General features: G+C 43.2%; 1 protein-coding gene across 5 annotated transcripts; it reads right to left on the bottom strand.

Moving 5' to 3' along the window:
* Nucleotides 1–23,032: 23,032 nt before the first annotated feature.
* LOC115139331 (vascular endothelial growth factor A-A-like) lies at nt 23,033–46,991 on the bottom strand. Of its 5 annotated transcripts, XM_029676574.2 has the most exons (9): nt 46,221–46,991; nt 44,428–44,473; nt 43,770–43,910; nt 43,295–43,491; nt 38,877–38,953; nt 31,370–31,402; nt 26,618–26,692; nt 24,657–24,800; nt 23,033–24,410 (listed from the first exon to the last, which is right to left on the bottom strand). In XM_029676574.2, the coding sequence occupies exons 1-9, from the start codon at nt 46,323–46,325 to the stop codon at nt 24,389–24,391; spliced, it is 840 nt and encodes a 279-aa protein (XP_029532434.1). In that variant the 5' UTR covers nt 46,326–46,991; the 3' UTR covers nt 23,033–24,388. The 5 variants fall into 5 exon arrangements, with proteins under 5 accessions (XP_029532434.1, XP_064882399.1, XP_029532435.1 ...); XM_065026327.1 differs by lacking the exon at nt 26,618–26,692; XM_029676575.2 differs by lacking the exon at nt 43,770–43,910 and having other exon boundaries at nt 46,221–46,989.
* Nucleotides 46,992–72,089: the final 25,098 nt, after the last annotated feature.

Genomic DNA, 72,089 nt, shown 5'->3' with positions numbered 1-72,089 from the left:
GAGTGAGCTCAGGTCTGCTACCTGGCTTAGTACCACACCTCGTCTGCCCCCCCCAAAAAAATTTGGGGGCTGCCTCTCGTACCTGTCGCACTGCCGTGCTGGCTTCGCCAACCTCATTCTCCTGTAGCCTTCCTTGCACTGCTCCATCGAATCCCAGGCGGGCTCCGGCACTCTCCCTGGGTCGACCGCCCACCTGTCTATCTCCTCCCAAGTTGTGTAGTCCAGATTCTGCTCCCATGTCCCGAAATCCTGACCTCGCTGTTGCTGTTCCTTCTCCTGCTGCTGCTTTTGCTGCAGCTGCTGTTTACCACGCCGCGTGGTCCTGTTGTGGTGGGTGAATCTGTAAGGGATTTCTTCCATTGACGGAGAGGCGGACCAAAGCGCAGCGTGGTTGTTTTGATTCATGTTTTAATAAATCACTTCACATGAACAAACTAACAAAAACAAGAAACGTGAAAACTCAAAACAGCCCTATCTGATGCAAAACACAGAGACAGGAACAATCACCCACAAACACACAGTGAAACCCAGGCTACCTAAGTATGATTCTCAATCAGAGACAACTAATGACACCTGCCTCTGATTGAGAACCATACTAGGCCGAAACATAGAAATACCCAAATCATAGAAAAACAAACATAGACTGCCCACCCCAACTCACGCCCTGACCGTACTAAATAATGACAAAACAAAGGAAATAAAGGTCAGAACGTGACAGTAACCAAAAAAGTGTTAAACAAATCAAAATATATTTTATATTTGAGATTCTTCAAAGTAGCCACCCTGTACTTTGATGACAGCTTTGCACACTCTTGGCATTCTCTCAACCAGCTTCATGAGGAAGTCAACTGGAATGCTTTCCCAAGTCTTGAAGGAGTTCCCACATATGCTGAGCACTTGTTGAGTGCTTTTCCTTCATCTCTGTGGTCCAACTCATCCTAAACCATATTAATTGGGTTGAGGTCAGGTGATTGTGGAGGCCAGGTCATCTGATGCAGCACTCCATCATCCTCCTTATTGGTCAAATAGCCCTTGCACAGCCTGGAGATGTTTTGGGTCATTGTACTCTTGAAAAACAAATGATAGTCCCACTAAGCGCAAAACAGATGGGATGGTGTGTTGCTGCAGAATGCTGTGGTAGCCATGCTGGTTAAGTGTACCTTGAATTCTAAATATATCACTGACCGTGTCACCAGCAAATCACCCCCACACCATCAAACCTCATCCTCCATGCGTCGTGGTGGGAACCACGCAGAGATCATCCGTTCACCTACTCTGCGACTCACAAAGACACGGTGGTTGGAACCAAAAATCTAAAATTTGGACTCATCAGACCAAAGGACAGATTTCCACCAGTCTAATGTCCATTGCTTAACTTCTTGCGACTATCAAACCCGGATCCAGGAGCGTAATCATAGCCTCAAACAAACTAGCATAACGCAGCGGACATAAATCTTCCTACAAAATCTTCCTATTCATGAAAATCACAAATGAAATATATTGAGACACAGCTTAGCCTTTTGTTAATAACACTGTCATCTCAGATTTTCAAAATATGCTTTACAGCCAACGCTAGACAAGCATTTGTGTAAGTTTATCATGGCATAATGCTATGCTAGGCTCTGCTGGCAGCAGGCAACATTTTCACGAAAATAAGAAAAGCAATCAAATTAAATCCTTTACCTTTGAAGAACTTCGGATGTTTTCACCCAGGAGACTCCCAGTTAGATGGCAAATGTTCCTTATTTCCCAAAAGATAATTTTTGTAGGCGAAATAGCGCCCGTTTGTTCATCACGTTTGGCTGAGAAATCGACCGGAAAATGCGGTCACTACAACGCCAAACTTTTATCCAAATTAGCTCCATAATATCGACAGAAACATGGCAAACGTCGTTTAGAATCAATCCTCAAGGTGTTTTTCACATAACAATTTGATAATATATCCGTCGGGACAATTGGTTTCTCATAAGAAGCGATTGGAAAAATGGCTACTTGTGTAATTTACGCAATAGGGAGCCTGCATGTGACCACTTGCTAAATGTGGTTCCTTACGGCTATTCTTCAACATAAATGCGTAAAGAGACGTCACAATGCTGTAGACACCTTGGGGAATACGTAGAAAATGTAAGCTCATTCGTAGCTCATTCACAGCCATATAAGGAGTCATTGGCATGAGGCGGTTTCAAAAAATGTGGCACTTCCTGATTGGATTTTATCTGGGTTTCGCCTGTAACATCAGTTCTGTTGCACTCACAGACAATATCTTAGCAGTTTTGGAAGCGTCAGAGTGTTTTCTATCCAAAGCTGTCAATTATATGCATAGTCGAGCATCTTTTCGTGACAAAATATCTTGTTTAAAACGGGAACGTTTTTATCCACAAATGAAAAGACTGCCCCCTAGTTACAAAAGGTTAAGTTTCTTGGCCCAAGCAAGTCTCTTCTTATTATTGGTGTCCTTTAGTAGTGGTTTCTTTTTAGCAATTCGACCCTGAAGGCCTGATTTCTTGAAGTGTCTTGTATAGAACCCAAGATGGCGTAGCAGTCAGACGTCTTTGTCGTGTCCCATGTAAATATCTTTTATAACTTTTTCTTCGCAAATCATTTTAAAATCTTTTTCTAAACCTCAACTTCAAAATACTCTCCTGCAACCCGCCTCACCCAATGTGGTGTGGATCTGCTTTTTTCTAAAGCATTGTTCTTTACTTATAAATCGGAACCCCAACAGAAGCTAGCCAGCTAACTAGCTACTAGCTAGTCAGCTAACCACTGCTAGCGGTCATCAGCTAACCTATAGCTCGGAAAACTCTTGCCAGTTTGCACAACGCGATTCAAACCAGAGCATACCGGACCTATTTTCTCTCCACATCCCTGGATTCCCACCGCAAGCTCTGAACCTTTTCACCTGGATCATCGCAGCTAGCTAGCTGCAATCCGAGTGGCTACTCCTGGCTAACGTATCTGTCCCGAAACAAGCACCAATTAGCCTGGAGCTATTCCACGCTAGGCCCATCTCCCGGCTAGCTGAAGAGGTCCATCAGCCACTCCTGGGCTACAATACCTATACCTGGACCCCTCTTACTGCCAGTACTGCCAGTACGAACCCCCGCCGATCCTTCACGACTACCGACGTAATCTGCCCGAGGGGGTTATTCAACTGGCCCCTCTGTCACGACGTCCCCTGAATGCCCATCTGCTAGCCTGCTAGCCGCGGCTAGCAGATAGCATATCGGACTCTGAGCTGAATTTCTTGGGCCACTATACCTATTTTGCCAATTGGACTGGACCCCTTTACCACACGGAACCCTACTAATCCATCACAACTGACGAGGAGGCTCCGCACGAGGACGCTATAACAGACTTCCTCCATCGCGACGCCCCTTTAAGGCCCTTCTGCTAGCTTGCTAGCCCCGGCCCGCTAGCTGTCTGAATCGCCGTGTCGCCAACCTCACCTCACTGGACCCCTATGATCACACGGCAACGCATGCCTCTCCTTAATGTCAATATGCCTTGTCCATTACGGTTCTGGTTAGTGATTATTGTTTTATTTCACTGTAGAGCCTCTAGCCCTGCGCAATATGCCTTAGATAACCCATCAGTTCCATCTCCCACACATGTGGTGACATCACCTGGTTTAAATGATATTTATAGAGACAATATCTCTCTCTTCATCACTAAATGCCTAGGTCTACCTCCACTGTATTCACATACTACCATACCTTTGTCTGTACATTATGCATTGAATCTACTCTATCGCGCCCTTTTACTCTCTGGTCTGAACGTACTAGACGACCAGTTCTTATAGCCTTTAGCCGTACTCTTATCCTACTCCTACTCTGTTCCTCTGGTGATGTAGATGTTAATCCAGGCCCTGCAGTGCCTAGCTCCACTCCTATTCCACAGGTGCTCTCATTTGTTGACTTCTTTAACAATAAAAATGTTCATGCATGTAAACATTAGAAGCCTCCTCTCTAAGTTTGTTTTATTCACTGCTTTACCACACTCTGCCAACCCGGATGTCCTAGCAGTGTCTGAATCCTGGCTTATGAAGACGACCAAAAACCCTGAAATTTCCATCCCTAACTATAACATTTTCCGACAAGACAGAACTGTTAAAGGGGGCGGTGTTGCAATCTACTGCAGAGATACCCTGCTGAGTTCTGTCTTAGTTTCCAGTTATGTACCCAAACAATTCGAGCTTCTACTTTTAAAAATCCTCTTTTCCATAAACAAGTCTCTCACAGGTGCCGCTTGCTATAGACCACCCTCTATCCCCAGCTGTGCCCTGGACACCATATGTGAATTGATTGCCCCCATCTATCTTCAGAGCTTGTGCTGCTAGGTGACCTAAACTGGGACATGCTTAACACCCCGGCTATCCTACAATCTAACCTTGATACCCTCAATCTCATACAAATCATCAATGAACCCACCAGGTACAACCCCAAATCCGTAAACACGGGCACCCTCATAGATATCATCCTAACCAACTTGCCCTCCAAATACACCTCTGCTGTTTTCAACCAAGATCTCAGTGATCACTGTCTCATTGCCTGCATCCGTAATGGGTCTGCGGTCAAACGACCACCCCTCATCACTGTCAAATGCTCCCTAAAACACTTCAACAGGCAGGACTTTCTAATCTACCTGGCACGGGTATCCTGGAGGGATATTGACCTCATCCCGTCAGTAGAGGATGCCTGGTTATTCTTTAAAAGGTGCCTTCCTTACCATCTTAAATAAGCATGCCCCATTCAAATGTAGAACCAGGAAATGATATAGCCCTTGGTTCACTCCAGACCTGACTGCCCTTGACCAGCACAAAAACATCCTGTGGCGTTCTGCATTAGTATCGAATAGCCCCCGTGATATGCAACTTTCAGGGAAGTTAGGAACAGGCAGTTAGGAAAGCTAAGGCTAGCTTTTTCAAACAGAAATTTGCATCCTGTAGCACAAACTCAAAAATGTTCTGGGACACTGTAAAAGCCATGGGGAATAAGAGCACCACCTCCCAGCTGCCCACTGCACTGAGGCTAGGAAACTGTCACCACTGATAAATCCACTATAATTGAGATTTTCAATAAGCATTTTTTTACGGCTGGCCATGCTTTCCACCTGGCTGCCCCTACCCCGGCGAACAGGCCTGCACCCCCCACAGCAACTCGCCCAAGCCTCTCCCATTTCTCCTTCACCCAAATCCAGATAGCTGATGTTCTGAAAGAGCTGCAAAATCTGGACCCCTACAAATCAGCTGGGCTAGACAATCTGGACCCTCTCTTTCTAAAATGATCTGCTGAAATTGTTGCAACCCCGATTACTAGCCTGTTCAACCTCTCTTTCGTATCATCTGAGATTCCCAAAGATTGGAAAGCTGCCACGGTGAACCCCCTCTTCAAAGGGGGAGACACTCTAGACCCAAACTGCTACAGACCTATATCTATCCTACACTGCCTTTCTAAGGTCTTCGAAAGCCAAGTTAACAAACAGATTACCAACCATTTCGAATCCCAACGTATCTTCTCCACTATGCAATTTGGTTTCAGAGCTGGTCATGGGTGCACCTCAGCCATGTTCAAGGTCCTAAACAATATCATAACCGCCATCAATAAGAGACATTACTGTGCAGCCTTATTCATCGACCTGGCCAAGGCTTCGACTCTGTCAATCACCACATTTTTATCTGCAGACTCAACAGCCTTGGTTTCTCAAAAGGTTGCCTCGCCTGGTTCACCAACTACTGATTCACTGTGTGTCAAATCGGAGGGCCTGTTGTCCGGACCTCTGGCAGTCTCTATGGGGGTGCCACAGGGTTCAATTCTCGGGCCGTCTCTCTTCTCTGTATACATCAATGATGTTGCTCTTGCTACAGGTGATTCTCTGATCCACCTCTACGCAGACGACACCATTCTGTATACCTGTTAACTAACCTCCAGACGAGCTTCAATGCCATACAACTCTCCTTCTGTGGCCTCCAACTGCTCTTAAATGCAAGTAAAAATAAACTCTTCAACCGATCGCTGCCCGCAACTGCCCACCCATACAGCATCACTACTCTGGACGGTTCTGACTTAGAATATGTGGACAACTACAAATACCTAGGTGTCTGGTTAGACTGTAAACTGTCCTTACAGACTCATATTAAACATCTCCAATCCAAAATTAAATCTAGAATCGGCTCATGCTGCCAAACATACCCTCATAAAACTGACCATCCTACCGATCCTTGACCTCAGCGATGTCACTTACAAAATAGCCTCCAACACTCTACTCAACAAATTGGATGGAGTCTATCACAGTGCCACACGTTTTGTCACCAAAGCTCCATATACTACCCATCACTGCGACCTGTAAGCTCTCTTTGGCTGGCCCTTGCTTCACACTCGTCACCAAACGCACTGGCTCCAGGTCATCTACAGGTCTTTGCTAGGTAAAGCACCGCCTTATCTCAGCTCACTGGTCACCATAGCAGCACCCACCCATAGCATGCGCTCTAGCAGGTATATCTCACTGGTCACCCCAAAGCCAATTCCTCCTTTGGCCGCCTTTCCTTCCAGTTCTCTGCTGCCAATGACTGGAATGAACTGGAAAAATCACTAAAGCTGGAGACTTATACCTCCCTTACTAGCTTTAAGCACCAGCTGTCAGAGCAGCTCACAGATCACTGCACCTGAACATAGCCAATCTGTAAATAGCCCTTCCAACCTCATCCCCATACTGTATTTATTTATTTATCTTGCACCCCAGTATCTCTACTTGCACATTCATCTTTTGCACATCTACCATTCCAGTGTATTATTGCTATATTGTAATTACTTCGCCACCATGGCCTATTTATTGCCTTACCTCCCTTATCTTACCTCATTTGCACACACTGTATATAGACTTTTTCTACTGTATTATTGACTGTATGTTTGTTTATTCCATGTGTAACTCTGTGTTGTTGTATGTGTCAAACTGCTTTGCTTTATCTTAGCCAGATCGCAGTGTAAATGAGAACTTGTTCACAACTAACCTACCTGGTTAAATACATTTTAAAAATCACACAGTCTCCTCTGAACAGTTGATGTTGAGATGTGGCTGTTACTCTGTGAAGCATTTATTTGTGCTGCAATCTGAGACTTGTAACTCTAATGCACTTATCCACTGCAGCAGAGGTTACTCTGGGTCTTCCTTTCCAGTGGCAGTCCTCTTGAGTGCCAGTTTCATCAAAGCGCTTGATGGTTTTAGCGACTGAACTTGAAGAAACTTTTTAAGTTTTTGACATTCTCCGTATTGACTGACCTTCATGTCTTAAAGTAATGATGGGCTGTCGTTTCTCTCTGCTTATTTTAGCTGTTCTTGTCATAATATGGATTTGGTCTTTTACCAAATAGGTCTATCTTCTGTATACCACCCCTGCCTTGTCACAACACAACTGATTAGCACAAACGCATTAAGAAGGAACGAAATTCCACAATTAACAAGGCATACCTGTTAATTGAAATGCATTACAGGTGACTACATCATGAAGCTGGTTGAGAGAATGCTAAGAGTGCCATCAAGGCAAAGGGTGGCTACTTTGAAGAATGTCAAATATAAAATCTATTTTGATTTGTTTAACACTCTTTTGGTTACAACATGATTCCATATGTGTTATTTCATAGTTTTGATGTCTTCACTATTATTATCCAATGTAGAAAATATAAAAAATAACGAAAAACCCTGGAATGAGTAGGTGTGTCCAAACTTTTGACTGGTACTGTATATATATTTGCTTAACAAAGTTACGCTTCTCAAAACGTACTTAACGGGTGGATTGACCCAAGTACTGAGTTCCATTAGTGCCTGACTCAAGGAATGTGTCTCTCCAGTCCTCTCCCTTCCCCGAGAGAGCTTCCGTCAGATAAGACTGTGTGCTCTGATTAATCATGTAATGAAACGCTTGCGACACCATTCTAAAGGAGTGTTATCCAGGGAAAGTGGGCCACGGTGGAGATGAATGTGTAGGCCAAGAAGCCTGGGATGAGATGTATTGCTGTTCCAAAAGATACTGCTAGGTCCGGGGTATCTTTTGAGAAAAGAGAGCCACGGAAGTTTTTTATCACAGTCCACCACCAAACACAATTCAGAGAAATTCAGGAGAAGAAAAAAATAATAATACAGACAGAAAGACAGGTTTCATACACTCCGAGTGGGACAGGTGATCTATGAATTACGCACCACAACACTACGTAGAGTACAATGAGCATTCCCAACAATGATACATTGATGAGCATTGACACTGGGGAAACGCTTACAAAAAATGTACCATGATATTTTTTTCATTGTGCTACTATGGTACATTTTTAAAAACTATTTTGTTTTTTTGTTCACTACCATCGCAGGAAAATTACATGGTACTGGCACAAACATCATGGCATTTTCCTTCCATGGCAGTGACCAAACAAAACATGATATTTTTGTACTAGCTAACATGGTACAAAAATTAACCATGGCAGTACAATGAAAAAAAGACCATGGTTTTGTTCAGTTAAGAAAAAAATCGTATTACCAATGACGGACTACCAAAAGGGAAAAGGCCTCCTGCAGGGACATGCGCTGGGATTAAAAATAATAAATAAAATAAAAAGATAGGACAAAACACACATCACAACAAGAGAAAACACACATCACAACAATAGATACACTATAACACTACATGAAGAGAGACCTAAGACAACAACATAGCATGGCAGGAACACATGACAACATAGCATTGTAGCAACACAACGTGACAACAACATGGTAGCAACACAACATGGCAGCAGCCCAACATGGTAAAACATGTTACAAACATTATTGGGCACATACAACAGCACAAAGGGCAAGAAGGTAGAGACAACAATATACACTGCTCAAAAAAATAAAGGGAACACTTAAACAACACAATGTAACTCCAAGTCAATCACACTTCTGTGAAATCAAACTGTCCACTTAGGAAGCAACACTGATTGACAATAAAATTATTAAAAATAAAAAACGGAAAAGTGGTGCACATATGTATTCACCCCCTTTGCTATTTCGTCCCTAAATAAGACCTGGTGCAACCAATTACCTTCAGAAGTGACATAAATAGTTAAATAAAGTCCACCTGTGTGCAGTCTAAGTTTCACATGATCTATCACATGCTCTCAGTATATATACATCTGTTCTGACAGGCCCCTTAGTCTGCAACACCACTAAGCAAGGGGCACCATGAAGCAAGCGGCACCAATGAGACCAATGAGCTCTCCAAACAGATAATGGACAAAGTTGTGGAGAAGTACAGATCAGGGTTGGGTTAAGAAAACATATCCAAAACTTTGAACATCCCACAGAGCACCATTAAATGCATTATTAAAAATGGAAAGAATATGGCAACACAACAAACCTTCAAAGAGAGGGCCACCCACCAAAACTCACAGACCAGGCAAGGAGGGCAATAATCAGAGAGGCAACAAAGAGACCAAAGATAACCCTGAATGAGCTGCAAAGCTCCACAGCGGAGATTGGAGTATCTGTCCATGGGACCAGTTTAAGCCATACACTCCACAGAGCTTGGCTTTACGGAAGAGTGGCCAGAAAAAAAGCCATTGCTTAAAGAAAAAAATAAGCAAACACATTTGGTGTTCGCCAAAAGGCATGTGGGAGAATCCCCAAACATATGGAAGAAGGTACTGTGGTCAGATGAGACAAAAATGTAGCTTTTTGGCCATCAAGGAAAACACTATGTCTGGCGTTAACCCAACACCTATCATCACCCCGAGGACACCATTCCCATAGTGAAGCATGGTGGCGGCAGCATCAGGCTGTGGGGATGTTTTTCATCGGCAGGGACTTGGAAACTCGTCAGAATTGAAGGAATGATGGATGGCGCTAAATACAAGGAAATTATTGAGGGAAACCTGTTTCAGTCTTCTAGATATTTGAGACTGGGACAGAGGTTCACCTTCCAGCAGGACAATGACTTTAAGCATACTGCTAAAGCAACACTCAAGTGGTTGAAGGAAAAACATTTAAATGTCTTGATATGGCCTAGTCAAAGCCCAGACCTCAATCCAATTGAGAATCTGTGGTAAGACCTTAAAGATTGCGGTACACCAGCGGAACCCATCCAACTTGAAGGAGCTGGAGCAGTTTTGCCTTGAGGAATGGGCAAAAATCCCAGTGGCTAGATGTGCCAAGCTTATAGAGACATACCCCAAGAAATTGTAACTGCAGCAAAAGGTGGCTCTATAAAGTATTGCCTTTGGGGGTGATGAATAGTTATGCACGCCCAAATTTTCTGTTTTTGTGTCTTATTTCTTGTTTGTTTAACAATATAAAATATTTTGCATCTTCAAAGTGGTAGGCATATTGTGAAAATCAAATAATACAACCCCCCAAAAAATCTATTTTAATTCCAGGTTGTAAGGCAACAAAATAGGAAAAATGCCAAGGGGGGTGAATACAAGCCACTGTATGTGGAGGATAAGGGCTGCAGTATCTCAGATAGGAGGGAGTGTGGCCTAAGAGGGTTTTATAAATAAGCATCAACCAGTGGGTCTTGTGACAGGTATACAGAGATTACCAATTTACAGAGGAGTATAGAGTGCAGGGATGTGTCCTATAAGGAACATTGGTGGCAAATCTGATGGCCAAATGGTAAAGAACATCTAGTCGTTTGAGAGCACCCTTACCTGCCAATCTATAAATTACGTCTCCGTAATCTAGCATGGGTAAAATGGTCATCTGAATCAGGGTTAGTTTGGCAGGTGGAGTGAAAGAGGAGCGATTACGATAGAGGAAACCAAATCTAGATTTAACCCACTAGCAGCATGTGTGAAACATAAAATCAAGATACACAATGTATGTTGACACCCCTTCATTGACTGTGACAAACATTGGCAGTAGAATGGCCTTACTGAAGAGCTCAGTGACTTTCAACGTGGCACCGTCATAGGATGCCACCTTTCCAACAGGTCAGTTCATTGAATTTCTACCCTGCTAGAGCTGCCCCAGTCAACTGTAAGTGCAGGTATTGTGAAGTGGAAATGCAACAACGGCTCAGCTTCAAAGAGGTACATTTAACATTACATTTAAGTCATTTAGCAGACGCTCTTATCCAGAGCGACTTACAAATTGGTGCATTCACCTTATGACATCCAGTGGAACAGTAGTGCATCTAAATCTTTTAAGGGGGGGGTGAGAGGGATTACTTTATCCTATCCTAGGTATTCCTTAAAGAGGTGGGGTTTCAGGTGTCTCCGGAAGGTGGTGATTGACTCCGCTGTCCTGGCGTCGTGAGGGAGTTTGTTCCACCATTGGGGGGCCAGAGCAGCGAACAGTTTTGACTGGGCTGAGCGGGAACTGTACTTCCTCAGTGGTAGGGAGGCGAGCAGGCCAGAGGTGGATGAACGCAGTGCCCTTGTTTGGGTGTAGGGCCTGATCAGAGCCTGGATGTACTGAGGTGCCGTTCCCTCACAGCTCCGTAGGCAAGCACCATGGTCTTGTAGCGGATGCGAGCTTCAACTGGAAGCCAGTGGAGAGAGCGGAGGAGCGGGGTGACGTGAGAGAACTTGGGAAGGTTGAACACCAGACGGGCTGCGGCGTTCTGGATGAGTTGTAGGGGTTTAATGGCACAGGCAGGGAGCCCAGCCAACAGCGAGTTGCAGTAATCCAGACGGGAGATGACAAGTGCCTGGATTAGGACCTGCGCCGCTTCCTGTGTGAGGCAGGGTCGTACTCTGCGGATGTTGTAGAGCATGAACCTACAGGAACGGGCCACCGCCTTGATGTTAGTTGAGAACGACAGGGTGTTGTCCAGGATCACGCCAAGGTTCTTAGCGCTCTGGGAGGAGGACACAATGGAGTTGTCAACCGTGATGGCGAGATCATGGAACGGGCAGTCCTTCCCGGGAGGAAGAGCAGCTCCGTCTTGCCGAGGTTCAGCTTGAGGTGGTGATCCGTCATCCACACTGATATGTCTGCCAGACATGCAGAGATGCGATTCGCCACCTGGTCATCAGAAGGGGGAAAGGAGAAGATTAATTGTGTGTCGTCTGCATAGCAATGATAGGAGAGACCATGTGAGGTTATGACAGAGCCAAGTGACTTGGTGTATAGCGAGAATAGGAGAGGGCCTAGAACAGAGCCCTGGGGGACACCAGTGGTGAGAGCACGTGGTGTGGAGACGGATTCTCGCCATGCCACCTGGTAGGAGCGACCTGTCAGGTAGGACGCAATCCAAGCGTGGGCTGCGCCGGAGATGCCCAACTCGGAGAGGGTGGAGAGGAGGATCTGATGGTTCACAGTATCGAAGGCAGCCGATAGGTCTAGAAGGATGAGAGCAGAGGAGAGAGAGTTAGCTTTAGCAGTGCGGAGCGCCTCCGTGATACAGAGAAGAGCAGTCTCAGTTGAATGACTAGTCTTGAAAGCTGACTGATTTGGATCAAGAAGGTCATTCTGGGAGAGATAGCGGGAGAGCTGGCCAAGGACGGCACGTTCAAGAGTTTTGGAGAGAAAAGAAAGAAGGGATACTGGTCTGTAGTTGTTGACATCGGAGGGATCGAGTGTAGGTTTTTTCAGAAGGGGTGCAACTCTCGCTCTCTTGAAGACGGAAGGGACGTAGCCAGCGGTCAGGGATGAGTTGATGAGCGAGGTGAGGTAAGGGAGAAGGTCTCCGGAAATGGTCTGGAGAAGAGAGGAGGGGATAGGGTCAAGCGGGCAGGTTGTTGGGCGGCCGGCCGTCACAAGACGCGAGATTTCATCTGGAGAGAGAGGGGAGAAAGAGGTCAGAGCACAGGGTAGGGCAGTGTGAGCAGAACCAGCGTCGTTTGACTTAGCAAACGAGGATCGGATGTCGTCGACCTTCTTTTCAAAATGGTTGACGAAGTCATCTGCAGAGAGGGAGGAGGGGGGGGAGGGGGAGGAGGATTCAGGAGGGAGGAGAAGGTGGCAAAGAGCTTCCTAGGGTTAGAGGCAGAGAGAGAAGAGGAAAATGTAGAGAGGAGGGAGTGAAAGGATGTCAGGTCCGCAGGGAGGCGAGTTTTCCTCCATTTCCGCTCGGCTGCCCGGAGCCCTGTTCTGTGAGCTCGCAATGAGTCGTCGAGCCACGGAGCGGGAGGGGAGGACCGAGCCGGCCTGGAGGATAGGGGACATAGAGAGTCAAAGGATGCAGAAAGGGAGGAGAGGAGGGTTGAGGAGGCAGAATCAGGAGATAGGTTGGAGAAGGTTTGAGCAGAGGGAAGAGATGATAGGATGGAAGAGGAGAGAGTAGCGGGGAGAGAGAGCGAAGGTTGGGACGGCGCGATACCATCCGAGTAGGGGCAGTGTGGGAAGTGTTGGATGAGAGCGAGAGGGAAAAGGATACAAGGTAGTGGTCGGAGACTTGGAGGGGAGTTGCAATGAGGTTAGTGGAAGAACAGCATCTAGTAAAGATGAGGTCGAGCGTATTTCCTGCCTTGTTAGTAGGGGGGGTAGGTGAGAGGGTGAGGTCAAAAGAGGAGAGGAGTGGAAAGAAGGAGGCAGAGAGGAATGAGTCAAAGGTAGACGTGGGGAGGTTAAAGTCGCCCAGAACTGTGAGAGGTGAGCCGTCCTCAGGAAAGGAGCTTATCAAGGCATCAAGCTCATTGATGAACTCTCCGAGGGAACCTGGAGGGAGATAAATGATAAGGATGTTAAGCTTGAAAGGGCTGGTAACTGTGACAGCATGGAATTCAAAGGAGGCGATAGACAGATGGGTAAGGGGAGAAAGAGAATGACCACATGGGAGAGATGAGGATCCCGGTGCCACCACCCCGCTGACCAGAAGCTCTCGGGGTGTGCGAGAACACGTGGGCAGACGAAGAGAGAGCAGTAGGAGTAGCAGTGTTGTCTGTGGTGATCCATGTTTCCGTCAGTGCCAAGAAGTCGAGGGACTGGAGGGAGGCATAGGCTGAGATGAACTCTGCCTTGTTGGCCGCAGATCGGCAGTTCTAGAGGCTACCGGAGACCTGGAACTCCACGTGGGTCGTGCGCTGGGACCACCAGATTAGGGTGGCGCGGCCACGCGGTGTGGAGCGTTTGTATGGTCTGTGCAGAGAGGAGAGAACAGGGATAGACAGACACATAGTTGACAGGCTACACAAGAGGCTACGCTAATGCAAAGGAGATTGGAATGACAAGTGGACTACACGTCTCGAGTGTTCAGAAAGTTAAGCTTACGTAGCAAGAATCTTATTGACTAAAATGATTAAAATGATACAGTACTGCTGAAGTAGGCTAGCTGGCAGAGGCTGCGTTGTTGACTATGTAGGCTAGCTGGCATTGGCTGCGTTGTTGACACTACACTAATCAAGTCGTTCCGTTGAGTGTAATAGTTTCTACTGTGCTGCTATTCGGGGCTAGCTGGCTAGCTAGCAGTGTTGATTACGTTACGTTGCGTTAGAAGAACGACAATAGCTGGCTAGCTAACCTAGGAAATCGCTCTAGACTACACAATTATCTTTGATACAAAGACGGCTATGTAGCTAGCTATGTAGCTAGCTACGATCAAACAAATCAAGCCGTTGTACTGTAATGAAATGAAATGAAAAATGTGATACTACCTGTGGAGCGAAGCGAAATGCGACCGGATTGTTGAGTGCAGAAGTTCTGTTCGGTAGACGTTGGCTAGCTGTTGGCTAGCTAGCAGAGTCTCCTACGTTAAGGACGACAAATAGCTGGCTAGCTAGCCTCGGTAAATTAAGATAATCACTCTAAAACTACACACTCTAAACTACACAATTATCTTGGATACGAAGACAGCAAAGACAACTATGTAGCTAGCTAACACTACACTAATCAAGTCGTTCAGTTGAGTGTAATAGTTGTGCTGCTAATCGGTAGACGGTGGACTAGCTAACGGTGGACGTTAGCTAGCTGGCTAGCTGCAGGGCAGTGTAGACTGCGTTAGGACGACGAAATACGATAATTACGCAATTATCTATGATACAAAGACGGCTATGTAGCTAGCTAAGAAGAAATTGCTAAGATTAGACAAATCAAACCGTTGTACTATAATGAAATGTAATGAAATGTAATACTACCTGCGGACCGAGTGCAGATGCGACCGCTCGCTCCAACCCGGAAGCCTACACTACTTTGGTAGGCCACACAAGCTCACTGAAAGGGACAGCTGAGTGCTAAAGCTCATAAAAATCATCTGTCCTTGGTTGCTACCGAGTTCCAAACTGCCTTTGGAAGCAATGTCAGCACAAGAACTGTTCGTTGGGAGCTTCATGAAATGGGTTTCCATGACCGAGCAGCCACACACAACCCTAAGATCACCATACACAATGCCAAGTGTCAGCTGGAGTGGTGTAAAGCTCGCCACCATTGGACTCTAGAGCAGTGTAAACGCCTTCTCTGGAGTGATAAAGCACTTTTCACCATCTGGCAGTCCGACGGACATGTCTGTCTTTGGCCGACGCTACCTGCCCCAATGGATAGTGGCAACTGAAGAGTTTGGTGGAGAACGAGTAATGGTCTGGGGCTGTTTTTCATGGTCTGGGCTAGGCCCCTTAGTTCCAGTGAAGGGAATTCTTAACACTACAGCATACAATGACATTCTAGACAATACTGTGCTTCCAACTTTGTGGGAACAGTTTGGGGAAGGCCCTTCCCTGTTTCAGCATGACAATGCCCCTGTTCACAAAGCAAGGTCCATACAGAAATGGTTTGTTGAGATCAGTGTGGATGAACTTGACCGGCCTACACAGAGCACTGACCTCAACCCCATGTAACACCTTTGGGGGATGAATTGGAACTCCGACTGTGAGCCAGGCCTAACCACCCAATATCAGTGCCCGACCTTACTAATGCTCTTGTGGCTGAATGGAAGCAAGTCCCCACAGCAATGTTCCAACATCTAGTGGAAAGCGTTCCCATAAGAGTGGAGGCTGTTATAGCAGCAAAGGGGGGACCAACTCCATATTAATGCCCATGATCTTGGAATGAGATGTTCGACAAGCTGGTGTCCACATACTTTTGGTCATGTAGTGTAGTAAACCCGATCTATTATGATGGTCTGTGTCTCAACGTGTTTCAGTTAAAGTGACAAAACAATATAGTAATTTATGGTACTCACACAATGTAACATTGATTTATCGCTCTGTAATGGCAAGTCGTAGGCTTAGTACCCTCTTAAACCCCTTTAGCTCATAGTGAACAACCACAACACACATGGTTATTGTCTTCAACCTTAGGACCTGGATAGGGTATGGTGAGAATAATGAAGGAGTCTGAAACCTTATCTGGTGCTTCTCTCTTCAATACAGTTTTCAGTTGGCGCTCTCTCATTCAACTGGCTTGGCTAGTCTTATACAATTCTAAATAACTACATACAAAAAAAACTTTTCTCATGAATACATTTACCAGTAATTATCAACGTCTCCCTAACAACAGCAAGTTCCAATGTTTCCTTTTGTTTACACTGGCCGTGTTCGTAAATTCAGTCTGGATTGCCTTCCTGCGCTCAGTGTGCGCTCTGGGCGTTCGTAAATTAAGAGCGTTGTGAGATTGTCTTTGTAAATTCAGAGCGATTTTCCCTCGGAGGGTTCAGAGCGCACACTGGACGCTCTGGCCCAGGAGTACGATTGATCTTTTCGTAAATGTATCAGTTATTATGCGCTCGAGCACACTCAGACGAGTGTTCTGAAATGGGATTAGACAGCCAGAGTGATTTTACGAACACACCGTCTCTATGAACGTTTGTTGGTCCTATTGCCCTGACTAATCTGTTACATGTAAGGGATTACAGAAAAACGTAACTATGATGTGATAAATTACCAGCAAACATATTGTAATCAGATTACAGATACTTCTGAAAAACGAAATGATTACTTTGGGGATTACTTACTTTTAAATTCAGAAAGGATGTTTTCGAAAAAAAATATTTGACACTTCTCTGTTTTATCAATGACATTCAAATCAGCAGTGAAAAAGGCGCACATTTAAAATGATTCCACCTGAGCGAGTCTGACCACAAGTCAGAGACCAATATGATGACACACCAAATGTGTTTGATGGATCGCGGGAAAATAGCAGGATTAGGCTTTTGTAGGCTACAGTCCAAACACTCACAATGGAGCAACTGCTGTCGGCATCCAAAGATTATCCAATTTGAATAAACGTGTGGAGGTAAGGATGACAACAGTGGTGTACTCTACCGTGATACGGATATCACTTATTATTGATATCTATATAGCCACTGATGTGAATCACACTGCTGCTCTCTCATTGAGCTATTTGTGCCCTATACAGATTGTGGTTGTTGTGGATGGCTTTTCACAAATCTAAATGTGTATTTCAACCCAATGATGGTTGAATTCAAGAAGTTTAAGCTGCCTATCAATCATTGTTTTTTAGTAAAACATTTTTACCAGTGGACAGCCAGTGAAAATGCACTCTTGCAACAGCTAAATATTGCGGATCCAAGCCTACGGAATAAAAATTGGGATTTTATTGCTCAATCTAATTCATGCTGATCATTAAAAAAATCCATAGGCCTAATGGACACATGCTCAAACTTTTAATAGTCTTAAAGGGGGCAATCTGTAATTGCTACATCCATTTTTGGATTTATAAATTATATATATCCATTGATTCTTGAAGAAAATAACTTATAAATGGCTCATGAGCTTACTTCAACTGTCATACTCCATGAGAACCCAACATATAAGCGTATAGCCTGTTTTTTTTTACCAAAACAGAGGCCCTCAGCTTTTTACCAAAACAGAGGCCCTCAGCTGTTGACCAAAACAGAGGCAGGCCAACCATTTTGTTATTGTTTCATCTGTGGATTTGCTCTTTAAACAGCTGCATATTATCAAGATATCAAATTGTCACCAACAAAACAATAAACAATAGGCCTATAGCAAATGCTGCATATGACATTCATTTTTCACATGTAAATAGCACTTTTCAGTAGTACTCAAAGCATGTCATTCCATGAGCACGGTATTTATTTTTTAACTCGAATCAATGAGCCCAATCAGTCCTCTATGACAACAAAATAATAAACAACAGAGTAGGGCTGGCTAATAAGTCCTTGGTTTTGGCGTCATGCTCATGTAAAACAATTTGGATAATCTATACTTCCATATTTCAAAGTAGTATTCTTGAAGATCAAGGTGTGTAACATTTATTGGAATGACTGTAATTCTGATAAATCTTTACATTAAAAAACAAAGTCTAATTTAATCGTATTATTATATGTAGTAGAAAGTGATGGGTTAGAAGCCTACATAACCAATCCATAAAGTAAAATTTAACATCCATATATGGCCAGCTATGTAAACTTTAACATTGATTTATCCTGCAATAGATGTCATTCAATTGGTAACATACATTTTTGTCTTATTCTAATGCCTCATAGGGGGAAAGTAATCTAAAAGTAACGGAATGTAATCCGATTATGTTACTGAGTTTGTGTAATCCAAAAGTTACGTTACGGATTCCAATTTTGGACAGCTAACTAGTAACTTTAATGGATTACATTTAAAAAGTAACCTACCCATATACACAACCAAAAGTATGCGGACACCTGCTTGTGGAACATCTCATTCCAAATTCACAGGTGTTAATATGGAGTTGGTCCCACCTTTGCTGCTTTAACAGCCTCCACCCTTCTGGGAATGCTTTTCCACTAGATGTTGGAACATTGCTGCAGGGACTTGCTTCCATTCAGCCACAAGAGCATTAGTGAGGTCGGCAACTATTGTTGGGCGATTAGGCCTGGCTCGCAGTTGGCGTTCCAATTCATCCCAAAGGTGTTCGATAGGGTTGAGGTCAGGGCTCTATGTAGGCCAGTCAAGTTCTTCCACACAGATCGACAAACCATTTCTGTATGGACCTGGCTTTGTGCACGGGGGCATTGTCATGCTGAAACAGGAAAGGGCCTTCCCCAAACTGTTGCCACAAAGTTGGAAGCACAGAATCGTCTAGATAGTCATTGTATGCTGCAGCCTTAAGATTTCCCTTCACCTGAACTAAGCAGCCTAGCCCGGAACATGAAAAAAAGCCCCAAACTATTATTCCTCCTCAAATAAACTTTACAGTTGGCACTATGCATTGGGGCAGATAGCGTTCTCCTGGCATCGGCTAAACCCAGATTTGTCCGTCAGACTGCCAAATGGTGAAGCGTATTTCATCACTCCAGATAATGCATTTGTACTGCTCCAGAGTCCAATGGCTGCAATCTTTACACCACTTCAGCCAACACTTTACATTGTGTATGGTGTTCCTAGGCTTGTGTGTGGCTGCTAGGGCATGGGAAGTCACTTCTTGAAGCTCCAGACAAACAGTTATTGTGCTGACGTTGCTTCCAGAGGCAGTTTGGAACTCAGTAGTGAGTGTTGCAACTGAGGACAGACAATTTTTACGCGTTACGCGCTTCAGCACTCGGTGGTCCCGTTCAGTGAGCTTGTGTGGCCTACCACTTCACAGCTGAGCAGTTGTTGCTCCTAAATGTTTCCGCTTCACAATAACAGCACTGACAGTTGACTGGGACAGCTCTAGCCGGACAGAAATTTGACAAACTGACTTGTTGGAAAGGTGGCATCCTATGACAGTGCCATGTTGTCACTGAACTCTTCTGTAAGGTAATTCTACTTACTGCCAGTGTTTGTCTATGGAGATTGCATGGCTGTGTGCTCAATTGTATACACCTGTCAACAATGGGTGTGGCTGAAATAGCCAAATCCACAAATTTGAAGGGGTGTTCATATACACTATTTTTACAAATGTACCTGACATTCTCCCACATTTCAGGTTGGCAACACAGGGAACCCAAACAAGTAAAAAACTGTATTGGTAATACATTAAGTACTATCCCTTTTCCACAACTTCTATTTTTCTTTGATGATACAGATTAACTAGGACCAATAGTAGTAGCCTACCTCTGACTTTATCAGAAACTTGCAAATACTGGTATATAAACTCATCAATATAATACCAACCAACCTCTTTTGACCTTGGGGGATTTATTTATTTAATGCATTTTACTGCCATTGTACTATGATAATGCATAATTAATAAAGATTGTACCATACTGTAAAATATTACCATGGATTGCATCATTTATACCATGGTATAAATCTGAATCATGGAAATGTACCAGGGTTTTAGCTTTGAAGTATGATGGTACTGCCATGCACCTAAATAATGCCATGGTATTGCATAATTTGGCATAGCTGTGGATTATGGAAATAGCATGGTTTAAACCTGCATTATACATTCTGCTATGGTTACGCACAATTATGAAGAATGGTACCAAAAATTATTTAGGTACAATGGCATTACCATGGTAGTGCCATCATACTTCAAAGCTAAAATCACAGTACATTGCCATGGTTCAGACTATACCATGGTATAAGTGAAAGTACCGTGGTATGAAAGAAAGTACCATAGTAGTACCATCGTACATTTTTGTAAGGGAAACGTAATATTTTCTGTATTTCTGAATAGTTACTAAAAGCAAGAAACCAGATATGTATAGACAAAGTAGTAAAATAACTATGCATTGACTAAATGACAACAAAACAAAATAAAAAAACATAATTCTGGACATCCCATCATATTTTCCCTCCATTAGGGGGCTTGGATCACACATTAAACTATCCTTTATATAAACAATCCAATCTGTCACAGATTCACCATTGCTAAGCAACAGAGTAAAGTCCAGCGGGTCTGCTAGCTAACTTGTTATGCTACGTTTACATAGCTAGATAGGGGAGACAAACAGATGGCTAGCTCACTCACATCCCCTGGATTCAAGAGAAAATCACAGATTTAATCGTTTACTGCATTCTTAAGGGTGTTAAACCATGCAAGGGCTATTTGGGATTAACTGGGTTTATGGTATATTTCATGAGTAGCATAAATTGTTGGGTTGAAGAAGTGTTTTCACACAATTTCATTAGCTAGCGCTCTGCGCTAATAGGTAATCAGGCGGGAAATGGTAACCTCTGGGACTAAGAGGGTGCCTGTTTAAAAACAAACATGGCCAAAGACCCAACAACCTCCCTGTAATCCGCATTTACAGAGGGATTAGGCTTTCTGGCCAACATGGGTTACTAAAATAATTAGCAGGGTTGGTTCAGAAGGTGTTATGCAAATGCTGGTGTAGTGGTTGTTGTTGGTAAGTGTATTGGATGTAATTGGTATGTGTATTGGATGTAGTTGGTTGGTGGAGTATATGTAGTTGATAAACTAGTAAGGTGGTGTATCAAAGCAGTTTTATATAAAAAAAACAATATAATTTGTAAATAATATGCTTTACACTGTCACAGAAAAACAAACATGCTATCATTGAAAAATAAACAATACGTACTAGGTAATTAGCCTAGTGGTTAAGAGTGTTGGGCCAGTAACCGAATGGTCACTGGTTAGAATTCCCTTAGCTGACTAGGCAAAAAATATGTCGATGTGCCCTTGAGCAAGTTGCTGGTTGCTCTGAATGTCTAATAAATGACTAAAATGTACTATTTTCATGAAATCATATACTCTTGAGATGGCAGTGCATTCGTAAAGTATTCAGACCCCTTGACTTTTTCCACATTTTGTTATGTTACACCCTTACTCTAAAATGGATTAAATACATTTCCCCCTCAATCTACACACAATACCCCATAATGACAAAGTGAAAACTGTTTTTGCACATTTTTTGCTCGTGTATTAAAAATAAAAACAGAAATAGCTTATTTTCATAACTATTCAGACCTTTTGCTATGAGACTCAAAATTGAGTTCAGGTGCATCTTGTTTCCATTGATCATCCTTAAGATGTTTCTACAACTTGATTGGAGTCCCCCCGTCGTAAATGTTATTGATTGGACATGATTTGGAAAGGCACACACCTGTCTATATAAAGGTCCCACAGTTGACAATGCATGTCAGTGCAAAATCAAGCCATGAGGTCCTTAAAGTCCTTAGAGCTGGCCGACCGGAGAAACTGAGGAATTGGGGGAGAATGACCTTGGTCAGGGAGGTGACCAAGAACCCGATGGTCACTCTGTAAAGGCTCCAGAGTTCCTCTGTGGAGATGAGAGAACCTTCCAGAAGGACAACCATCTCTGCATCACTCCGCCAATCAGGCCTTTATGGTAGAGTGGCCAGACTGAAGCCACTCAGTAAAAGGCACTAGACAGCCTGCTTGGAGTTTGCCAAAAGGCACTTAAACACTCTCAGACCATGAGAAACAAGATTCTCTGGTCTGATGAAACCTAGATTAAACACTTTGGCCTGAATGCCAAGCATCACGCCTGGAGGAAACCTGGCACCATCCCTATGGTGAAGCATGGGGGTGGCAGCATCATGCTGTGGGGATGTTTTTCAGAGGCAGGGACTGGGAGACTAGCTGGATCGAGGGAAAGATGAACAGAGCAAATTACTGAGAGATACTTGATGAAAACCAGAGCCAGAACGCTCAGGACCTCAGTCAGGGGAGATGGTTCACCTTCCAAGAGGACAACGACCCTAAGCACACAGCAAAGACAACACAGGAGCAGCTTCAGAACAAGTCAATTAATGTACTTGAGTGGCCCAGCCAGAGCCTGGACTTGAACCCGATCGAACATCTCTGGAGAGACCTGAAAATAGCTGTGCAGCGACGCTCCCCATCCAACCTGACAGAGCTTGAGAGGATCTGCAGAGAAGAATGGGAGAAACTGCCCAAATACAGGTGTGCCAAGCTCGTAGCATCGTACCCAATAAGACTCAAGGCTGTAATCACTGCCAAAGGTGATTTAACAAAGTACTGAGTAAAGGGTCTGAATACTTACGTAAAATGTGATTTCAGTTATTTTTTTATATATACATTTGCAAACATTTCTAGAAACCTGTTTTTTGCTTTGTCTTTATGGGATTGTGTCTGTAGATTGATAAGGGGGGAAAAAAACGACTTAATTCATTTTAGAATAAGGCCGTAACGTAACAAACAATTTCTAAAGGTCAAGGGGTCTGAATACTTTCCGAATGTACTGTAGGTTGCTAGCTGTAATATAAACACAAAATGGAAGCATTGACTTGGTAGGCCGAGCTTTCTTTTAGCAAGGGTTTATTGTTATTTGCGTGGTGGAGCTCAAGACAAGCATAAGCCTACTCTGCCTCTAAAAACACACACACACACACACACACACACACACACGCACGCACACACACGCACGCACGCGCACACACGAGCAGGGTGAAAATCACACGCAGCACCCCCACCTTAAAAAGGCCGTCCATACAAATGATCCATTTGAGGAATGTTTACATAAAGATTTTCTTTTCTTATAAAAGCCAAGAGCAGTGTCTCCTTGTAGCTAGGCAGAGAGGAGACGATAATGACATCACATAGCGGGGAGGGGGGAAACCCAAAAGAACATAACACTGTATATATAAATAGATCAAATTAAATACGGGTAGAGGACTGAATACTGAAAATACTCTAACATTATAAATTATCTATAGCGGACTATGACATAAGGGATATTAAGTATGTATAGTATATATACAGACAGCTTGCCATCGATACTATTGCATTCTGTATTGAGTTCAACCGCAGACAGCGTACCATCCCCCTCCCCTCCGAAAACAAATAAATAATTTAAGAAGCAGATTCAGGATTTCTCACTCTGAAGTGATCAGCACAGTTTGAGGCACAGTTTCTCAATGGAATCAAGCTACAGTATCAGTTGTTTCTAGAGGTTTCCATGTATATCAAAATCAATCATCAGTATCCCTTTAGAAGTATTAATGGCACTCCAAACCCAGTTCCACTGCTAGAAAGGGCAGCAAAAGACACAGTTCTAGCATTCCACAAGTTCTACACATCAGTTTTAGAACGTGCTTTCAGGTAAAATAAATTGTCAAAGGGACAGATCCCCATTTTCCCATTGGCTGTCCTGCCATTGCAATTGGGTTCCTGCAACGGGAGTCTATGGGTCAGTACTTTCCATCCCTCCAAGAATATTCTCCCTTCTTCTCTTCCTCCTCTTTTCTGCTGATTTATGTACCACATAGCTAGGTTGTTGTTTCTGATTCGACACATAACCACTCATATATATCCAGTGAAGAATTTGCATAAATGAAATTACAACAAAACTGCAGTCCGGTCACACGCCAGTGAAATACAAAACCACACAGCTGTTTGCTTTTTTATAATGATGGGTTTTAGTTAGTTTTCTTTTAGCAGCAATAAAAAATCTGTACTTTTAGTATATACAGATCTACATTGGGCTGATTTTTCTGTCTGTTCATTTTCTTTCTCTTTCTCTCTCCGCTGTTTCTCAGTCAGTCCAGAGGAATGCTTTCCACAGAGAAAATGAGCTTAGAGTTTAAAGTTCAAAGTGCTGAGCTGTGAAACATCTTGTGAATATTCCATCATGTCATTTCATCTGAAGTTTGGCCGCTCATCTTCTTGGCTTGTCACATCTGGGAGACAAAGAGAAGTAAGACAGGCATTAAAAACAGAGATGTAGGGCTGTATGGTTGTATGAAACACACACTTGATCTCGTGCTCTGGGAACTGAGTGCCAATGTCTTGGTCAGGTTCCTGGCTAATGGTAGGCTCTTATGTGGTCAGGAAATGTCACCAAACACCATCTTGGTTACCATACCGAGCTATGAGGTCAAGAGTGATAAAACAAAACTCCTCCTGACACCCACACACAAACATACCTGCAGGTCCTCTCGTTGAGCTCCAGGTAACGCGCCCGGCAGTGGGCATTGGAGTTTCTGCAGGAACACTGGCAGGTCAGAGGGTCCTGGATGAACCCCTGCTTCCTCCTCTCTGAACAGCCATCACAACATGGCTCGCACTGACTTTAGACAGACAGACAGACAGAGAGAGGAGAGGAAAAAGTGAAGGATGATGAAGAGGAGAGTGGAGGAGGAGAAAGACATAGGAAGGATGTTTATTAGAATGGTGTTAATATGGAAACAACCTTGAAAGTGTTTTTCTGACAACCCACACATGCTGCAACTTCATACTCCCAGTGTCACTGCCTATGTGTGAATGTTCTGTATGTGTGGGTATATAAAGAAGGAATTGTAGCATGTGACTGGAGGGTTGTACAAAAACAGACACTTTGCAAGCAGCAAAATTACCCCCAAAACCATTGCCCTCTCCCCAACTCATCCTATGCTGGCAGGGTGACCTCCTCCTACTGTCTCATAGGGTGGTAGGGGGGAGTGATTCTTGATGATTGGCTTGCCCACGTACAGTATGCATTGTTTCGGTTAGACATGCACCAGCAAGCTTTGGCAGTTACGTGAGGCTTACAACACAAAACACTGTCAAATTCAACACATCCCAAAACTCTCTTTTTACATAGTCAAATAAAACTCAGAGGTCGTCTTTGTGCGTAAAGATATGGGACTCGATTTTATTGAATTAAAATATTAAAAGTGTTGTTTTTCCCATACAGATGTATGATCTTAATATGACCACTCATTTGTTGCTGAGAATTTTCCTGCACAGCAGGAAGTGCAAACTTGCAGTGCGAGTGAAAATTTCAGACTTGATTTGCCGTAACAAAAAAAATTATGAACCCATTAATTATAATCCACATTTCCTGTTCCTGCAGGATTATTTTCCTGCTGTAGCAAACTGGCTCAAGTTAAGATCCTACACCTGTAGACACAGATTAGATAGAGAACCAGTAGATAAGATAATAGATCTGGTTTAAATGACAAAGAACACTAGAGAGACTGTACCATTCTGTTTCCACACAGAGGGGTTGATAGTGGACCAAACCATTTTCACAGACAGACATTCCATTGAGAACTAAAGGCAAAGCAACGTGAACAGAACAACTCTATTATTTGACATTAAACCCATTGCAGAAACATGAGCAACTCTTTCTATTGAAAACTAAACATTTTTTTTGTTGAGACCCATGGAGACAAAGTGAACGCACAAATAGAAGGGCTAAACAACTTGTTGGTTTACATAACCCAGAAAGAAACAACAATGTGATTGTCATCTCTCATATGCTCACATTGCAAACAAAGCCCAGATATGGCAGACGGAACAGCAAAAACCTGTTTGGAGGGATGAAAAGAAACAGAAGAAGAAAGGGGGAAAGGGCGAGTGTGAGACACAGCAAAGCGAGACAGACTCAACACTGATGTAGGCCTTGGATGATCCCCACAACAGATACCGGATTAGTTGAGATCGTCAGCAAAAAGCCATGCTGGTTGGTTCAGTTCTGTTATCTTTACCCTATCCCTCCATACTTTCCCTCCATCTCCCCTAGGGTTCCTTATCACCAGGGGGGTGGGGTGAGGGTGGCAGTGAGGTATGGAGGCAGGGTTATGGGTGAATCGCGTGAGTTGTAGTGATTTGAGGTTGAAGTCACCCCTAACCATAGATATAGGATCAGATGTTATTTATTATTCAGGGACGACTTCTACCTACTCCGGTGGGGTGGGGGTTCAGAAAAGCCTCATGCCAATTGATGCATGTGGTGGGATTGGGTGGTGGTGGTGGTATTGGGTGGAGGGGTGGGGCTGTGAATAGTGAGCGAGCAAATTAATTAATTAAAAAGGGGCAAATTAACTCCTCCCAAATAAGCTTAATAATCAGAAGTGCCACACTCAAGTGCAGGTTGGGAGAGGAGAAGGCCGAGCTGACATACGCTTCACGATTCTTTTGGTCATGGTTTTTCTTTCGCTTTCTCTTTTGACCTTTGCCCTTGCCTTTCCGGGGTTTTCTGGAAAAAAGAGAAAGAAGCACAACAACGCTGATACATCTGAGAGGAGGAGGAAAAGAGACACATATCAACCGAATAGAGAGTTCCGAGTTCAGTTAGTCAGTAAATCAAATCAATCGATCAATTGATCGTTCATTCACACAGAGGCTATAGGAGTGAGAAAATGCACTGAAATAGAATCAAATGGTCTCAATAAATCTAGTAAATAAGAATTGGACAAGTAAGCCTTGTCCGAGCCAGAAAGGCCCATGAATCTAGAAGTTCAAACTTTGTCACTGTTGTAGCTAAATAAATTATCGAAAGAACACTGGCTTCTAGACATTCTTAGACCAAAAAAGAAAGGGTTTCACAAGTTTAATATTTAAGTTTAGCTGTGTAAGCTGTTTTTTTTGCCAAACACTCCCTCAGCTACACTTAACATTCCCAAATGGATACTGGACTATAGATGGGTTGGTTGTTTAGCAACAAAACCGGCACTTGTGCAACTATGGGGCAAAATGGACAGGGTTGGCTTAGATTGTTGACAACGTGTAAACTATACTGAACAAAAATATAAACGCAACATGTAAAGCGTTGGTCCCATGTTTCATGAGCTGAAATAAAAGATCCCAGAAATGTTTAATATGCACAAAAAAATCTTATTTCTCCCAAAATTTGTGCACAAATTAATTTACATCCCTGCTAGTGAGCATTTCTACTTTACCAAGATAATCCATCTACCTGACAGGCATGACATATAAAGAAGCTGATTGAGCAGCATGGTCATTACACAGGTGCACCTGGTGCTGGGGACAATAAAAGACCACTAAAATGTACAGTTTCGTCACAACACAATGCCACAGATGTCTCAAATTGATGGGAGCCAGCAATTGGCATGCTGACTGTAGGAATGTCCACCAGAGCTGTTGCCAGAGAATTGAATGTTCATTTCTCTACCATGAGCCGCCTCCAACGTAGTTTTGGAGAATTTGAACGTCTGTCCAACCGGCATCACAACCGCAGACCACGTGTAACCACGCTAGCCCAGGACCTCCATATCCTGCTTCTTCACCTGAGGGATCATATGAGACCAGCAATCCGGACAGCAGATGAAACTGTGGGTTTGTACAACCGAAGAATTTCTGAGAAACTGTCAGAAACCGTCTCAGGGAATGTCATCTGCAAGCTCATCGTCCTCAACAGGGTCTTACCCTGACTGCAGTTTGGCGTCGCAACTGACGCGGGAAAATGCTCACCTTCGATGGCCACTGGCACGCTGAAGAAGTGTGCTCTTCACAGATAAATCCCGGTTTCAACTGTACCGGGCAGATGGCAGACAGCATGTATGGTGTCGTGTGGGCAAGCGGTTAGCAGATGTCAATACTATCAACAGAGTGCCCCATGGTGGCGGTGGGGTTATGGTATGGACAGGCATAAACTACGGACAACGAACACAATTGCATTTTATCAATGGAAATTTGAATGCACAGAGATATCGTATTGAGATCCTGAGGCCCATTGTCGTGCCATCATCTGGAAGCTGAAAATGTCCCTGTTCTTCCATGGCCTGCATACTCACCAGACATGTCACCCATTGAGCATGTTTGGGATGCTCTGGATCAACGTGTATGACAACATGTTCCAGTTTCCACCAAAAACAACAACTTTGCATAGCCATTGAAGAGGAATGGGACAACATTCCACAGGCCACAATCAACATCACAGTCACATTTTTAAGTGTTAATGTTTTGGATGGGCTTAAAATAACAAATGAGGGTCCACCACTGGGAATAAACATGCAACCTTCTGATCCGGAGTCATAGGATGACAGCTATCCACCACCCCCGTCCACAACACCCTATCAAAACCCAAGCCTAATTGATGGTAATAGCGCCCACTGTTTCCCCTAGTGTCCGGTTTTGAAGGCATTTCCCGACACCCTCAGGAAACTGACATACGTCCAATTTCAAAGTCAATCTTGAGCAATCTGCCTGTTTAAATTGTTTGATATAACAGTACAATGAGTTCCAGGTAATCTATTCACTTCCAGCAGATTTAACAGATGCAGGGTATATAACAAAATGTGACAAAGGAACATTTTCGTACAATGATTGGGTGAACCTAGACTAGAGTTAGCTTCCATAGGATGACTGATCAAGCCCATTGATCTTCAGAGTTCTTTTGTACCATCATTAACACCACTGTGACTAACTACTAGAGGTCGACCAATTAAATCGGCATGGCCGATTATTTAGGGATGATTTCAATTTTCATAACAATCGGTAATCAGCATTTTTGGACGCTGATTATGGCGGATTACAATGCAATCCACGAGGAGACTGCGTGGCAGGCTGACCACCTGTCAGCAAGGAGCCAAGGTAAGTTGCAAGCTAGCATTAAACTTATCTTACAAAAAACAATCTTCACATAATCACTAGTTAACTACACATGCTTGATGATATTACTAGTTTAACTAGCTTGTCCTGCGTTGCATATTATCAATGCGGTGCCTGTTCACTTATCATCGAATCACAGCCTACTTCACCAAATGGGTGATGATTTAACAAGCGCATTCGCGAAAAAAAGCACTGTCGTTGCACCAATGTACCCAACTATAAACATCAATGCCTTTCGAAAAATCAATACACAAGTATATTTTTTTAAACCTGCATGTTTAGTTAAAAGAAAGTTATGTTAGCAGGCAATATTAACTAGGGAAATTGTGTCACTTCTCTTGCGTTCTGTGCAATCAGGGTCAGGGTATATGCAGCAGTTTGGGCCGCCTGGCTCGTTGCGAACTGTGTGAAGACCATTTCTTCCTATCAAAGACCGTAAATAATTTTCCAGAATTTTAAATAATTATGACACAACATTGAAGGTTGTGCAATGTAACAGCAATATTTAGACTTCTGGATGCCACCAGTTCGATGAAATACGGAACGGTTCTGTATTTCACTGAAAGAATAAACTCTGACTGAGCGGTGGTAGGAGGCAGCAGGCTCATAAGCATTCATTCAAACAGCACTTTCCTGCGTTTGCCAGCAGCTCTTCGCAATGCTTGAAGCACAGCGCTGTTCATGACTTTAAGCCTATCAACTCCCGAGATTAGGCTGGCAATACTATAGTGCCTATAAGAACATCCAATAGTCAAAGGTATATGAAATACAAATGGTATAGAGAGAAATAGTCCTATAATTCCTATAATGACTACAACCTAAAACTTCTTAACTATTGAAGACTCATGTTAAAAGGAACCCCTTGCTTTCATATGTTCTCATATTCTGAGCAAGGAACTTACAATTTATCTTTTTTACATGGCACATATTGCACTTTTACTTTCTTCTCCAACACTGTGTTTTTGCATTACTTAAACCAAATTGAACATGTTTCATTATTTATTTGAGACTAAATAGATTTTTATTTATGTATTATATTAAGTTATAATAAAAGTGTTCATTCAATATTGTTGTTGAAAAATCATAATCGGTCAACCTCTACTAACTACCCAGGAGGCCCCTCACCCAGGGCCTGATTAATGCAGGGGCTTACATGGGTTGAAGCCCGGGGGCCCAAGGCCATAGGGGGCCCTTGAAGCAGAGCTACATTTAAAATGTGTATATATATATTTTTCTTACTGCAACCGCCAAGAGGCAGATATATTTTTATTTAAAAAGTTTCACAGTTAAATTACTTCTTCATTAGGCTCATAAAAAAAGTGTGCACTTGCAAAAGGGTGTACACATATGAAAACGGGAGGGGTGCCCTAGAAAATATTTAAGCCCCAGGGCCTACGATTTCTTAATCCAGCCCTGCCGTCACCACAGCATGGTCAGATGTAAAAGTTGAGCAAACAGTAAAGCACGGTAGCATCAAAAACAAGAGTTGAATGTCCCCTGGGACATCTCAGTGTAGAAACATGGTGGTCAGGGAGCACTAAAGCCATCAGCCTTCAGACTCATAAATGGTTAAAACAAGGTCAGTCAGATAGGGTCTCAGAAACAAACCCTTATCTATACCGCTGGACACATGACATATAAAACCTAAATACAACCAAAGACCCTTGTAATCCTCTAGGTTTAGGCAATAGGACAACTAGACAATCCCATGTAGAGGTGGAAAAATAAGTTGAACGAAAACAAGAAATCCATTAAAGCTAGACTCATTAACACACACAAAAAAAATGGTTAAAGGGGGTTTCTAAAAACACACAGTTATATACACATCACAGGATCCTGTAAAACATAAAGTAAAGGAATGAACCCTGAGACATACTTAAAGGCAGGTACAGAGAGAAGGAATGTAAACAGAGGAATGTAAGGAGCAGCAGGTGTATATAAAACGACATTAGATGACAGGAGCAGAGGACATTGACCTCATCAGGTGTCACTTGTTCACCTGGGTGAAGCATTTTGGGGTTTTCCGTGTGGCTCACCTGAGAGCTCAAAGGGCCATGAAATTAGAATGAATAAAATGGATGTGATTCTTTGTGAGTTCCAGGAAGCTCATTGGATCGGTGCCACATGGTAGTGTGAGTGATCATTTGATATGCTGTGTGTAACAACACACGTTTTAAGAGAGAAATGCTACAAATGTGTGAGCACAGGAGAGAGAGAACAGTGAAACATAAAAGGAGAAAGACAATGACAAAGGGATAGACATCGCTTCTCAAATCAACATAGCGCAAGAGTCTGTACTCACTTTTGTCTCTGTTCTTTCACTTCTTTCTTTGGCCTGAAAGATAGAAACAAATATGTTACCTTACAGCCCTTACCTTACTAATAAGCATGCGCCTGTTAAGGAAATGACTGAAAGAACTGTTAAATCCCATTGCATTGATGAGGAATTGAAAAATGGTATGGTTGAGAAGGATGAGGCAAAAGGTATGCCATATAAATATGCCATTACAACTGATTGGCAAACATACTGCAAATTGAGTAATCTAAATAAAAAGAAAACTATACTATGAAACAAAAATAAATGCTATGAAGAATGACAGTAAAAAAAAATTGGAGCACCTTAAATTACATTTTGGGCAAAAAGGCAAACTTGGCTCCATCATTCATTGAAACAGATGGCTTGTTCATCACAAAACCCACTGATAATGCCAATTACTTTAATGATTTTTCCATTGGCAAGATTAGCAAAGTTAGGCATGACATGCCAGCAACAAACACTGACACTACACATCCTAGTATATCTGACCAAATTATGGACAAGCATTGTGCTTTTGAATTACGTAAAGTGAGTGTGGAAGAAGTATTATTGTCTATCAACATTTACAACCTGGATGGAGGGTTACTGAGGATAATAGCAGACGATATTGCCACTCCTATTTGACATATCTTCAATTTAAGCCTACTTGATAGAGTGTGTGCCCTCAGGCCTGGAGGGAAGCAAAAGTCATTCCACTACCAAAGAATAGTAAAGCCCCCTTTACTGGCTTAAATAGCCGACCAATCATCCTGTTAGCAACCCTTAGTAAACTTTTGGGGAAAAATGGTCTTTGACCAGATACAATGCTATTTTAAAGTAAACAAATTGACAACAGACTTTCAGCACGCTTATAGGGAAGGACATTCAACAAGCACAGCACTTACACAAATGACTGATGATTGGCTGAGAGAAATTGATGATAAAAAGATAGTGGGGGCTGTTTTGTTAGACTTCAGTGCGGCTTTTGACATTATCGATCAATGTCTGCTGCTAGAAAAATGTATGTGTTATGGCATTACACCCCATGCTATAGTGTGGATTAGAGGTCGACCGATTAATCGGAATGGCCGATTAATTAGGGCCGATTTCAAGTTTTCATAACAATCGGAAATCGGTATTTTTGGGCGCCGATTTCCAATTATTATTTTTATTTAAAAATATATATATATATATTTTTATACCTTTTATTTAACTTGGCAAGTCAGTTAAGAACACATTCTTATTTTCAATGACTGCCTAGGAACTGTTGGTTAACTGCCTTGTTCAGGGATTTTCACCTTGTCAGCTCAGGGTTCCAATCTTGCAACTGCATAGTTAACTAGTCCAACGCTCTAACCATTGCACTCCACGAGTAGCCTGCCTGTTACGCGGATGTAGTAGAAGCCAAGGTAAATTGCTAGCTAGCATTAAACTTATCTTATAAAAACAATCAATCATAATCATTAGTTATAACTACTGATCCAGTTTAGCAGGCAATGTTAACCGGTTGAAATTGTGCCATTTCTCTTGCGTTCATTGCACGCAGGGTATATGCAAGTTTGGGCTGCCTGGCTCATTGCGAACTAATTTGCCAGAATTTTATGTAATTATGACATACATTGAAGGTTGTGCAATGTAACAAGAATATTTAGACTTAGGGGTGCCACCCATTAGATAAAATACCGAACGGTTCCGTATTTCACTGAAATAAACTTTTTGTTTTCAAAATGATAGTTTCTGGATTCGATCATATTAATGACCAAAGGCTCGTATTTCTGTGTGTTATTATGTTATACTTAAGTCTGATTTGATAGAGCAGTCTGACTGAGCAGCAGCAGGCCCGTAATCATTCATTCAAACAGCACTTTCGTGCGTTTTGCCAGCAGCTCTTCGCAAGCACAGCGCTGTTTATGACTTCAAGCCTATCGGCCTAATGGCTGGTGTAACCAATGTGAAATGGCTAGCTAGTTAGCTGCATGTGCGCTAATACTGTTTCAAACGTCACTCGCTTTTAGATTTGGAGTAGTTATTCCCCTTGCGCTGCAAGGGCTGCGGCTTTTGTGGAGAGATGGGTAACGATGCTTCGAGTGTGGCTGTTGTCGATGTGTTCCTGGTTCGAGCCCAGGTAGGGGCAAGGAGGGGGACGGAAGCTATACTGTTACACTGGCAATACTATAGTGCCTATAAGAACATCCAATAGTCAAAGGTATATTAAATACAAATGGTATAGAGAGAAATAGTCCTATAAATACTATATTAACTACAACCTAAAACCTCTTACCTTGGAATATTGAAGTCACATTTTAAAAGGAACCACCAACTTTCATATGTTCTCATGTTCTGAGCAAGGAACTTAAACGTTAGCTTTTTTACATGGCACATATTTTACATGGCACACATTTTTACAAGGCACATATTACTTTCTTCTCCAACACTTTGTTTTTTCATTATTTAAACCAAATTGAACATGTTTCATTATTTATATTTGAGGCTAAATTGATTTTATTGATGTTTTATATTAAGTTAAAATAAGTGTTAATTCAGTATTGTTGTAATTGTCATTATTACAAATAAAACAGTTTTTTATTTTATTTTTATTTTAAATCGGCCGATTAATCGGTATTGGCTTTTTGGTCCTCCAATAATCGGTATCGGTGTTGAAAAATCATAATCGGTCGACCTCTAGTGTGGATAAAGATGTACATGTCTATACAGATGGTGCCATTTTACGGGCTCCTAACCATTGTGCTATTGTGTGTGTTTTTTCACGTTATTTGTAACTTATTTTGTACACAATGTTTCTGCCACCGTCTCTTATGACCGACAAGAGCTTCTGGATATCAGGGGGAAAAAAGCCATACGCAAACAAGAAAATGCTCATCCAGAGGTGGCATTCCTAGAGGCTGGGGACTTGACTGCAGGGAAACTTAAATCCGTTTGACCTAATTTCTACCAGCATGTGACATGTGCAACCAAAGGGGAAAAAAACACAAGACAAGCATTACTCCACACACAGACGAGTACAAAGCTCTGCCCTCGACCTCCATTTGGCAAACCTGACCATAAACTATCCTCCTGATTCCTGCTTACAAGAGAACTTGTAAGTACCAGTGACTCGATCAATAAGGAAGTAGTCAGATGACGCAGATGCTAAGCTACAGGACTGTTTAGCTAGGACAGACTGGAATATGTTCGGGGATTCATCGGATGGCATTGAAGAGTACATCAGTCACTGCCTTCATCAATAAGTGCATCGATGATGTCGTCCCCACAGTGACCGTACGTACATACCCCAACCAGAAGACATGAATTACAGGCAACATCCGCACTGAGCTAACGGCTAGAGCTGCCACTTTCAAGGAGTGGGAAAGAAATCCTGCTATTCCCTCTGACAAACTATCAAAAAGGCAAAGCGTTAATACAGGACTAAGATTAAATCGTTTTACACCGTCTCTGACACCCGTCGGATGTGGCGGGGCTTGCAAACTATTACGGACTACAAAGGGAAACACAGCCGCGAGCTGCCCACACGCCTACCAGACGAGCTAAAAAAGTTCTATGCTCACTTCGAGGCAAGCAACACTGAAGCATGCGTGAGAGTATCAGCTGTTCCAGACGATCACGCTCTCCGTAGCCGATTTAAACAGGTCAACATTCACAAGGCCGCAGGGCAAGACGGATTACCAGGACGTGCACTCCGAGCATGAGCTGACCAATGGACAAGTGTCTTCACTGACATTTTCAAACTGTCCCTGACCGAGTCTGTAATACCAACATGTTTCAAGCAGACCACCATAGTCCATGTGCCCAAGAGCCCCAAAGTAACGTGCATAAATGACTATGGAACCGTAGCAGTCACGTCTGTAGCCATGAAGTGCTTTGAAAGGCTGGTCATGGCTCACATCAACACCAACATCCCAGAAACCATAGACCCACTCCAATTTGCATACCGTCCCAACAGATCCACAGATGATGCAATCCCTACTGCACTTCACACTGCCCTTTCCCACCAGGACATAAGGAACACATACATGAGAATGCTATTCATTACCCACAGCTCAGCTTTCAACACCATAGTGCCCTCAAAGCTTATCAAAAAGCTAAGGAACCCTGGGACTAAACACCTCCTTCTGCAACTGGATCCTGGACTTCCTGACGGGCCGCCTCCCGGTGGTAAGAGTAGGTAACAACACATCTACCACGCTGATCCTCAACACGGGGAACCCTCAGGGGTGCGTACTCAGTCCCCTCCAGTACTCCGCTCACCCATGACTGCATGGCCAAGTATGACTCCAACACCATCATTAAGTTTGCCAACGACACAACAGTGGTAGGCCTGATCACCGACAACGATGGGACAGCCTATAGGAAGGAGGTCAGAGACCTGGCAGTGTGGTACCAGGACAACAACCTCTCCCTCAACATGATCAAGACAAATTAGATGATTGTGGACTACAGGTAAAGGAGGACCGAGCATGCCCCCATTCTCATCGACGGGGCTGTAGTGGAGCAGGTTGAGAGCTTAAAGTTCCTTGGTGTTCAAATCACCAAAAATGATCAAGGTCCGAACACACCAAGACAGTCGTGAAGAGGGCACGCCTATACCCCTCAGGAGACTGAAAACACTTGGCATGGGTGCTCAGATACTCAAGACGTTCTACAGCTGCACCATCGAGAGCATCCTGACTGGTTGCATCACTGCTTGGTAGGGAAACTGCTCGCCCTCTGACCGCAAGGCACTACAGAGGGTAGTGTGTACAGCCCAGTACATCACTGGAGCAAAGCTTCCTGCCATCCAGGACCTTTATGCCAGGCGGTGTCAGAGGAAGGCCCTAAAAATTGCCAAAGACTCCAGCCACAATAGTCATAGACTGTTCTCTCTGCTACCGCACAGCAGGTGGTACCGGATCGCCAAGACTAGGTCAAAAAGGTTTCTTTTAACAGCTTCTAACCCCAAGCCATGAGCCTCCTGAACAGCTAATCAAATGGCTACCCGAATTATTTGCATTACCCCCCCCATCCCCCATGTTTACGCTGCTGCTACTCTGTTTATTATCCATGCATAGTCACTTTACCTCTACCTACATTTACATATTATCTCAATCACCTCGACTAACCTGTGCGCCTGCACATTGACTCTGTACCGGTAGCCCCTGTATATAATCTCGCTACAGTTATTTTATTGGTTGCTCCTTAATTGTATTTTTCTTAAATGGCATTGTTGGTTAAGGGCTTGTAAGTAAGCATTTCACTGTAAGGTCCTGTTGTATTCGGCGCATGTGACAAATAAAATTTGATTTGAACAGAACATAGAGGGTGTTCTCTGATGGAAGCCTCTCCAACATAATCCGTAAATCCCTAGGGCAGCTGTCTAGGCCCCTTAACTCTTTAAAATCTTTAACAACAAGTAAAGCCAGTGTGTCTATGTACGCGGATGACTCAACACTATACACATCAGCTACTACAATGACTGCAACACTTAACAAAGAGCTTCAGTTAGTTTCAGAATGGGTGGCAAGGAATAAGTTAGTCCTAAATATTTCAAAAACTAAAAGCATTGTATTTGGGACAAATCATTTACTAAACCCTAAATCTCAACTAAATCTTGTAATGAATAATGTGGAAATTGAGCAAGTTGAAACTGCTCGGAGTAACCCTGGATTGAAAACTGTCATGGTCAAAACATATTGATACAACAGTAGCAAATATGGGAAGAAGACTGTCCATAATAAAGTTCTGCTCTGCCTTCTTAACAGCACTATGAACAAGGCAGGTCCTACAGGCCCTAGATGTCACACCTGGACTACTGCTCCGTTGTGTGGTCAGGTGCCACAAAGAGGGAGTTAGAATTGGCTCAGAACAGGACAGCACGGCTGACCCTTAATACACGGGGAGCTAACATTAATGACATGCATGTCAATCTCTCACGGCTCAAAGTGGAAAAGAGATTGACTTCATCACTACTTGTTTTGGTAAGAAGCATTGACAAGGTGAAGGTACCGTGCTGTCTCTTTAAACTACTAGCACACAGCTCGGACACCCATGTATACCCCACAAGACATGCCACCAGAGGTCTCTTCACAATCCCCAAGTCCAGACCAGACTATGGGAAGCGCACAGAACTACAGAGCCATGACTATATGGGACTCTATTCCACATCAGGTAACTGACACAAGCAGGAGAGTCAGATTAAAATTAAAACAGGTAAAAATACACCTTATGGAACACAGCGACTGAAGAGACACACAAAAGTACAGACACACGCATACGCATACAAGCGCTAGCACATGCACTCTACACACACGTACATTGTAATATTGTTGTATGATGGTATTATACATTTTGTTTTGTAGATATGTGGTGGTGTAATAATGTCATATGATGTACTGTTTTTTCTATTTGTTTTATATGTAATGCAAGTGCCTTAATGTGTTTGGACCCAGGAAGAATACTGTTGCTGCTGCCTTGGCAACAGCTAATGGGGATCCGTAATAAATACAACATCTAGCCCACCGTTTGTTTCTTTGTAAACAGATTCAGATCATCAACAGTAGACAGATAGATAGGCAGGATTCAGCTTGGGTGGCCCTGTAGCACTCTACTACTCTAGTGTTTTCCATCCCTGATCCCCAAGTAGTCATGACAAAGATGGCTTTCTCCCTGGCTTATCTCCTTGATTTGTTTTCACACACACACACACACACACACACACACACACACACACTGATAACAATAGCCGATTCTCAATTCTATTTTGTTGCTCATTTCACTATAGCTGATTATGGAGCAACGAATCCTCTGGCTCACAGCTAATCCAGTGTGTACAGGAGGCCAAGAATTGTGAAACGTCACATTTCATTTCACAGTACTCGCAATTGGTTCGTAGAAAACCATGTAAAACATTGCAGTCTACTTATAAACTAGTTAGAGTCGTGAAAAGTGATTTACAAAAGTGTTTATTAATGGTTAACAAACAATGAATTAATGGTTTGAGCAGTTTATATGGTGGTTATGAAAAGGTGGAAAATTATACACACTGAATGTAGGCTAGAAATCTTTATAAAATGTTAAATAAATGAATAGCTATGGCATTAAAGGAAAAGCTGATACATGGTTCATACCATATCACTGTTCTGTGACCTGCAAAGTATCTCAGAGTAGGAGTGCTGATCTATAGTAGGATCAGTTTTGCCTTAAGATCATAATGAATATGATAATATGGACAGGAGGGATCTGATCATAAATCAGCACTCCTACTCTGAGACACTTTGTGGATACAGGCCCTGATCAGTGCTCAGTGTGATTGTAGATGGCACCCGGAAGTAGGAACGGACACTTCGTTATCTAACAGAGACAATCAATATCGCTGTTTACAGTAAATTCCCCTGAATTCCTTGTAGAAGACCTCCATATGCCCTGAACTGAGAAGAACACTGGAGTAGATAGTAGGTAGGTGTGTGTGTGTGTGTGTACATGCAGCAAGTGTACAAAATAATACTTAAACACATCTTACCTGCATTCACACGCACTGTGTTCTGTAAAACTCATAAAGATATTATTTTCTTGCCTTTGGGGTTTTATTCTTTTTATCTGTGGAAACAAAAACAAGAGAAGACAGAGTCTAATATAGAACAGTCAAACATACTCACAGACTCTCTCCTTTCCCACCATATACTAAAATATACTATACACACACACATATACTGTTTACACATTTTTATACAACGGGTGAGTCTAATCCTGAATGCTGATTGGTTAAAACCGTATTCCAGCCGGTGTCTATTCCACAAGTTGTCACCGGCTAAATCTATGACGTTAAAATGCCTATTTACCCTGTTCCACTGTCTCATCAGCCCAGCCAGGCAACTTATAAACTTGATCTCCTCTATAAAAGCATCTAGGCATTATCTCACATTTCTTTTAGACTAACACTTCGTTTTCAACAGGGGAGATTAAAAAAAAACTTCAATCTGTCTCTCCGACAATTGCAACATTGTTTCAATATTCAAATTGGATCTCCCGCTGTCCCATAGTAATGAACGAGTCGGGACAAGAGACAGGCGGGCAACATTTCTTAGCAATGTCGAAATCAGGAATCAGCTATAATAATATTTAGGGATCTATACAAAAAAATGTCAAATGAAAAAAGTTAAAAACGAAACGCAGATAATTTGCAGTCTTTCCAGCTTCAGTTTGAAGTGATTGTGTTACTGTAGCTATGTTGTTTGCTAGCTCCTATGAACAACAGTGTCCTGACGAGTGAGCACATTTTCTATGCCAGGTGAAATCGAGTCTCATTAGCTCATTGTTATGGATATAGCCAAATAAATGTCAATAGAAAACAGCTTAAACAAATGCACACGCAGCTACGCTTCTGTTATTCTGTCTGCACTTTTTGACGTAACTGTAAGTTAGGTGTAGTTGGCTAGCAAGAAAGGGATAAGACCGTTGCTAGCCAGTATGGAACATTTAGATCGAATGACTGCGTTGCGTCCATAGATGCAGAACAAAAAGACTGAACGACTGGGTTGCATCTCTAGCAACCCTAGATTTGTGTCGGACTATATCTTGTGGAAGGATGAAATAGTATGAATAAATTAATCAAAACGTTTTTAATTAAAATGTGTCAATCATTATTTTAATATGTTGGTAACCCGTTGTATAAAAGTGATAATGCCCTCGAAGACAGTGTTTCGAGGATATATTGGCACGGTTTGCCGGCCCGAGACGAAATCGGCTTCTCGGGCATTATCACTTAATTATACTATTGCATTGTTGAATACCTGTTTCTGATTGGCTTGAAGGGCATTCTAGAGCATGCATTATTTCCCTATAATGCACAGTATATTTGCGCGGTAGAATTCAATGGCTATAGTTCATTCATACATGTTCTATGTTTGAGCTACTTTTGAAAGAAAAATTCAAATTGAAAACATGAATTGGCATTGTTGAATTTGATTTTCATAATGGCGAGCTAGGACTGATGGTTTGGTTAATTAAACTAGAAAGTCTGTACCACGGCAACTACTGTAGGTAGTTGCCAATATATTTGGTATATTTGCACGGTGGAATTCAATGGCTGTAGTCAGAGATGGGGACTTGAGTCATGTGACTTAAATTTTGCGACTTAAGATTTTACTTGTCAAAAAAAACAAAAAAACTCTTGACTTTGACTTGAGCATCTATGACTTGTGACTTAACTTGGACTTCGCTGTATGACTCGATAAGTCATCTCGCACACTATGTAAGCCTATCTGTCCTTCATATCGGAGTGCTGCAGGTTCTGTGCATTCTGTTCTGTGTCTTGAACAATCAGATTCACGGAAATCACAGGTTGCGCAGGCCAGGTACAAAGCACATCCTTTAGCAAAGCGCACGCCGCCCCACAGTATTTATTTAGCAAACGTGATTACACATTACTACCGACATACTGCAGAGGAGGTCCTCACCACTGCATAAGGGTGGGAAAAACTGAGCCCTGCCTTTCCCAAATTATGTGCTGCCCAAACACCCACACTTGTTCTGTTTTTATTCCTTTAATGTCCTTGTTTTTTGAGGTGGGAGTTGAGCAGGGTCTGTGTTTTGTTTACCTCTGAATCAGAAGACTGACTATACTGGCACACTTTACAGTGACAAAACAAGGGTTATGACACATTTTTTCATCAAAACTTCACAGAAATGTTGCAGCAGCCTACACCTAAACTGTATGGGAAGAAAACGAGACAATTTCTCAGTTTGATCAACTCGGCTACTACATAGGCAACTACAGCCAGCAGCTGCATAGGCTACAGACAATGCTCCATGTCCCCTTTAGCCAGGGTTCTGTAGCCTATTTATAGCCAATATATTTGTGTTAGGAGAAAATGTGAACTTGATCAAATTTGGTTTAGGCTATATTCAAACTTGGGCTGGCTGGCTGGGCTACCATGAACTTTTCAATCCAAAAGTATTAAATTAAATGAATCAAACAACACAATACTGATTACATAAATAGACTGTGTGAGTTACTTTTAATTGCAGTTGCATAGGCCTATACAATGCAAACCTGCATAAAGCAAGCTCAACCCTGTGAGTTCTATTGTCCAATTGCAATGGTTGTGTCTGTGTAAAGGAAAGTATAGTTTTAAAATATAATTCATATTAACAAGTACAAGGTTGCTGCAGTCTAACAGGGTTTCCATCCTCCCAGGAATTTTCCAAAATGTCTTTAAAACCATTTGACCCGTTTAGAAAATATCTGTATACCTAGGTGGCAGGTAGCCTAGTGGATAAGGGCATTGGGACAGTAACCGAAAGGTCGATGGTTCAAATCCCCGGGCCAACTAGGTGAAATATCTGTTGGTGCCCTTGAGCAAAGCACTTAACCCTAATTGCTCTGGATAAGAGTGTCTGCTAAATGACTAAAATGTAAATCTAGTCCCATATAAATAAATACCTTTTTACAACTACTAATTAATCACTTATTTATACCTGGTTTGGTTACCAGATTAGGAAAACTCTGGGCCCCAGGGAAAACCATTTGCCCCACTACACTGGGACCTAGTGCCACCTGTGCATTAAGCCATTATTGCATTCGGTTTCAAAGACGCTGTGGTAGTGGGGGGAAAAGGGATGCAGTTTGTAAAACATGTCAGTCCAAAAATCACAGATGCATTGCAATGGCATAAAACACAACCATTGAGGACTCGAAACCCAAAATTAGGGACTTGTGACTTGACTCGACCTGAGCTGAGCTGTGGAACTTGGGACTTTACTTGAGACTTGCCCATTATTACTTGGGACTTGACTCAAAACTCAAAGATTAAGACTTGAAACTTGCAAAATGGTGACTTGGTCCCATTTCTGGCTAACATGTTCTACGTTTGAGCTGCATTTGAAAGCAAAAGTCAAATTGAAAACATTATTGGCACTGTTTAATTTGATTTTCATAATGGCAAGTTAGGACTGATGGTTTGGTTAGCTAAACTAGCAAGTGTGTGTGTTTGATTACCATGGCAACTACTGTAGCTAGCTACTTCAGTTGATGTCGAACACATTTCTAGCGGCAATGTGTCAAATTATAGCCATGGTATAAAAGGGATAATCAACTTGGGCTCTATGTCTTCTCTGGAAAATAATGCAACTTCGTGGAAGCTTCCACGTTGTTCATTATTGTCCATAGAACGCGTAGCCCCTCGTTGATTATTCCTTACATACATCTACATACATAGACACACATAACTTGAGACACGCATGTAGCATAAGGGTATATGGATTGTCAGAAAGAGGCTGGAGAGATTCCTGAAAGGGATGTTATAGTATGTGAGGATAGGGGGAGGTTAGAGGCTATGGATGTGGTGTCTCAATGTAGGAGGTAGGGGGATCCATATGCCCAGGGCATATTCAGGGCATATGGACGTCTTCTACGATATTGATTGTCTCTGTTAGATAACTAAGTGTCCGTTCCTACTTCCGGGTGCAATCTACAATCACAGTGAGCACTGATCAGGGCCTGTATCCACAAAGTGTCTCAGAGTAGGAGTGCTGATTTAGGATCATGTCCATAACATGAGGATAGGGGGAGGTTAGAGGCTATGGATATGGTGTCTCAATGCCTTAATCCATATCCACGTCGTCGGTGGCCGGAGAACAGTGGGTTAATATATGGGGTTAAAGTTTAAAGGGCTCTCACCTCCATAGTGATGTTACTGTGTTGTGAGGGGACATGGGGGGATAGAGGAAATAACACAAAGAGAAATAAGTATTGGGTTACATCTCCATTATGTTATAAATGCCATTTTGGGGAGGTGTCCAGTCTAAATGTAAGAGGTAAGGGGTCAGAGGTCAGTATCTCACCTCCTTGGTGATGTAACCGGTATATGTAGAAGTAGGGTTGTAGAAGAAGTGTGAAGGAGATGTAAGGGTTAAAATATAAAACGCTCTGTCTCTCACCTCCATGGTCATGTTATGCGTGGAGGTTGGCGTGCACTCTAGCATCTCATCGTTGCAGCAGCCTGCGCAGCGCGTCAGCACCACACAGGATGGGATAAAGATATGTTCTACCTCCTCTGGGTACTCCTGTGCGATCTCTACCAGCAGCTCCCTGGGCTGACATAGGCTCTTATTGTACACCTCCATGAAGGATATCACTGAGGAGAGACATGCACATACATTTAGTATACCAAGAACCTATACACACATACTGTAAATGATCAACAAACACAGGGCTGTTGTGGCAAGATCACACATGCACATTACAAAATATACATCTACTACATTAACTTCCCTTCAACAACCAGCATCTCCCACTGGGATCACCTATATACGAAAATGTATGCACGCATTACTGTAAGTCGCTATAGATAAAAGCATCTACTACAGTACATGCCATATGTACATTATATATTTTATTATTATATTATCTCACCCATCAAGGTGTCTCTCTCATTTCCTCTCTCACTGTGGCTCTGGTATGCTTCTGTACTGACTCCCTCTTTCAATCCCTCTCTCAGCCCCACAAAGTTTGGTACCTTCTGCACTGAAGCACTAAAAACATTGTAGCCTGGGGCTGCACATGTTGGGAAAGACATTGAGACACCACAGACAGACAAAAACTCTGATTCCTCTTGGAGAGTAAAGGAGAAATGGGAAATCATTGCACACCCCCCTGCAGTGTCCTATACCAGCCAAACCAAACATAGTATGAAACAATATCACATAACATTCAGCTTCTGATCGAAAGCAGCTCCTTTCCAAATATTTTGTGCAACTTATGCTTGTGTAAAGAACCCATGAGGGCCAGAGACTCAATTCCATTCTATAAAAACCTCACACAATATTTCAAATGGAATTCATGGATATTTTAAGTGAAAATTGACAACATTCTATTTGAAAAGTGTTACAATGGCTTCAATGTTGGAGCCTATTCAGCCAACCTGAGGACCTAGTGTAGTTACACTTCAGTCCACTAGAAGGTGTGGGTCTCCCTGTGCTCTCAATGTGAACCACACAAACCCTGTTTCCTTGGCAGTTTGCCTTCGAGGGAGCCCAATGAAAGCCCTTTTCCCACGGTGCCTTACACCTACCGCCGTCATGCGAAATCCTCCATCCTTCTTTCGGTATGTGGGCACTCTGCACGGGAGAAAGGAAAAGGGGCACACAAATTGAAGGTTAGATTGTAGCCTTACATTTTTGAATGTCATATTCCAGTGCAGTTCACATTCACTTAAGTGTAACCAAAGAGGCTATGTGGTGCAGACACAATTTGACATTGGCGCTGTCAAAGATCAACCAGTTTGTTTGTTTTGTTTCAAAGCCAAGGCCTACATTGTCATTCACTGTGAAGATTGAAGAAGTTGTAAGCCTGTTTGCAAATGTTACCATTTAATTCTCTATGCGAGTGTAGGCTACGCAAACTCAACAGACCACACTTGTTAATTGTTGCTACAATGACCCGTATCCAGCCCACAGTTTGCGACATTTCTCCACAGTGGGGATTGATTGTCAGCAGTCCTCCCACAGTGGTTGGCATCGATCCACTCATATGCAAGCACGTACGTACACAGGCACGCACACACATCATCATCATCATACACACACACACACACACACACTTGTGCAATTTCTGCCCAGGATTGCATGAGGCCTGGAGATTCATTACCAAGTGGCTTTCACTGAGGACTACTGAGTTTAGTCGGAACAATGCAAGCGCATAATATCTACCTCAACCTGTGACCGCTGCTACCAGTTCTCACAGTCTCACGTCAGAATTACACGTTAATCCATGTTTTAAACGTCAAATGTCAAAGTTGTTCCAAACGTCAAATTTCAAAGTGTTTAAGGTTATGTTTCAGCACTAATTCCAAATGTTTAAGGTTAGGCATCAACTTCGAATGGTTAAGGTTTGGGATAGGCTTAAAAAAATATTAAATCGCTGGATTCAAACTTGCAATATTTGTAATCAGAGGTAGATGCTTATGCCCATCCACAACACTGAAACCTACTTGAAGGCATTCATTGAAAATTTGGATTTGTTCTTATTAACTGACTTGCCTAGTTAAATAACGGTAAAAAGAAAAAGGTAACAACACTCACTGTTTGCCCTAGTGGCCAGTTTCCACATAATATCCTGACTTCCTCTGACATGGACAGACGTTGAATACTGACTTGTAATCATGGGTGACTTGGCTGGACCATTTTCACCCCAACCTGAAAAGTCTCCTAAAGAGCTATATTGGTTGGGGGTATTATCATAAAAACGTTTGCCCAAGGGTCATGTGGAGGCTTCAACATTTTGATTAATGATTTGCAAACCAGTATAGACCTACATCAATGTCTACCTTTTAATTAGTTAAAGTAATGTTAAAGCCTTAATAAAATATGAAGCCAATGCACCATTTTTCAGAAATGTCCATTTAAGATGTAGTTGGGTAGTGGTATTCCGATAGTGCCTATTAAAATGAAACTGTAGGATCGAATGTGCAGGCAGCGAACCTACTGCCATATCTCTGCAAATTCAAAATGCCGCTGCGCCTTTAAAAGAGTAATAATATCGCCAAGGTGGTTCTGAGCAGGCCCGCAATCACCAGTCTAGACTAAAGTTTATAACATTCGTTCAAAAACATTAGATAAGCCTATTCCACCTCTGAACGACAAAACACACCACACCACACAGTAAATACATGAAGTTGGAACAGTGTCAGATTTGCTATTTAGATGTATCCGATGCCACGAAACATTGTGAGGTTGTTAAAACATGAGCAATGACCTAACAAGGGGAGCGACAAGGACGACCTACACTTGACCATATTTCACAAATATAAACACATTTCTTGACGTCCATTTAGAGACCCTGGGTCTGTTATGATACATCATTTACCTTGACAGCTGACAAATACAGAAGCGTCAGGAGAAACAAGGTTATCAAACTGTCAACAAAGTTCATGATTGAAATTCCAAATGCAAATGTCGATTTAAAATCCATGCGGGTCGTCTTGCGATTTCTTCCAAAGCATTTGTCAAATTTAAAACCGTAGGTTAATAACAAAATGTAAGAACTGTTAGAACTTCTGTTAATGGGGGACGGGGGGTTGCAGTGGCGTCAAATCCATTTTGGTCCCACGGTCGGAGCAGGCAAGACACCTGAGCAGAAATCCCTTGAGCATAGCGACTTTCAGCTGTTGCCAATAATTTTTAAGATATCCAGAAACATGAAAATCCAGGACGCGTATCTTCTCACATCGTTCTGAAGTAGACCTTTATTTTTTTCAAATAAATTTGCAATCCACATTACAGAAGTGATTCCATAGGTCTACTTGGTGTACCAGGGGTCTCCAAATGAGTGTCCATTGGAAAAGGGGAACATGCGATTACAGAAACTCCCACTCCTACTGTATGTCAACCCCAGAATTGTGCTTACAATAACATTCAAAGAATATACTCTGTTTTACGAGATCTGTCAAAACTTCCAAACATGACATAAAATGCGGTTTAATTTCGCGTTCTCCTGGTTTGAGTGATCCCAGTTCTCATCTACCCTACTGTCGCTAACGCATCACCGTAAAATAGTTTTGGAGGTCTACAACTTGTCCCCCTGGTTCCGTCTCTCGAGCGGCGAATATACTGTCGAATTGTCGTGCAGCACAGAGGGATTGGAAGCCCAGGGTGAGAATTTCAATTGCATTGGCTACTCCTCGGGTCCTCTCTCCTCACCTCCTTCGCAAAACCCATTGGATGAGAAAGTCAGAGGTCCCTCCTCTCTGACATTCTCTTCCAATGGGTTTTCAGAAGGAGGCGAGGAGCGAGGAGAGGACGCAAGGAGGTTGAAATTGAGAAAAGTACCGAAAGTGGTTCATTGGCTAAAAGGAGGGGTGGGCGTGGTTACCCAATCTTGACAGATGTGTGAGGTCAGATCGCAGTGTTCTGATACTGACCGCTTGTGCAGTGAGATTCATCAATCAAACCTTGACAATGGCCGTGTGGATCACATCCGTAATATATCGTGGGTAAATTCAGACTGACTGACTGACTAACAAATAATAATGAGTATTAAGATGCCCGACTGTAGAGTCAGTCGGGCTAAAATGTTGAACAAGCCCTTTAACCATAGGCTGAGCTTGGGTTTCAAGTTTGGGAAAGCAAATTTTCGTATAAAAAATGCACCTTTATAATAAAGCATTCCATGCATCTTTGCATTTGCAGACTTCTAGCCTAGTATTCTTAATGTGATCATTTGATTGGAAAGTCATAATGTAGGCTAATAATATAACTCTATCACTGAATCACAAAAAAAATATTGTTCAATGCAGGGTGTGGTGGCATAGAGTAGATCAGATACATTTATTCTCTTTTCTTTGTACAGGAAGATGTTCTCCTTTTAGAAACATATTTAATGCAATTTTACTACAATTATATTACTGGAGATATTACCAGAATATTTTTTAATATGACAAAAATTTCAGGATAGCCTACTCTGAAGACACTGATGAAGTTCAATAAAAATGAAATGATCTGATCCATATAATAGGTCTACGAAAAGGGGAGACACAAATACTGTCACTTCCTGATCTGTTTCACCTGTCTTTGTGATTGTCCCCACCCCTTCCAGGTGTCCCCCATCCTCCCCATTATCCCCTGTGTATTTATACCTGTATTCTCTGTTTGTCTGTTGCCATTTCGTTTTGTTCGTCAAACCTACCAGTGTTTGTTTTCCTGCTCCTGCCTGTTTTCCTGCTCCTGTTTTTTAGTCCTTCTCATTTTTTTGACCGTTCTGCCTGCCCTGACCCTGAGACTGCTTGCTGTTTTGAACCTTAACCTACCATTCTGGATTATTGACCCCTGCCTGCCCTGACCCTGAGACTGCCTGCCGTTCTTGACCCTTTATGCCTTCTCTGGATTATTGACCCATGACCTGTCATTTGCCTGCCTCTGTTGTTAGGAATAGACTTTTGTTTCTTCAACTCTGTCTGCATCTGGGTCATACCTCAAACGTGATAGTACGAACTTGCCATGACTGACCCAACAGTATCGGGACCAGCTCCGCAGCGCCATCTCCTCCCAAGGAGCCACCATTGGAAGGCACAAGAAGTTGCTTCGCGGGCTTATGAAAGTGTTCCAGACCTTGACCGAACACTTGCTGGAGCAATTCCGTGGCCTGTCTGTCAGGCAGGCTACCACGACGGTAACCTCCCAGCCCCTCAGTAACTCGGCTATTAGCAGCGCCGCCTTCCTGGTCACCCCAGTGTCCTGAGAACCCCGCTTACCACCTCTGGAGCACTACGGTGGAGATTCTGGGACCTGCCGGGCCTTTCTCTCCCAGTGATCTCTAATTTTCGAGCTGCAGCCTGCTTTGTTCCCCTCAGACCGTACATCATTACTCTGATGTCCGGGAGGGCACTTGCCTGGGCCACGGCAGTGTGGGAGCAACAATCCGCGGTCTGCCACAGTCTGGAGGTGTTCAGGGAGGAAGTTCAGAAGATATTTGATTCTCTGTTGTCTCTGGTGGGCCATACCCAGACATTTTCCTCTCCCCTTACTCACATTCCTTTTCATGCTATGTTGCTGTGGGGGAAACAGTCAAAATCTCTCCGGGTACTCATCGACTCTGGCGCTGATGAGAGCTTTATGGATGCTACCCTGGCTTCCGAGCTGGATATTCCCACTCAGCCCCTCTCCATTCCCATGGACGTTAGAGCACTGGACGGGCGTTCTATCTGCCGGGTCACCCACAATACCACCCCCATAAACCTACGTGTGTCAGGGAACCACAGTGAGACGATCCAGTTCCTGCTCATTAAGTCTCCTCAGGTTCCCGTGGTGTTGGGGTTCTCCTGGCTCCAGGGACACAATCCCCTCATTGACTGGTCTGCCAATGCTATCATGGGCTGGAGCCCATTCTGCCACACCCACTGCCTGAAGTCAATGCAGCCGGTTCCGGGACGTCTTCCTGGGGCCTCGGAGGCTACCCCAGGCCACTCCGCTATTCCCGCGGAGTACTAGGACCTCCGGGAGGTGTTCAGTTAGGCCCTGGCCACTTCACTGCCACCACACTGACCCTATGACTGATGATATCTCTTTCCAGGCACCCCTCCACCCCGGGGATGACTGTACTCTCTGTCGGGTCCAGAGGCAAAGGCTATGGAGACGTACATTGTCAACTCATTGCGTCCGTGCATCCACTACAGAGGTCTCAACGACATCACGGTGAATAACCGCTACCTCTAATCTCATCGGCCTTCGAGCCACTCCAGGGGACCACCGTGTTCTCCAAGCTGGGCCTATGGAACGCCTACCACCTGGTACGGATGCGGGAGGGGGACAAGTGGAAGACTGCCTTCAACACAGCCAGCGGCCACTACAAGTATCTGGTCACGCCCTTTGGTTTTACCAACGCCCCTGCTGTGTTCCAGGCTCTGGTTAATGGTGTTCTCATGTTGAACCAGTTCGTCTTCATCTACCTCGATGACATCCCCGTCTTCTCCCACTCCACCAAAGAACACGTTCTCCACGTCCGAAAGGTTCTCCAACACCTCCTGGAGAACCAGCTTTTTGTAAAAGCTGAGAAGTGCGACTTCCATCGCTCAACCATCCCCTTTCTGGGTTACCTCATCGCATGCTGGGAGCGTACAGATGGATCCTAGGAAGGTGAGAGTGGTGGTGGATTGGCCCAGCTGCAGCGGTTCCTGGGCTTCGCCAACTTTTATCATCGCTTTATGCGGGGCTACAGCACCCTGGCTTCCCCACTGTCTGCACTCACCTCTCCCGAAATTCTGTTCACGTGGTCTCCAGCTGCTGATCGGGTGTTCCGGGATCTCAAACACCTCTTCACCACAGCTCCCATCTTGGTTCATCCTGATCCGTCCCACCAGTTCGTGGTGGAGGCCGATGCTTCTGATGTTGGAGTGGGGCCTGCCCTGACCCTGAGCCTGCTTGCTGTTTTGTACCTTACCCCACCGTTCTGGATCATACCTCAAACGTGATAAATGTAATATGACATCCATCTAACCTGGAGGAGGAAATTATTGTCCAAAAACAAACAAGTGGCACTGACCCAATGATAAAGATAATGAATATGCTCAATTATGTTGAAAATGTTGATATCTGATAGACAGAGTTTTCATTGTCTTCTCTTTACAGCAAGAGCCATTTGCTTCAAAACTGTTTTTCCGTGATTGTATTTTTAAATATTGCGATAAGCCTGGCTGGGTCTCTCTGCTTTTCTCTCTGACAGTTGCAACTCAACATTCATCTATTTGGCAATTGACGCACGCGCTGCTGAAATTGCAGGCCCTTTGGACTGTAGGCAATGCGATTTAAAACATTCCACACTTTTGTTTTTTAAAGACGCGAACTATCATTCGTGGCAAAATCAAGCTTTCTGGTGTAGTAGCCTATGTTTAATGATTTTATTTCGGTATAGTTAGGAGTAAGTGAATTACTCTATATCATTTTGACATTTAATTAAATGTACTTTAGGGGAAGCTTAGCTTTTCCTAGTCTTATGGACGCGCCGCTTATGCCTTTGACTTTGTAATTTTAATGTAGCAGATGTAAAAATAAACATCTGAGAGGGGTCCCTAATCCTGAGAGGGGTCCCTACATCTGAGAGGGTCCCTACATCTGAGAGGGGTCCCTAATTCTGAGAGGGGTCCCTACATCTGAGAGGGGTCCCTACATCTGAGATGGGTCCCTAATTCTGAGAGGTGTCCCTACATCTGAGAGGGGTCCCTACATCTGAGAGGGGTCCCTAATTCTGAGAGGGGTCCCTACATCTGAGAGGGGTCCCCACTTTAGGGGAAAAGAAAAGTGTATTGAAAAAATATATAAATGAAACATGCAACAATTTCAAAGATTTTACTGAGTTACAGTTCACATAATAAAATCAGTCAATTGAAATCAATTCATTTGGCCCTAATCTATGGATTTCACATGAAATACAGATACGATTCTGTTGATCACAAAAAAAAGTTAGGGGCGTGGATCAGAAAACCAAACAGTGTCTAGTATTACCACCATTTGCCCCATGCAACGCAACATATCTCCTTCGCATAGAGTTGATCAGGCTGTTGATTGTGGCCTGTGGAATGTTGTCCCACTCCTCTTCAATGGCTGTGCGAAGTTGCTGGATATTGGCGCGAACTAGAATACGCTGTCGTACACGTCGATCCAGAGCATCCTGAACATGCTCAATGTGTGACATGTCTGATGAGTATGCAGAAATGATTCTGTTCTGCACATCCACAGTTTCATCAGCATTCCGGGTAGCTCGTCTTAGACGATTCCACAGGTGTAAAAAACGGATGTGGAGGTTCTAGGCTGGCGTGGTTAAACGTGGTTTGCGGTTGTGCTAGCTTGTTGGACGTACTGCCACATTCTCCAAAACAACATTGGAGGTAGCTTATGGTAGATAAATTAACATTAAATCTCTGGCAACAGCTCTGGTGGACAGTCCTGCAGTCAGCATGCAAATTGCACGCTCCCTCAAAACTTGAGACATCTGTGGCATCGCGTTGAGTGGCCCTTTATTGTACCCAGCACAAGGTGCACCTGTGTAATGATAATGCTGTTTAATCAGCTTCTTGATATGCCACACCTGTCAGGTGGATGGATTATATTGACAAATGAGAAATGCTCACTGACAGGGATGCAAACAAATGTGTGCAAAACATTTGAAAGAAATAAGCTTTTTGTGTGTATGGAATATTTCTGGAATCTTTTTATTTCAGCTCATTAAGAATGGGACCAATACATTACATGTTGCATTTATATTTTTGATGAGATTAGGTTGAAGATACTGTATCCTTTAAGACCGGATATTTACAGTTTCAATGCCTCAGCCAAGAGTGCTTTGGTGGGAGGTTTCATCCCCACTCCTCTCCCCTGTAACTATTCCCCAGGTCATTGCTGTAAATGAGAATGTGTTCTCAGTCAATTTACCTGGTAAAATAAGGGTTAAATACAAATAAATAAAAAATATCCTCAGGCTACTGTAAAAGTCAAAATGGTCTTTGTTGCTATGATTTGCTGTTTTGTTGTGTGCTGTGTGTGTTGCAAAATGTCCTGAAGATAAATAGGCTATATTACATTATAATAAACTGTGAAACTGCTGTTTCCTCAATAATCAATAAGAACAAAACTGATAGTAGTAGCCTATTAATTTACTTTATTCCGTTCTAAAAGTTATTACCACAACTATCATCCCCATAATAAACTACATATATAAAAGTCGAATTACGCACAGAACGATTCCCAGTGAGGATGGAATATGCCACCATGGCCATCATAAATAAAGGAATGCATTGTGTTGACAATCTGTAATGTATGATATTATCCAATAAGCATTCGATGTGCCCTTTTGCCTATATACGGTGATTCAATTTTGAAAATCAGTTATGTATCTTTGCGCAAAAAACATTTGATCTGGAAGCGCCTGCAACCGATTAATTCCCCAGTCGAACTACAATGTTGCCTGGACAGCGGGAACCGTTTAACCGAATCTGAACGTGGGAGTGAGCGTGTGTCCACCGCAACGTACAGGTGTGTGTTAGTGCATTCGGGAACACCACCAGGCCTGCTCGTTCCAGTGCGCGCTGTCTGGGCATGTGAGCGGTGGTCAGCCCGGCCAACTGGCCGTGGCCAGCGTCACTGTGCGTTGTCATGGGAAGTTGGAACGTGCGTGTCGTGGCTTCCCCTTTTCACCAGTTTGTAAGAGGGAGCTAAAACGATTCTCAGTTTTCCCTCGAAGCTAGCTTGCAGCAGGTGCCAACAGATCACCTGACAGGCGGACAGATGGACTGACCGGCCTTTTAAAATATCTCAGCAACGAACGTGCGCGACACCACAGCTGTTGAATGAGGAGAGGAAACAAGGGAAACAATTTCCCGCTGTGATGGTGATATTTCTCTCCATAGGTTACAGCTCTCCCTTTTCCAATTACAATTATCAATGTAAGGATATGGATCAAAACATTGTGACAACTTTCCCATGATCATCTGACCTTTTCTGAGTCTAGAGGCATCAAGGCATTTATCTCTACCCCCTTTCATTAAAATCAATATATTGACAATTGACATGGTTAGATGTATGCCCAATTTCACACGAATGCAGTTATGCCCTCTGCTCGTGATGTGTGGTACTACAGGCTTGAACTGCAAGCATGTATGCAGAACATACAGTACAAACGGATTATTAACTAGATTCAGCCACGGGCCAATTTTTTCTTGAGCAGATGGTCAGGGCGCCAGAACATAATTACAAATAATATGTAGACTGCAAATTGACAGCAAGAAGCCCAACGAGATACAATATTTGACTAAAACATAATAATTTCAAACTTCCAGTTTTATACGACCACATACTGTATATCTCTCTATTATGTGTGGGAGTACTTTGGAACAGATTCCCAACATTAAAATCACTTGGAGCTGATTTGCTGGTGTTTATTTTTTTGCTCAGAAAACAAGGGGGGGGGGGGAATAAAATCACCCACCAGTTGGGAAAGCCTGCAGCACAGTAAGCCACTGTTGCCTCCGCTGCTCTGACAGACTGACTGACATAGAGGTCTATGGTAAAGATAAGAATGTCGTGACATAACTCATCAGCCATCTGGCGATATGTTGGACCCACCTATATGGAGGATGGCAGGGGACAAATAGAGAGGGGTAAAGAAGAATGATGGGGGAAACAAATATATATATATATATATGAGAGAGAGAAGCAAAGAGTTAAGAGAAAAATATAGTTGAGTGGGAGAGAGTTGGAAAGGGATTTGGCAATCATGTAACTTGAGCAGGGCTGAGGAGAGTTCTTTAGCTCGGAACTCATCCATAGTTTAATTGAAGAATAACACACAGGTTCATCAGCTGTGTCACTAAGCTCCTGTTTCTGCTGACTCAGTGCGTGTCCGCGTGTGTGTGTAAGGGTATGTATGTGCAAGAATGTAGGTGACGAGTGTGTATCCTATTTTATGTTGACATTTTGAGAATTAGTGTGTCACACACACGCACACACACATGGTCGACTTAATGAGATCTCAACTCCCACAGTTAGCATAGAAAACAACTTTGCCCAGAGACACACACACACACACACACACACACACACACACACACACACACACACACACACACACACACACACACACACACACAGTAATTCAGTGTATAGTGCATTCGGAAAGTATTCAGACCCCTTGACTTTTTCCACATTTTGTTATGTTAAAGCCTTATTCTAAAACAGATGAAATCGTTTTTTCCCCTCATCATACCATACAGAATACGACATAATGACAAAGAGAAAACAGTTATTTTTTGTCCAAATTTATATATATATATAAACAACATAAATATCTCATTTACATAAGTATTCAGTCCCTTTTATTCAGTACTTTACTGAAGCACATTTGCCAGTGATTACAGCCTCAAGTTTTCTTGGGTATGACGCTATAAGCTCTATCAGGTCAGGTTGCTGCACAGCTGTTTTCAAGTCTCTCTAGAGATGTTCTATCGGGTTCAAGTCCGAGCTCTGGCTGGGCCACTTAATGGTATTCAGAGACCTGTCCCGAAGCCACTACTGCGTAGTCTTGGCTGTGTGCTTAGGGTCATTGTCCTGTTGGAAGGTGAACCTTCGCCCCAGTCTGAGGTCCTGGGCGCTCCAGAACAGGTTTACATCAAGGAACTTTCTGTAACTTGCGCCGTTCATCTTTCCCTCAAGCCTGACTTGTCTCCCAGTCACTGCCGCTGAAAAACATCCCCACAGCGTGATGCTGCCACCACCATGCTTGACCGTAAGGATGGTGCAGGGTTTCCTCCAGACGTGATGCTTGGCATTCAGGTCAAATAGTTCAATCTTGCTTTCATCAGACCAGAAAATGTTGTTTCTCATGGTCTGAGAGTCCTTTAGGTGCCTTTTGGCAAACTCCAAGCGGACTGTCATGTGCCTTTTACAGAGGAGTGGCTTCCGCCTGTCACGTCCTGACCTTAGTTCCTTTTTTATGTCTCTGTTTTAGTTTGGTCAGGGCGTGAGTTGGGGTGGGCATTCTATGTTTTTGTTCTAGGTTTTGTATTTCTGTGTTTGGCCTGGTATGGTTCCCAATCAGAGGCAGCTGTTGATCGTTGTCTCTGATTGAGAACCATACTTAGGTAGCCTGTTTTCCCACTATGATTTGTGGGTAGTTATTTTCTGTTTAGTGTGTGTTGCACCTGACGGAGCTGTTTCGGTTGTTCTCTTTTGTTACTTTGTATTTAGTGTTCAGTTCAGTTTATTAAAATGATGAACACTTACCACACTGCACCTTGGTCCTCACCTTCTTCTCCCGGCAACAGCCGTTACACCATCTGGCCACTCAGAGATGGTTGTCCTTCTGGAAGGTTCTTCCATCTCAACAGAGGAACTCTGGAGCTCTGTCAGAGTGACCATTGGGTTCTTGGTCACCTCCCTGACCAAGGCCCTTCTCCCCCGATTGCTCAGTTTGGCCAGGCGGCCAGCCCTAGGAAGAGTCTTGGTGGTTCCAAACTTCTTCCATTTAAGAATGAGGGAGTCCTCTGTGTTATTGGGGACCTGCAATGCTGCATACAATTTTGGTACCCTTCCCCAGATCTGTGCCTCGATACAATCCTGTCTCGGAGCTCTACGTACAGTTCCTTCAAACTCATGGCTTAGTTTTTGCTCTGACATGCACCGTCAACAGTGGGACCTTATATAGGTGTGTGCCTTTCCAAATCATGTCGAATCAATTGAATTTACTACAGGTGGGACTCCAATCAAGTTGTAGAAACATCTCAAGGATGATCATTGGAAACAGGATGCACTTGAGCTCAATTTCGAGTCTCATAGCAAAGGTTCTGAATACTTATGTAAATAAGGTATTTCAGTTTTTAATTTTTAATGCATTTGCAAAAAAAAATCTAAAAACATGTTTTCGCTTTGTCATTATTGTCACGCCCTGACCACAGAGAGCCCTCGGTTCTCCGTGGTGTTTAGGTCAGAGCGTGACTGGGGGGGTTATCTAGTTTATAGTTTTCTAGGTTGGTGGTTTGTGTGGTTCCCAATTAGAGGCAGCTGGTAATCGTTGCCTCTAATTGGGGATCATATTTAGGTAGTCTTTTTCCCCACCTGTGGGATATTATTTTGTGTTTGTGCACCACGTAGTCACGTTTCATTGTTCGTTTATTGATTTATTGTTTTAAGTTTCACTTTTGAAATAAATATGAGGAACTCAACCTCCACTCCGCCTTGTTCCCGTTCTTAAGACAACTGTGACAGTTATGGGGTATTGTGTGTAGATTGATGATGACATTTTTTAAAATCCATTTTTTAAAATCCATTTCAGATTAAGGAAACCTCCCACAATAGGTACCAATAGTTCTCTGTCGTAACCTGTTGATTCCATTTGTCCAATGGCCTCAGGATCCCGTCACGGTATCTCTGTGCATTCAAATTGCCATCGATAAAATACAATTGTGTTTGTTCTCTGTAGTTTATGCCTGCCCATACCATAACCCCACCACCCCCCATGGGGCACTCTATTTACAACACTGACATCAGTCAAAAAGCTTGCCCATACACATGTCTGCCATCTGCCCGGTACAGTTGAAACCGAGATTCACCCGTTAAGAGCACACTTATCTAGCGTGCCAGTGGCCATTGAAGGTGAGCATTTGCCCACTGAAGTTGGTTACAAAACCGAACTGCAGTCAGGTCAAGACCCTGGTGAGAATGACAAACACGCAGATGAGCTTCCCTGAGACGGTTTCTGACAGTTTGTGCAGACATTTTTTGGTTGTGCAAACGCAGTTTCATCAGCTCTCTGGGTAGATGCTCTCAGATGATCCCGCAGGTGAAGAAGCAGGATGTGGAGGTCCTGGGCGGTTACATGTGGTCTGCAGTTGTGAGGCCGGTTGGACGTACTGGACGTTTTTCAAACGTCGTTGGATGCGGCTTATGGTAGAGAAATGGACATTAAGTTCTCTAGCAACAGTTCTGGTGGACATTCCTGCAGTCCGCATGCCAATTGCACGCTCCCTTAAAATGTGAGAAATCTGTGGCATTGTTGTAACGGCTGTCCTCTTCGTCTGATGATGAGGAATAGGAATCATCGGACCAACACGCAGCGTGGTAAGTGTTCATAGTAAATTTAATTAAATAAACTGAACACTGAATGACAAAAAACAACAAAGAAAGTGAATGACACGAAACAGTCCTGTAAGGTGAAAAAACACAAAACAGGAAACAACTACCCACCAACACAGGTGGGAACAGGCTACCTAAGTATGGTTCTCAATCAGAGACAACGATTAACAGCTGCCTCTGATTGGGAACCATACCAGGCCAAACACATAGAAATACAACACACAGAACAAAACATAGAATGGAAAACATAGAATGCCCACCACAACTCACGCCCTGACCAAACCAAAATAAAGACATAAAAAAGGAACTAAGGTCAGGACGGGACAATTGTGTTGTGTGACAAAACTGCACATTTTAGATTGGCCTTTTATTGTCCCCAGCACAAGGTGCGCCTGTGTATGGATAATGCTATTTAATCAGCTTCTTGATATGCCACACCTGGATGGATTATCTTGGCAAAGGAGAAATGCTCACCAACATGGAAGTAAGCAAATGTATGCGCAAAATTGAGAGAAATAAGCTTTTTGTGTATAAAACATTTCTGGGATCTTTTATTTCAGCTCATGAAACATGGGATCATATATTTTTGTTCAGTGTACTTCAGTGTAATGTAATAATAGTAGACGGCACTACTGTAAATGAACACCTTCACCTACATTTAGGCCTACTTGTAAACAACATCCATCTGTCTATCCTGACTGAAGGCCTCAGTGACTAAACTGTAAAACTCCTTCCTGTTTGCCCTCCCTTTTAAAAGTCTCTCGGTCTCAAATCTCGATGGAGATGATGGCAATAGATGAGATTCGACCTTGATCGGTCCGGTTTTGACTGTATGTCTTTTCCGTTTCAACTTCTCGAGGTCTTCCGAGTGGCGCAGTGGTCTAAGCCACTGCATTGCAGTGCTAGCTGTGCCACTAGAGATTCTGGGTTCGAGTCCAGGCTCTGTCGCAGCCGATCGTGACCGGGAGACCCATGGGGCTGCGCAAAATTGGCCCAGCGTCGACCGGGTTAGGGGAGGGTTTGGCTGGCAGGGATATCCTTGTCCCATCATGCATTAGTGACTCCTGTGGCGGGCCTGGCGCAGTGCATGCTGATACGGTTGCCAGGTGAACAGTGTTTCCTCTGACACATTGGTGCGGCTGGCTTCCAGGTTAAGTGGGCATTGTGTCAAGAGTCAGTGCGGCTTGGTTGGGTTGTGTTTCAGAGGCCGCACGGCTCTGGACCTTCGCCTCTCCCGAGTCTGTACGGGAGTTGCAGCGATGAAACAAGACTGTAACTACCAATTGGACACCATGAAATTGGGGAGAAAAAGGGCTAAAAATGTAAAAATATAAGAAAATGACTTCTCAATGGATTCTGTTGTGGCTGGCTTAGTGAGGACCAGCTGCAGTAACTTTGTCGATGCGTCAGGTCATACTGGAGCAAAAAGCTGAGGAGCTATCCAGGTGATTTGTCTTGTACCATTTGTGAACTGTAGAATCTTAGCCTTAAGTCTAACAAAATCGAAGTACTTGGCATTACATTGACAAGCTGTCGTTTGCTGGTATCAAACGTTTGTGACATAGTTTTGATTTTTTTTGCATTCCACTAAGCCAAGGAAATTAAGTTCACCAAAGTGGTCAAACTTGGCTTTCATCTGAACATTGATATTGTCCAGTATGTTGTCGCAGATTCAGTCTCTCTACTTTGGTAGGCTTTTTATTACGAGTTTTGCTTTCTGCCAGGCCCAGTTCATTGCATTTCTGCTCGAATCGCTCATAGAACCTCATAGAATCAGTCTTGCCGCTGCCGTTCCAGTGCTTTCATTGTGTCTCTGATACGAGTATGGCAAAAACCTATATCCACAATTTCTTGAGACAATATGTGTGGGCATAGGCAGATGTTGCAATTGGAGGATACATTTTATGCATATTCTAAAATAATATTTAATAGACTATATCTCTCGGTACAAAAATATAGCACTACTCCACTGCTTGCAAACTTTTTTTTCCCTTTTTTTCCCCCATGTGGTTTCTTCCTTCACAGACTCTCTTCCTAAATAAATGGTCACATGATACATTTTGTGTATGATTTCCTAGAAACAAGGGGTGGCTCAACTAACCCTTTGGCTCAATTTACTCCACTCTCATCTGCTGTGCCCCAAGCATATTTCCTCTAATACTGTAAACAAAGAATTGTGTAAGAATGCAAAGAGCGTTCTTTTACAGAGAGCGGGAATGTCTCATAGCTGTTTCACCTAAATCCAAATTAAAACATGTCTCTCCTTCTTTCTCGCTCTCTTCTCCTTTTTTCGATTATGGCTGAGAAGTGAACAATCACTCCTTGGCAGTGGTTGTGTGTGTGAGGGTAAGCCCTTGGTATGTCTGTGGAATGGACTGATGGAGAATGAAACGTGTTTGTGAGTGAAATATCTACTGTACCACTCCCTCCAGTAATCTTATATATATTAAACTGAATGAACCTTCAGCTACAGCCCTGATAACATTTACAGACCAACACCACGTGAGAGACAAGGTGTGTGTGTGTGTGTGTGTGTGTGTGTGTGTGTGTGTGTGTGTGTGTGTGTGTGTGTGTGTGTGTGTGTGTGTGTGTGTGTGTGTGTGTGTGTGTGTGTGTGTGTGTGTGTGTGTATATACTGTACCAATGTGTACAGTAAGTGCAGTAAGTATATGTGTCGGTCACTGTGTCACACAATACTATGAGTATTGTAGACTGAATGGGGGGGTGTAGAGAGAGAGAGAGAGAGAGAGAGAGACGCTTTCAAGGCTGAATCAATTAACAAAACAACCAACAAAAATCACGAAAATTTACTTTCACAAGAAATTGCTTCCTCTCCACCCTTAAACTGACCACTATAGAAACAAATTACCTCAAACCCCAGAATATCTCAAATTCCAAACCTCCGTTTATCTTTACTGTTTATTCTCCTTAACTGTTCTCTATCACATTCAATAGCATGTCTCTTCGTCTGTACTGTGTGTAGTGAACATTGAGAGGGGGGAATCTTCCCATTCCTGTCCCGTAACAGCCAGCTACAAAAGTTTCTGTTCAATCTCTGCTCCCTAAACAGGACTGACAGAGTCTTGGACACCAAGCACAGCAGATGAATTCAGTCATTACAGATAGCCATTCTATGAATCATCGGCCAAACCACTCTTAGCGTTTTGACCTTTCTCCTGGGACAGCTGTGGAGAGCGTGCCATGGAGAGGAAGCGCACGTCTACATGACCGCCGACAAACTTTAGGGGATCCCCCCTGCCTCATCCATCCTTTGGAATAACTGAGAAGAGGACCAAGGGATCAAATGCCAAATGGGAAATACAGTATCTCTCAAGCTTGTTCCATCCTTCTCACTCACCCTCACTTTCTCTCTCCTTCCCTCCCTCTCTCCCTCTCTCTCTCTCACTCTCTCTCTCCCACTAACCCCCCCCCTCTACCTCTGTTTCCATCCATATTCTTAGCATATTTCCAGTAAGTGAGTGAGTTCATGGGCCTTGTTATTTTTACAGTTTAGTTTAGAGGGTTCAGTGGCTTAGAGAGGAAGACAAACAAAGTGAAAGTGAAAGGAAAGAGAATATACTCAAACCTGACGAAGTGTCAGCCATACTTCACCGTAAAGAAGTAGACTACATAGCATTGAACATGCATACCCATAAAACAGATGTAACAGGTGTTGGTGTCTCACACAAGAGGTGAGAGTTCAATCAGTGACCGCTTCTAACTGCCTTAGATAGCAAAAGCCCTCAGGCACATGGAAATATGATATATACAGTGCCTTCGGAAAGTATTCAGACCCCTTGACTTTTTCCACATTTTGTTATGGTACAGCCTAAAATGGATTACATAAATACAAATTCTCAGCAATCTACACACAAACCCCATGACAAAGCGAAAACAGGTTTTTAGAAATGTTTGCACACACACCTGTCTATATAAGGTCCCACAGTTGACAGTGCATGTCAGAGCCTAAATTGAGCCACGAGGTTAAAGGAATTGCCTGTAGAGCTCCGAGACAGGATTGTGTCGAGGCACAGATCTAGGGAAGGGTACCAAAAAATGTCTGCAGTGTCCCTAAGAACACTGTCACGACTTCCGCTAAAGTTGGTCCCTCTCCTTGTTTAACCCTCTGTTCCCCCATGTTTTTTTGTGTGTGATTGTTTGTTTGTAATACGGCCTGTCATGACCCCACTATTTCGTGGCAACAGAGGGCTCTCAAGGGGTGGTCACGAAAGTGGTTTCAAGGGGTTTCCATCGGCGCGACTACGGTGTCCAGACCAGGTCTCCACCGTGAGCATCCCCTCAGAATATGCCGATTTTGCTCTCGCCTTCTGTAAGAAGAGGGCAACTCAATTACCACTCCATCGACGGGGGGATTGTGCGATAAATCTCCTGGTAGATGCAGCACTTCCCCAGGAGTCACGTGTATCCTCTGTCACAGGAGGAGACGGCGGCTATGGAAACATATGTCTCCGAATCCCTGGGGCAGGGATACAGTCGGCCCTCCACTTCACCTGCCTCCTCGAGATTATTTTTTGTGAAGAAGAAGGATGGAGGTCTGCGTCCGTGTATTGACTATCGAGGCATCAACCAGATCACTGTGAGGTACAGCTACCCGCTGCCTCTCATCGCCAGTGCGATCGAGTCAATGTACAAGGCGCACTTCTTCACAAAATTGAATCTCAGGAACGCTTACAACCTGGTGCGTATCCGGGAGGGGGACGAGTGGAAGATGGCATTTAGTACCACCTCGGGGCACAATGAGTACCTCGTCATGCCGTATGGTTTGAAGAATGCTCGATCAGTCTTCCAGGCCTTTGTTGACGAGATTTTCCAGGACCTGCACAGGCAGGGTGTAGTGGTATATATCGACGACATTCTGATATACTCCGCTACACGCGCCGAGCATGTGTCCCTGGTGTGCAGGGCGCTTGGTCGACTGTTGGAGCATGACCTGTACATGTCAGTTCTTCCAACACTCCGTCTCCTTCCTAGGGTACCGCATTTCCACATCAGGGGTGGAGATGGAGAGTGGCCGCATTTCAGCCATGCGTAATTGGCCAACTCCCACCACGGGAAAAGATGTGCAGCGGTTCCTAGGGTTTGCCAACTACTACCGGAGGTTTATCCGGGGCTTTGGTCAGGTAACGGCTCCCATTACCTCACTGCTGAAGGGGGGACCGGAGGGACTGCAGTGGTCGGCTGAGGCGGACAGGGCTTTTGGTCACCTGAGGGCTTTGTTTACCTCTGCTCCCGTGCTGGCTCATCCGGATCCCTCTTTGGCGTTCATAGTGTAGGTGGACGCGTCCGAGGCTGGGATAGGAGCTGTGCTCTCTCAGCGCTCAGGGTACGCCACCGAAGCTCCGCCCCTTTTCCTTGTTTTCGAAGAAGCTCAGCCCGGCAGAGCAAAACTATGATGTGGGAGACCGGGAGCTGTTGGCTGTCGTCAAGGCTCTGAAGGTGTGGAGACATTGGCTTGAGGGGGCGAGACACCCTTTTCTCATCTGGACTAACCACCGCAATCTGGAATACATCTGGGCGGTGAGGAGACTGAACCCTCACCAGGCAAGGTGGGCCATGTTTTTTACCCGTTGTGTGTTCACCCTGTCCTACCGACCAGGTTCCCAGAAAGCTAAGGCAGACGCACTGTTCCAGATATATGACACAGAGGAGCTGTCCATGGATCACAGTCCCATAGTCCCGGCCTCGTGCCTGGTGGCACCAGTGGTGTGGGAGCTGGACGCGGACATCGAGCGGGAGTTACGTACAGAGCCCACTCCTCTCCAGTGTCCAGCTGGGCGTCTGTACATTCCGTCTGCTGTCCGCAACCGGTTGATCTATTGAGCCCACACATCACCATCCTCTGGTCATCCTGGCATCGGTCAGACGGTGCGCTGTCTTAGTGGGAAGTACTGGTGGTCCACCTTGGCCAAGGACGTGAGGGTTTATGTTTCCTCCTGCTTGGTGTGCAAGACTCCCAGGCACCTGCACAGAGGGAAGTTTCAACCCTTACCCGTTCCACAACAGCCGTGGTCGCACCTGTTGGTGGACTTCCTGACGAATCTTCCTCCCTCACAGGGCAACACCACGATCCTGGACGTTGTGGATCGGTTTTCAAAGTCCTGCCGTCTCCTCCCTTTGCCCGGTCACCCTACGGCCCTACAGACTGCGGAGGCCCTGTTCACTCAGTACCTCATGGATTGGAAGGGGTACGGTCAGGAGGAGAGATGCTGGGATCCGGTGGAGGACGTCTTGGACCCTTCGTTGCTGCGGGAGTTCCACCGTCTCCATCCGGAACGCCCTGCGCCTCGTCCCCCTGGGTCATCGCCGAGGTCATGTCTGTGCGCTGCAGGAGCCGCGTGTCAAGGGGGGGTACTGTCACGACTTCCGCCGAAGTCGGTCCCTCTCCTTGTTCGGCAATGGCTAGAAGGCCGGTGACGTCGACCGCCGATCGCCGCCTGATCCACTTTTAATTTTCCATTTGTTTTGTCCTTGTCTTACACATCTGGTTTCAATCCGCCAATTACTTGTTCATTATTTAACCCTCTGTTCCCCCATGTTTTTTTGTGAGTGATTGTTTGTTTGCAATATGGTCAGTTATTGTGGGCTCGATTTATTGTGTTGTATTTTGTGTGAATTACGTTAAATTACGTTTATTACTCATATCTGCTGTCTTGCGCCTGACTCCTCTGCACCAGCTACACACAGGCACTATTACAAACACAGTGGCCTCCATCATTCTTGAATGGAAGAAGTTTGGGACCACCAAGACTCTTCCTAGAGCTGGCCGCCTAGCCAAACTGAGCGATCGGGGAGAAGGGCCTTGAACTCTGACAGAGGTCTAGAGTTCCTCTGTCGAGAACAACCATCTTGGCAGCACTCCACCAATCAGGCCTTTTTGGTAGAGTGGCCAGACGGAAGCCACTCCTCTGTAAAAGGCACATGACAGCCCACTTGGAGTTTGCCAAAAGGCACCTAAAGACACCCAGACCACGAGAAACAAGATTCTCTGGTCTGATGAAACCAAGATTTAACTCTTTGGCCTGAATGCCAAGCATCTGGAGGAAACCTGGCGCAATCCCTACGGTGAAGCACGGTGGTGGCAGCATCATGTTGTGGGGATGTTTTTCAGAGGCAGGGACTGGGAGACTAGTCAGGATCGAGGCAAAGATGAATGGAGCAATGTACAGAGAGATCCTTGATGGAAACCTGCTCCAGAGCACTCAGGACCTCAGACTTAGGCAAATGTTCACCTCCCAACAGCACAACAACCCTAAGCACATTGCCAAGACAACGTTAGGAGTGGCTTCAGGTCAAGTCTCTGAATGGCCTTGAGTGGCCCAGCCAGAACCCAATTGACCATCTCTGGAGAGACCTGAAAATAGCTGACAGAGCTTGAGAGGATCTGCAGAGAAGAATGGGAGAAACTCCCTAAATGCAAGTGTGCCAAGCTTGTAGCATCATACCCAAGAAGTCACGAGGCTGTAGTCGCTGCCAAAGCATAGCTGCTTCAACAAAGTACTGAGTAAAGGGTCTGAACGCTTATATAAATGTTATATTTTACATTTTTATTTTTAAAACATTTGCACTTTTTTAAATAAAAACAGTTTTTGCTTTGTCATTATGGAGTATTGTGTGTAGATTGATGATGAAGAAAAAACAACAATTGAATCAATTTTATAATAAAACTGTAAAGTAACAAAATGTGGAAAAAGTCAAGGGGTCTGAATACTTTCACTGTACATACACCCTATGTAAAACAATGTACATACACCCTATGTAAAACAATGTACATTCAGTATACCTTATTTAAAATAAATCCCTTATTGTTCAATTGATTTGTGATTTAATCTAGCCCAGTATTTCCCCTGCCACGACTGGGTAGACTAGCTTTGGTAGACTAGCTTTGCTGACCCAAATTTAATCTTCTCTCTTATGGGAACATCTCAGTGTTGTCTAAGACCCATGTGTGATGTTGCTCGGGAACTCTCTGTGGCAAACACACTCTCCATACCGATGCCATTCTTGTACACTTGAAAAGACGCATGCACACAGGCATGCTCGTTTTACTATCCTTGTTGGCACCAAACAATTGATTCCCGTTAATAATCCTATTTTCCCTGACCACTGTTACTATTGCACTTCCATTCTGACCTTGCAAACATCCAGTGCTGTCAGGGGAGAAAACAACACTCCTCGCTTTGAAGACAAACCTTGCAGTCATGTGATTAGCCAAATTCTAATGATCCTAAAAATAGTTTCACTCCTCTTTATCCCAGGCTTGACCAGGCCAATTTGCCTTACAGAGTGGAGATCAAAAGGTGAAACTCACTGAAATAATACATTTGATGACACAGTGGTAGCAATACATGGTTTCAACATCTTCAGAAGAGATGTTCAGAGTAATATTCCTGTACATTTTAGAGAGGATCTCATGTCAAATGCAATTGAAGTAATATGGTTTATGGCTACAGGTTCACCTGCTTCACCTAAAGCCCCTTCTTGTGGGAAGCTGCTATAGACCCCCAAGTGCTAACAGTCTGTATCTGGATAATATATGTGAAATGCTTGATGATGTACAGTATGTGATATCAACAGAGCGGTATATTTTCTGGGTGACCTAAATATTAACTGGCTTTCATCAAGCTGCCCACTCAAGAAAAAGCTTCAAACTGTAACTAGTGCCTGCAACCTGGCTCAGGTTATTAGTCAACCGACCAGGGTATTTACAAACAGCAAAGGAATGAAATCATCCACATCTAATTATCACGTCTATACTAATCCTGCAGAAATCTGCTTTAAAGCAGTATCTAAATCCATCGGGTGTACTGATTATAATATAGTAAAACTAAAGTTCCAAAGGCTGGGCCTAATATAGTGTATAAGAGGTCAAACAATACGTTTTGTAATGATTTCTATGTTGAACATCTGAAGAATATTTGCGAGCCTGTGGTCTGTAATTGGGAGCAACAAGATGCTGCATTTGACACATTTATGAAATGGATTATTCCTGTTACTAATAAGCATGCAGCCATGAAGAAAATGACTGTAAAACTGTTCCATCCCTGTGGATTGATGAGGAATTCAAAAACTGTATGGTTGAGGGGGATGAGGCAAAAGGAATGGCAAATAAGTCTGAACAAAAATAAGAAGAAACTGTATTTTGAAACAAATATAAATTATAGTAAAAAGCTTGGGAGCACCTTAAATCATTTTTTGGCCAAAAAGGCGAATTCGGCTCCATCATTAATTGAATCAGATGGCTCATTCATCACAAAACCCACTGATATTGCCAACTACTTTAATGACTTTTTATTGTCAAGATTAGCAAACTTAAGAATTACTTGCCACCAACAAATTCTGAACCTTAACATCCATGCATAACTGACCTAATTATTCTGTAGAGTGTGGAAGAGGTGAAACAATTATTGTTGTCTATCAACAATGACAAGCCACCTGGGTCTGACAACTTGGATGGAAAATTACTGAGGATAATAGCGGACGATATTGCTACTCCTATTTGCCTCTCTTCAATCTAAGTCTTCAGGAAAGTGTGCCCTCAGGCCTGGAGGGAAGTAAAAGTCATTCCGCTCCCCAAGAATAGCAAAGCAACCTTTTACTGGCTCAAACAGCTGACCAATCAGCCTGTTACCAACCATTTGTAAACCTTTGGAAAGAATTGTGGCTTACAAATATTGTGGGAGCCGTTTTGTTAGACTTCAATGCAGCGTTTGACATTATCGATCATAATCTGCTGCTGGAAAAATGTGTGTGTTATGGCTTTACATCCATCCCCTACTATATTGTGGATCGAGAGTAACGTATATAACAGAACACAGTGGGTGTTCTTTAAAGAAGCCTCTCCAACATAATCCAGGTAGAGTCAGGCATTCCCCAGGGCAGCTGTTTAGGCCCCTTACTTTTTTCAATCTTTACTAATGACCTGCCACTGGCTCTGAGTAAAGCCTGTGTGTCTATGTTTGCTGAAGACTCAACACTATACACGTCAGTTACCACAGCAAGTAAAATCCCAGCAACACTTAACAAAGAGCTGCAGTCAGTTTAAGAATGGGTGGCAAGAAATAATTTTGTCCTAAATATATCAAAAACTAAAAGTGGTGCATTTGAGATATTTGCTAAACACTTAACCCTAAATCTCAATGAACTCTTGTAATGAATCATGTGGAAATTGAGCAAGTTGAGGAGACTAAACTGCTTGGAGTGATACTGGATCGTAAACTGTCATGGTCAAAACATATTGATGCAACAGTAGTACGTCACGGGGGCCAAGCTTCCTGCCATCCAGGACCTCCATACCAGTTGGTGTCAGAGGAAGGCCCTAAAAATGGTCAAAGACTGCAGCCACCCTGGTCATAGACTGTTCTCACTGCTATCGCACGGCAAGTGGTACCGGAGCTCCAAGCCTAGGTACAAAAGGCTCTGTCGTGACGTGACTATCATTAATCTGATGACTATCATTATTTTAACTATGTTAAATTGAAAATAAGAATTTGTTCTTAGCTGACTTGCCTAGTTAAATAAAGGTAAAATGAATCATTAAATGAATCATGTAACAATTAACTCACTAGGAATTTGGGGCACCACGGGAAGTTGTTTAACGAGTTACTGTCTTCTGACTTAAATTCTGAAGATATATAGATATCTCTTACATCAAGAACAGTCAATTATTAATTATTACCTCATCAGTCTCATTCTGAATGTTGCGTAATCATAAACAGCAATACACAAATTGGCAAAATAATTTACTTACTAACTAACTAAATAATAACACAGAATACACATACACACATACATGAAATAAAAGTCCCTAGTGGACTGACACGATATGATGGCTTGTTACGCAGTGGAAAGATAAGAGGGTGAGACAAAGAGAGTTAACGTGTCATACATTATATATTTTTTACCTTTATTTAGTCAGTTAAGAACTAATTCTTATTTACAATGACAGCCTACCGGGGACAGTGGGTTAACTGCCTTGTTCAGGGGCAGAACAACAGACTTTTTATTTGTCAGCTCAGGGATTCAATCCTGCAACTTTTCGATAACTGGCCAACGCTCTAACCGCTAAGCTACCTACTGCGCTGTACATACATTTGGAAACTACGCTTACAGTAACCAGAATATTTAGCACCCTAACCACCGCTCATTCGGATTAGAAATGCAGTATGTATTTACCAGTAGCTGTCTTTCTCTATCTTCTCTCTTTTAAAACTAATAGATCCGTCTATGGGTAGTGGCTTGATGTAAGGCTCTGGTTGTTCACCAGAGGTCACAATGTCCTTCTTAGTTGTAGAGCTTCTCTGGTCTTGGAGTGTTCGTTAGAATAGATACTTCAGACGTACCAACGGTTGTGTCAGAGGGGATTTTCTTCCTTCCCCCCTCGTGTCAAGGATCACTTTTTCATGCACAGCTGCAGACTGTGAATGTTCTGATCTTGTCTTTACCTTCTTCACTCGTGTTGAGAATTTCAAAGCTTCTAACCATTTTGTAACGTTCAGCTCGCGCTGTACGTCGGCTGGTCTATAGAGTTTAAACAATTTTCAGCCGTGTAGTCACCGCTCCACGCTGTCTGGTCTCAGTATAAAGATTCCAACCATTTCAACGTGTGGACCACAGCCTTACATCTTTTTGGTCTTGTATTTTTAACCATTTGTGATATCCGGTTTACACCGTCCGTCTGCTTGGTCTGTATGTTAATTCTTAGCAAGTCCTTTTAAGCACTCTGGCAAAAAGGGCATTCCATCATGCTGACATAAGCTCTGAGCTCACTTATGCGTGGCTACTGACTGGGCACAAGTTTGTATGATAAACAATTATCTAATTTAGAAGGCTAAAATCACATTGATATCTTCACAAAAGTATTCTCATGTTTAATAATATATTTTAAACCACATTTAGATGTAAACGTGATACATAGGACGCTTACACTTTCAAAGTTACAGTTACTTTGTCATACCATCCTTAATGACGTCACAAAATAATAAACCATATGACAGGATTATTCTTTAGATCCCCACGGACCATTAATAACATTCCTATCTTATGAATATTGTTCCAAAGTTTATTATTTGGTTGTTAAGAGTTTTTGGCGGCAAAAGTCTATCTGTAACACTCACACTGTCCCCCCATACAAAAAAACTCTTCACCTGCTTAATAATTAAGGATCTGCTTAACTTGGACAGATTTTGGGCAGAGATATAGTATGGCTCTTGTTTCACCTCCCTCTCTCTGGTATGGTTCAGTTCAGTTTACAACTGTGTTCCCAGAAAACAGGGGATGTCCTAAGAACATACAGTGACAATCCTAATAGGTCCCTTTAAAAGCACTGTTTGTTTGGGTGTGTGTCCCGAACATTGCCAGAGAGTTGTGAATGGATCAGTGGTTCACCAATCAGGGCCTTGTCAACAGTACCAAGGGGTGATGTTTAATGAAACTAGGCTGTGCGTGTCAATGGTAGAACGTGCTAATTCATTTTTTGGGGAGAACGTTTCTTTATGACCATCAGGTGTCGACCCTCAGTTGACGTCCCTGGAACAAGCCGGGGACGTGAACTACACAAAAACCTCCAGGGGACCATGACAGAACATCCTTACAACTTTAGGTGACCATTTTGAGATGTTTTGGGGACGTCCTAATGATTCATTTCAGTTTGCAGGTTTATTGATATGATATTACATATCAGTTGAGATTTTAGTAGTAGTTTCCTAAAACAATTTAGCTGGCAAAAGCACACACACTCACAAACACACTTCCTCTCCCTCTCGTTCCGTAATTCTTACAGACAGACAGACTCACTAACTGACTGATTCACTGACGGAATGACTCACTGACTTGTTGATTCACTTACTGACTGGAATTGTGGCTGTGTATTGGCGTGTCAAGTGTGCATTTGAAAGTCTTGATATTACTGCTACAGTCAGGTTTAGAGCTAGGATTCAGGAATTTGGTTTGGTGTGTTGTCTGCAATTATTGAAGCAGGACACTTGATATGCACGAAAAAAAAGAGAGAGTGAATATGACATTAATGGTTAAAGTTATTACACTATTCATGAACAAAAAAAGACCCACTTCATAATGTAATAGTGAACACGGAATGTAACAATTATTACATTATGTGCAAAATGTTATTACGTTATGCGTTCAGCATGTGTTACATTATTGGCAATTTATTACATTATCAGCATTTCTTACATTATAAAATCACTCGTTATTACATTATTAGCAGCTATTACAATACTGCCATTTTATTACATTTTCAGTTGATACACACCTGTCCCCATCCCCCCAACAGAGACAGAACTCCAGATTATACCCCTCATCAGCACCTTCTCAAACACAAACTCCTTCACACAAAACTCAAAGATACATTCACCCACACACAACATACACTGCATATACAAAACATTAAGAATACCTGCTCATTCTATGACAAAGACTGACCAGAGGAATCCAGGTGAAGCTATGATCCCTTGTTTATGTAACTTGTTGAATCTATTTCACTCAGTGTAGATGAAGTGTAGGAGACAGGTTAAATAAGGATTTTTAAGCCTTGAGACAATTGAGACATGGTTTGTGTATGTGTGCCATTCAGAGGGTGACAAAATATTTAAGCGCCTTTGAACAGGGTATGACAGTAGGTGGCAAGTGCACCGGTTTGTGTCAATAACTGCAATGTTTCTGGCTTTTTCACAGTCAACAGTTTCCTGTGTGGATCATAACTTGACACAGCTATGGGAAGTATTGGAGACAACAGCTCTCGACCTCCATTGATCCCTCAGGCAAATAACCGCTCAATGTTCTCCCACCATGTCCAGACCGGACGGACTTGCAATATGCAGACAGAGCAGGAAGTTAAACCTTATGGGGATCGGCAAAATGTCCCCTCTTGTCTTAATTTTCCTTGTTTTGCTATCCTTGTGAGGACTTCAGGGACCAGATTCAAAAAACATATCTAACACAAAAATGTTAAAAGCTTCTCAAGAAAATAAAAAAGCAATAATGAAACATTCATATGAAGTTTGTGAGTCAATTAAACATGTTTACTGCTTTCATTAGCGTATTTTCTCACTTCCACTAGTTTAAGACAAGGGTTTAGCTATCTTTGAATTAAGAAAACCTTTTTTTAAGAATCTAATTTATTCTTAACTATTTTCGTAAGAAAAAACATAGGAAAAAATGTAAGAACATTTTCAATAACTTTTTTGAAGAATAGCAACTTTTCGTAAGTTCCTTATCAATTTTAAAGTTATGGAAAAAATTGTGCTTCAGAAGAAATGTGTTCTTAAGAAGGTTTTGTGACTCCAGCCCCTGGTCCCCACAAGAATAGTAAAAAAAAAAACACACACATGAACACACACACCTTATCGGTACCCTTCACCACAAATATGCTATTAGCCATTTCCAGGTTTGACCTCAGATACAGTCCAGATAATGTATCTGAGTTTTAACAACTCCAACCACCTGGTTCCTAACCTTGAATCTATCTTATGGTGGACTCACTGGTTGACTTACAAACTGACCCTAGACCTGTAGTCAATGACCTTTGTTCTCAAAAGTAAACTCAATGACATTCAGAGTTGGGTACAATTCCATTTCAATTAAT

The sequence above is a fragment of the Oncorhynchus nerka genome, linkage group LG13 (genome assembly GCF_034236695.1).
Source record: "Oncorhynchus nerka isolate Pitt River linkage group LG13, Oner_Uvic_2.0, whole genome shotgun sequence".
Taxonomy (NCBI): Eukaryota; Metazoa; Chordata; class Actinopteri; order Salmoniformes; family Salmonidae; genus Oncorhynchus; species Oncorhynchus nerka.
Note: the sequence above shows the minus strand (reverse complement) of the source record. Positions and strands in the feature narration are given on the sequence as shown.

Excerpts from the sequence above, each read along its gene's own strand:
- LOC115139331 (XM_029676574.2), bottom strand. The coding sequence starts at position 46,325 with ATGGATTTTAAATCGACATTTGCATTTGGAATTTCAATCATGAACTTT. Across the intron at positions 24,801-26,617 it reads GACCAAAAGAATCGTGAAGC|TCAGTGCGAGCCATGTTGTG; the intron begins GTATGTCAGCTC and ends GTCTGTCTAAAG. Across the intron at positions 24,411-24,656 it reads CTCAACGAGAGGACCTGCAG|ATGTGACAAGCCAAGAAGAT; the intron begins GTATGTTTGTGT and ends TTTGTCTCCCAG.